Source organism: Pseudochaenichthys georgianus, chromosome 18 (assembly GCF_902827115.2).
Source record: "Pseudochaenichthys georgianus chromosome 18, fPseGeo1.2, whole genome shotgun sequence".
In the NCBI taxonomy this organism is placed as follows: Eukaryota; Metazoa; Chordata; class Actinopteri; order Perciformes; family Channichthyidae; genus Pseudochaenichthys; species Pseudochaenichthys georgianus.
The window spans coordinates 5,234,428-5,305,551 of record NC_047520.1 but is presented as its reverse complement, the minus strand read 5'-3'; the positions used below and the strand labels follow the sequence as shown (position 1 = coordinate 5,305,551).

Genomic DNA, 71,124 nt, shown 5'->3' with positions numbered 1-71,124 from the left:
TAAAAATAGAGTTGTATTTTACATTATCGTAACCACTGAGTGTCGGTTTGAGGAGTTGTGTAGTGTAAATACTGTCAATTGTATATAATACTGTTATATACAAACCACATATATGCATTGCGTTGTTTATAAATAGGAAACAGGTAAATGCAAATTAATGTAAAATAATGTTTTCAATGTTATAATCAAACAAGTGTAGGCCTATAGGCTACTGTTGTTGCTGTATTTGTGTTTCCTGTTGAAACATTGCTTACTGTTTCCTGTTGCAAGAGAGTACCAGAAGAGGTCACTTAAAGCATGCACAGCATGATTTTGTTGGACAGTACATGTGACTATTTATGAACAATAATGTAATCAAACTATTAAAAAATAAATGAATAAATGGAAAGCTATACAAAAAGACAGTTTTTTCTTGGTAAAGTAAAATGCCCTCCCCACACAACACACACAATCACACACAGGACGTGAAAGTGAAAACAGAAAAAAGGGGAATTTTAGTTCATATTATTTGTGAACCCTGCTCACGAATAACACATTATATTACATCTTTATCTGAGGAGACTGATGCTGATAGTTTTGTCATGTGATATAAAATAATAATAAAGTAAATCTAAATTAAAGTTTCCCATTTTATTTTCTGAAGAAAGGGTGAGAGAAAACCACCACAACTCGAAACACCATTTAAAAGCTGCAGTAGCATCACCTGCCCACCAGAGAGCAGCCTATTCTAATGATTTGGGTAAAGACATTTGGTGGGGGTTGCATGTGAGTAAAGAAGATTACATCTACAGTTAAAAATTGACAGAACAGAATGCCATTTTATGATTTCACATGACCCAAAGATCTGTCATTGAAATGTTATTTAATACTCATGAAAACAATTACTTCATTACATTTGTGTAATGAGTGTGACTTATCGTTGCAGCTCCACTTCATCCAACTATACATGGTTGCTGACACCCTCACATCACCCTCACATCAAAGGGATTTAGGGGCGGGACTAAGGTTTTATGGGGGTCATAAATCAATAACTCAACATGTCAAAAATACCAAAGTGACAAAACATAAGCCCTTGTCTTACTTAAATTCCCCTTTAATTATTGAGCTGATAATGTTTATTCATAAGTAACATGTACAACTTGTGTGTGTTTCGAGCTTAAAGGTCCCATGTCATGCTTTTCCGGTTATTACCCATCCCCTTGTGTGTTATGAAGGTTTTTATGCATGTAAACGGTCTGCAGAGTCAAAACCCCTCAAAGTACACCCTGCAACTCTAACACAGAAAATACCTTTCTATGCTGCCCCAAAACGCCTCGTTCGGAAATGAAATGTGTCACTTAAAAGTCACATCTGCATGTAATCGCATGAAAATCTTCTTCTATATTCCCCTTTAATTATTGAGCTGATAATGTTTATTTATAAGTAATATGTAATAGGTTTTACTTGTGTGTGCTTCAAGCTTAAGTAGCTTATTTTATTTTTTACAAAATGTTGCCTTACCTGTTTATATTCTATTATCCATTTTGGGAAACTGTTTTGGCATATTGTATTATGCAACTTTGATACTTGGTAACATTTCCCATTGATATATAAAAAAACCTTTGTTTTATTGTCTTATTATGTAGTAAGGAATAATGTGCAGCGACGCGCTCATTATGGGGAAAAGAACAGCGACAGGCAGATCAGGAGCCCGACGCGAAGCGGAGGGATCTAGATCGGCATGAAGGACCAAGTCGCTGCACATTATCCCGCTTATTACATGGCCACATTCTCAACAAAGTAATGATATGACTCCCACTATTAATTGAAATGCTTTTATGGATTTAGAAAATGATTTTATTGATTTAAAAAATAGTTGTATTGATTTAAATTGACATGCATCCGCTAAGGAAAATAGTCCGTTGTTACCGTTAGCAACGGCAGGAAGGCGGAGCTTTTTGATTACAGATTTGAAAACATCGTTGCTTGCTTTAAAAGTAACACAATTCATTATGTCAAACCTTGGAAAGTATCTAGATATCCCTGCCCTAATGCCAAAGGAACTGCACACTGAATATGTGTTGCCGTTTGATGTCTATGCCTGGACCGCTGCGTAAAAAGGAGGGTTTCTGCCCGTTACTTCTCCGCTGTTTTCTTGTCGCTGTTTTCTTGTCGCTGTTTTCTTGTCGCTGTTTTCTTGTCAGTTAGAAAAGCAAACTGGCCAAACTGTATACAGTTAAATCGAACGGACTTGTTTCTGCAGATGTGAGCGTCCTTAACAACGGTCAATAAATCCTTGACAGCGGTCTGGATTAACAACGTGTCACGTGTTATGAATTGACCAATCAGAATCGAGTATTCAACTAAACCATGTAATAATAGTATATATTATCTTAACCACTGAGTGTCTGTTAGAGGAGTTGTGGAGTGAAAATACTGTCAATTATTAAAGCCACAAGCGACATTGTGAACTTGTTTTTAACATATGTGTATGTTGCTGAATCTTTGAAAACTTTGCACCCTGTTTCCTGTCCAAAAAAGGACCAGAAGAAGTCACTTAATGTCTGCACGGCTTTATTTTGTTTAAAAAAGTTGCGGCTCTTTGTGGATAACAATGTATGAACCATAAACAATGAAAGTAAATGTCACTTGAGCAAATCATTCAAACTTGGTAAACGAGATCACCCCCTGCACACACACAAACATATTATATTATAAATTCGAATTGGTTTAGAAGTCACTGTTATTTTGTAAATATCGACTGTTGTGCTTTTTATTGATGCCTCTTAACGTGTGCATATGTAGAGATGTGTTTATGTTTGATTATGTATAAATGAATGAAAGTGGGTGTACACGTGTGTATCTATATATACATGAATATTTATTTTATTCCTCTGGATTGTGAGAAACAGCATTTCGATTTCCCTTTCTATATCGTACAAACAGAAGTTTGACAATCAAGTTGACATTGACTTATTTTGGAGGAAAATGTTGCTAAGTGTTTTGTCAAATGTTAAGTTTTCCTTTTTCAGCAAAGGGTGGGCGAGAGAAAGTGACAAAACAGAAAGGGACACTAAAGTCAAAGAAAATACCAAGTTGTGAGACAGCATTGCAGTTCATACAGCAACCTCTAGATGTCCATAAGGATCAGGATTCGTTAGAAAACATTTAACCAACTGACAAGTTTAAATTCCAATATGGATGTAAATGCAGCTGCAGGATGTCTACCAATGTCTTATCAATGTTTTATTTTAAATCCTCCTCACTACTTCCTGGAAGAAAGGAGTTGCATTTGCAGTGCTGAAAAGTACACAAACACTCATTTAAACAATTGCTCTATAAATCTAAACTGAAGGTCCATAAAGGTAACAGTGGAGATGTGAAATGTTAAAAATAAGGAACATGTTTCTGTAGCTTGTTGACATGCAACAAAGCTGGTGCTTATTATAAATGTGGACAATTGAATTAAAATGTCCACTGTGTGATATGCTGATGCCAATAGTGTGTCGCCAAGAAACAAGTCAAACAGGTGTCAAACAAAGCGAAAGGCAGAAGAAACGATACACAGTCACGGCAACCTACAGATCGGAGTCTGCTGATTTAAAATTGTTTCCAAACATGAGTGGTAAGTTAAGATGACTTATTCCATAAATAATAATAATATTATAATGTTTTCACAAGTTTGGGTGCATTTTCGAACAATGAAACTTAAATGCCGAAATTATGTTTGTTCTATATTGTCTACATTCATTGATTAAAAGGGTAATTTCATAAGGTTGACTATATATGAAAGCAAATGAAAGGAGATAAATAAAACAAAGTCATGATAAAGATCATGTTTATTTTGTTGTGAGTACCAGCATTTAAAATAATACAAAAATAGACTTTAAGCGAGTAGATTACTGACCAAAAATACCCATTGATGATGAATCCTGAATTCCTTTTTTACATTATTTTGTGAAAACAATAAAAAAACTATTCATATTATTTCAGTTTCAAAATGTATTATTATTTATAAATATTATTTTATCTTTCAAAAATCTGAATCCATTCAAACTGCTTGTTCACAAATTCTACGCAAAAACCATCCACTACTATACACAGACAGACAGATACAACTATTATATAATACTGTATTACATTTTATATATATGTATTTTAGACATATTTTATACATGCATATATTTGTCAAAATATGTAGATGTAAGCCTACTCTGAACACTGATAAAGTTAAGTTAACATGCTGACATTGTCATCACAGCTTTGCTATTTTTGAAATTCTTTGCTCACTCTATATTCCCTGCAAAAGCAGTGATAGATATCAGTGACATAGAGTCATTACTGTCTTCTAGATTTAACAAGAAGGATCGTGGTTTTGGGAAAAACTGGAGCTGGGAAGAGCAGCCTCGCCAACACCATCTTCGGAGAGACTTTGTTCGAGATAGACGATTCGGCCAATTCAGGAACACGTGTATGTCAAGCAGAAACCAAACGTGTCAACGGGACAAAACTCATGTGGGTCGACACTCCTGGGTTTTTCGACACAAGCAAACCTGAGGAGGAGCTGAAGTCTGAGATAGAGAAGTGTATCGAAAAGTGCACTCCCGGGCCTCATGTTTTTCTCATTGTGCTTAAAGTGGATAAATTCACAGAGCAAGAGAAGGACGTCGTCACAAAAATCCAACAATGTTTCTCTAAAGAAGCTTTAAAATATGCCATAGTTGTCTTCACACATGGTAACCAGCTCCCTGAGGGAATGACGATCGAGCAGTGGGTCGATCTGGATCCAGATCTGAGGAATCTGGTGAAGAAGTGCGGGAGACGGTGCCACGTCATTGATAATATTAAATGGAAGAAAGACCAGACGGATGAATACAGGAGCAACAAGTTCCAGGTGGCAGAAATACTCAAGACAATAGACAGGATGGCTGATGCAAACAGAAAAAGCTGTTACACCATTGAGAAGCTACATGCTGCATATGGGTCATGGGCTAATTGGTCTGTCGGGGTAGCTGGTATTGCAGCTTTGGTGGCCATTGCTGTTATTGTTGCTAAAAAATGAATATCATGACAAAAGACTAACTGCAGCATTAGGGCTGTGTAATGTCAAGAATCTGGCAATACGATTAAAACTTAACATATTGCAATATTGTAAGCAGGGTTGCATATTATTATTTTTTAATCTAATTTGAAAGAATTCCTTAAAATTACATGAGGAATTACAATTATTTCTACTCTTATATCATATATTTTGTAACTTGCAACTTGCTTTTTTTCCATCATCTATGTATCTTGCCAAAAACAGTGAAAACTGGCAGTCATTATTTCTCAACATAAGAACAAGAATATGAACCATGATAAACTAAAATGTGTCTTTACCGAGTATCAAAGACCGATGAGAGTAGCTATGAAATGCCTCTCTATTAGAGAGACGTCTGACCTGAGAGTTGAAGTCTTACCATTAACATTTGAAAGCATTGTATGTTTAATGTGTGACTCAAATATGTTGACAAGTATATACAGTGCCAATCATTTGCTTGCTTCCCTTCCCTTTTTATTATGGTGAACGCGTTTGATTTACTGTATCCTTTAGTATTTACCATAAAAATACAATTATGAATTATCCGATTATCCCATCATGATCTGATGTGGGCTCTCCATGATTTCTTTGGTTCTGTTTTCATTGTTTTCTTTTGTCATAACTTAATCACAATACAACAATAAATTAGTAATTTAATAATGTGTTTTCAAGTGGATTTTTTTATTATACAATCTTAAAGAGGACTTTATAATTATAATTATGCTCATTATCAGGTTCATATTTGTATTTTTTGCCTCTTCTGTCACACGTCCCGCCCCTAAGCCTATCACGTATGTGTTGGAGCGCTAGCCAATAGCTTACTTGTTACATAGTGATGTCACTATGTTCCAGAAGTAAATAAAGGAGACCAAAGGAGGTGTTTCAGGCAGGGGGGGAATGTGTGAGAGAGAAACTCCCTCTGGATGTTAGCCTTTGCAGACCATTTACATGCACTACAAACTATATAGCACACTATAGGAAAGGGAAAACCCCGAAAATATAATAGGGCCTCTTTAATTCATCCAATCAGCCGAAAGGACCTCATGGTATTAGAAAGGCTGATATTCTGCAACTAACACTACTGGTTTGTACAGATTCCCTGTTTGTTTCCTGCTTTATGTTACTATGGAAACAATCTGATTTTACATATGATAATTTGTCACAATACTGTGTCAGAAAAACAAAACGCTGCCACACCGGTACGAGTCAAATAATCAGCGACTCATATTTAAGCACATTTAATTCATTCATTTGTGTTATGTAACCATTTGTGGTTGATCATTGTTTTGTATTGATGCAGTATATTGATGCCTGTGCTTGAATAAAATAAGTGAAATGTGAGTGGATTATCAGCTGGCAGCCGAGGAACATGTCGGACAGGTAGAACAAAAAAAAGTTAAAGCAAGAGGTGAGTCAGAGTGAGAGAACAAAAGAAAACCTCACAGTGGAGACGTGTCCCGGATCGCAGTCTTTTCTTTTGCTAATAATTCTTCCTTTGACAGCATGGACGGTGAGCTAAACTTCATATTATATTTAAATATTTTACTCAAATTAAAATGATTGTATATTATATATGAATCGGGCGCCTATTCAAATCTCAAAATCTTAACTCCTCCTTTAAACTATGTAGAAATGATTGGAGTTGTAATATATTTTAGTTTATTATTAAGGTTGTTTGAGGCTATTATGTCACTTTGATAAAATACACTCTGACAGTTAAGCCTTATTTAACTGTCAGACATTAACACATTAAGCCTTATTTATCTACATTCATCCCACCAGGGCATTGTGGACTAACATGTCATGTGAAAATGTTTTATCTTTCAGTATCATTTAAAAAAAGAAAGGTGACAGGTGTGACAGTATCCATTAGTTAATTCTCTTTTGCTGCCCTCAAAGTAGATCCTCAAACACATCTTTGACTGCACCTGTTCTCATTCAAATCTCAAACCAAAACTCAGCTTTTCAGAGCTACTTTGAATGTGTCATTAATATTGTGTTTTATATTTTATTTGGGTTGTTTTTAAAATAGTAAGGAATTTTACGTATTTACATGCATCTGTAAATTCTCTTTGAATACCTTTAAATAAATAAAAAATATTATTATTATTGGTTTATATTATTACTATTATTCTCAGAACCTGTCAGTCTCCAAAAAATATTATATTGGTAAACATGCAATTTTGACGTGTGAATTTCTATTTATTTTGAAAGATATTTGTTGTGCCAGAGTGCTATAATTAGAGATACAGAGTTAAAGGGTGAGATAGAGGGGATGAAATTGCGTGAAATGTTCAACAAATTAATTGATTAACTGAGTCACTTTTTTCATTTTAGTGCCAAACACAACGAGGATTTTGCTGCTCGGAAAAACTGGAGTCGGAAAGAGCAGCCTTGCTAACATCATTTTGGGAGATGCCACATTCAAAATTGACCATTGTAATGACTCAAAAATGAAATCTTCTTCAGCAGAAACCAAATCCATCGATGGACGAAGCATCACTTTGATCGACACTCCTGGTTTCTTCGATGCAGGAAGGTCTGAGGAGGAGATGAAGCCGGAGATGGTGCGGTGTCTCACAGAGTGCGCGCCTGGGCCCCATGCTATTCTCATTCTGCTCAAAGTGGAGAAATTCACAGAACAGGAGAGGGCTGTGATCACTCAAATGTTTCAGTATTTCTCTGAAGATGCGCTCAAACACACCGTAATTGTCTTCACTCATGGCGACCAGCTCCCCGAAGGAAAGAAAATAGAGGAGTACGTAGAGCAAAGTGAAGGTCTGAGGGATCTGGTGCACAGGTGCGGAGGCCGGTGCCACGTCTTTGACAGTAAATACTGGAAGACCAATGAAGGGGACGAGTACAGAAGTAACCAGTTCCAGGTGGCAGAGCTACTCAAGACTATAGATAGCATAGTGAAGGCAAACAGTTCAGGCTACTACACAGACGAAGCTATACAAGAGATAGAGAGAGAAGTACAGAAAGAACAAGGGCACATTAGACAAGCATCAGGAAACATGCCAGAGGTAGAGATCAGGAAACAGGCTAAAAGTAACTACTTAAAGAAGCAGGTGGACAACGCACCTCAAACATGGTTTAGAGGTTTTATTCGATACACAGTTATAGCTGGAATACTTGCAACTATCTCAGCTGTGTTGATCAATTCAAAAATGCTTAAGATATTTAGGGTAGCACCACAGGATATCGAATTCCCAGCAACACCACCACTGACAGAGGTGGTGGCAGAAAACGATGGCACAGGTTCAGATACTCTCCCTGTCAGTCCAGTGGTAGAGGTAATACAAAGTGCATTTGAGTATTTTATGGAAAAATACAATGCTTTGTTTGAAATAACGTAGAATCCTTGGAATCCATTTGAATGAACCTCAAGGCAGAATCAAATGAAAATCAACAGAAGAGATTGTCATTGATGTATAGCAGTCGCACCCAGCATATGTACATTTATTTCAATCATTTTTTAAGCTATAAGACTTAGTAATTTAAGGTTGAATTCATTTGTCTATTTTATATCTTACCTTGTGATGGTGCTTGCGTCTTTGCTTTACATTTTCGGCTGGTTCCTGTCAACTGAAAAGATAATTACTTTATAACTTGTTTTCATATACTGAGAAGGAGTAGCAAACCATTTTTAGAAAATGTCAAATACATGGAAATGTATATTTTCCTTACACAGTTTAACTTATTATCTTAAATCTACAAGTTGTTGTTGGGGCATGGGTCATGACTTTTAGAATATGTCATCTATACTGTTTTTTGATGTGTCTGTGAGTCCACAAACTTTATGGTTGTGAAATACAAAATCAATCTGTACCCTTTATTAATGATTATGTTTTGTTTGAATATGTAACACTTTGTTTAAAATGTTTTATGTAACAATAAACGGCTGATTGGTAAATATTCAGTTTCTGTTTTTCATGAAATCATTCACAGGTGCACAGATACTCATACATTCTAATAATAAACCAAGTCCAAAGATGAATTGCAGATATTGTCTGAGCCATAGGGCTTCTTTGTTGAAAACTATAAAAAAAAAACATTGGCTGACAGTTTTCTTTGTGTAATTTATTTGAGTCAATTACCATCCTGTTGCTATCAATAGTTACAAAAGCACCAAGTATGACATATGCAAATAGTCCTAAATCCATGCACTATTCACTCTCCTTGGTTGAATGTTTGATTGGAAATACAGACTGCTGTAAAATACTGGGCCTTTTTTTAATGAAGCTATTTCATGTTGAATGTTGTTCTGAAATGTAATTCGCCTAAACGAGCTCGTGGCTAACTAAAAATGTTTTTGCATCAGCGTCTTTATTTTAATCTGAATTTTTACAGGACCTAAAAAGTAGCAACTGTAATTCTAACATGATGAAAACAAACTTAAACCTGTTATACAATAATAATAAATACTTGTTGTGTTGGTCGAAGCCAGATGCAAAAGGCCTTTTTGTTTTCAGTCTGCGTAGATGTATTGTCGTTTCCCAGAAGTCAGGTGGATGCTGCCAATAAAAACAGATAAATAAAATTCCGTTCAACCTGTTGAGTTTCACTAAGACAAAAACACTCCACCTTTAAAAGATATGTAAAGGTACAGCTGCCATCCTCCCTTTTCTCACGAAATATAAAGACTACTTATTCTGTATGTGATGTTGTTTTAATCCTTTAGCGGTGGGAGATTAGCGGCTTTGAAAGCAGGGAATGTAGTTTGTGAGGGACCCATTTCCATAGTGACAATCATGTATTGCCTTGTTAAAAATTTTTTTTTAAATTGAGCATTCACAATTAAAAGAGTAGAGCAGGAGGGGGATAATTGCAAAGCATGTTAAACCAAGTAGCGACAAATAATATGTAATATTATTATATAATACATAACTCAGGGTAAGGTGATCAAGATGTCACTTCCTGTGAGCTCAGTGTGATTAGTGCTCTGCCACTGAAGGGTAAATAATGAGTGTACATTTGATAACAAATATTGATAGTGTTTACATCCCTTTCTTTGCTTGAGTTATGTTGCTTATCTCATGTTTTATTTGGGATATAATGTTTGCTTGTTTTGTTTTAACTTTAGTAAAATGGCATTTTTTTTATCTCACCTGAAGTCGTTTTTTTATTCTGTTTTCATGTTTCTGCAGTTTTATTTGAATGTGCAAACACATGATTGAAAACATTATTATGCTGAGATTAATTCCTAAAGAAAAACACAATGTACTTTGTATAAGGGTGATTACGGGTTCGATATAATTTCACTGTTGCAGGATGACCTTTTTGAAAGAAGAGAGTGATACATAATCTGACATAGCCCCTAACCATGTATTTTATACTTTCCATGACTTTGAAAATGCAGGATAATGTTTAAGAATGTTATTTGTAATTAGTCAAATCTTTATTATGTAGTGTTTTTGCTTATTGTTTTGAGTTATTCAACTCGTTAACAGCTTTTCAATATATGTTTTCAGTCTATCTGTTGTTGTGCTAGCAAACCATGAAATATAAGTCTTTATTTACTTTTAATAACACCTAGGGATATTCAAAATATGGGAAATATGAAGGACATATATTTTAATTCTGTGATTTTAGATTGTACTCTATGACTTTTGGATGCTGAAAGATGCTGTTCAGTTGATTCCATTAATACATTTTATTTAGTTATAAAAGTTATTTCTTGTTTTAAGTTATCTGAAAAATAAAAAACTCAAACAGACTTTCTAAGGTTTCCAAATGTTGCAAACTTGTGTTAATTGTTTTGAGAAAACATGGTGAACACAGGACACAGTACAGGCATGGGATACCCAACATGTGGCTTCTTGTCTTGTTAACGGTATCTGTCAATACTCTGCAGCTGAAGATATTTCCCGTTGAATTGGTTTCTGAATATTTGATTTGCCTAAACGAGCTCGGCGCTAACCAAAACATGTTTTGCATCAGCGTCTTTATTTTAATCTTAAACTTTCCAGGACATAAAAGTAGGAACTGTAATTCTAACATGGTGATATTGTTAAAGACGAAAACAAACTTAAACCTGTTATACAATAACAATAAATACTTTGTGTTGGTCGAAGCCAGATACAAAAGGTCTTTTTGTTTTCAGTCTGCGTAGATGTATTGTTGATCAGTCAGGTGGATGCTGCCAATAAAAACAGATACACAAATTCCATTCAACCGGTTGAGTTTCACTAAGACAAAAACACTCCAGCTTTAAAAGATATGAAAAGGTGCAGCTGCCATCCTCCCTTTTCTCACGAAATATAAAGTCTACATATTCTCTATATGATGTTGTTTGTAATCATTTAGCGGTGGGAGCAGTGAATGTAGTTTGTGAGGGACACATTTCCTGTTTATTGCAATGAGTGACCTGATGCCTATAGTTTTTACGGAGCATCAATTATGTAAGTACATCTCAGTCAAAATCTGCAGATGTAGGATGGGTGGAGTACCGTACTGTTGCCAATTATTTTATTCCCAGGTTCATACAAACAAGGCTGTTGCCATTAATAAACCTTTCAAAATGTAATTCTTTACAACCTGCTCTTTACAAACCACATGCAGTCGCCACCCTAAAAAGTAGACCTGCTGATCTGGAAACTGTCATTCAAGCATTTATTTCCTTCTTCTATTTCTGTAATGCCCTGATGATTAAAAAGGCCTCCCTTTCTGACGATTGGTAACAGTGTTACAAAGATGGAATGAAAAACAACCAGATTTCACCAATCTCTGCATCCCAATTAACCCTGGCTTTGTTATCAATTTAGAAAATGATGTTGTACAAGAAGTAGTTCACAACTAATATAAACTTAATGTAAATATCATTATTTACAAATGTGATATTTTTAGATAATACATCCTGAAACGTGGCCAAAATTGCCTTTGATAACTGGTTATATTGCTGAGATGTAAAGCCACACTGTCCTGAACCTAATCTGCAAAACAATATTTTTCTCCAAGTTAATTGTTTCAAAAACTCCAATTCTACAAAAAATATTTAACTTTACCTGGAGTAGTTTTTTTTATTTTGTTTTGTAATTCCTTTCTATCCCTTTTTTTATTGGATTATTTACCTTTGTTACCCTACTTTTTAATTAATTACGTTCCCTTTAATCATCTTCAATTCACAACATGATGCTGAACAAGTTGACATTCTGGTTTCCGTTTTTACATAAATCTGAAATAATGTGTTCATTTAGTTGAATGTGTAAATGGTTAAATGCTATTTTCATGTGTGATATTTGAAGTGAATACTTTTATAATTAAGGCCTGCACCGAGAATCTTCTGTGACTCTCACTCTTGCTCAGGTACGGCAAATGTGGTTAAACTGGTAGAGAACGAAAGTAGAGTCAAACCACAGCGAGAGAACCGAAGACAGAACATCCAGCAGTTTGGCTGACTACAGTCGTTTATGCAAAATGGACGGTAAATTGGAAATATTTGTATTCTATGTCTGTAATAAGAGATGCAACACTTCATCCAGACTTTAAATCTGTTTGCCGCTGCTTTTGACTGAGCTGTTCATATTCACACTGCAGTATGGCTTTTATTCATGTATTCTCTACCTGTTGTGTTGATTTTATTATCGTTGCTTTTTAATGCCAGTTTTTAAATGCCATTTTATAATGTGTTTCTGCTGTATTTCGTCTTCAATGTCTTTTATTTTATTTTGTAAAGCACTTTGAATTGCCGTGTGCTGAAAGGTGCAATATAAATAAACTTGCCTTGCCTTCATGGTAAAAATACTTTATTCAGTTGTTTAAAATGTTTCTTAAAGGTGGGGTAGGTCATTTTGGAGAAACCAGCTCGAGTGCGCTAGAATTTGAAAATACACAGCAATTATGTATTTGTTGTCAAAGCATTTAATATATTCATTGCTATCGGGATGTAAAGAGCATTCCATGGATTATAACAAAAAGTGTTTCTGAAATAAATTACATACCACCTTTAAGTAAAGGTTTGTACGTTTTATAATGATCACTGTTATTGGTGATGCATGCATTGTAATGCAATATACTACATGTTGTGAAGTATGTAACTGCATGTCAGATACATGTGTTAGAGTACATAGTACAATATCTTCCTTTGCAATTTAGAAGTATATCTATGAAAATACTTAACTAAAGTTTGACACATCTGAAATTAAGTGGGTTACTTAACGTAAAGTTCAGAGTAAATGGATTATTCAATTTCAGCATTGGATCAGTATCATCCTGATTCTGCCACACATAGATAACTTAAATCAACTGACCCATTAGTGAACAAATAACGAATAAAGTAATTAATTAACCAATAAAACTAAATAAATCTATTTTAACATATTGTTATTATTCACAAATCATACTTTTGAAATGTTCATTTTGATTATTTGTTTTACTTATTAAAAAAAAGGGCATACTATATTTTGTATTTAGTGCTAATTAGCAGCTGTTAGCATGCTAACACACCTATCTAAGATGATGCTAATATAACACCTAAGTAAGTTAGCATTTTCACTGTGAACATGTGGGCAAGCTTTTGATTAAGAGCACCACTTGGCAATCAATGAAGAAATGACATAAGTGCAATATATTTATTAGCCTATATACATGTTTCTGTCTTAGTGCAAACTTCGAGGAGGATTGTCCTGCTGGGAAAAACTGGATCTGGAAAAAGCAGCCTGGCTAACACGATAATGGGAGAGGATGCATTCAAGATAAGCCATTCTCCAATTACCGAAGTAACTCCATATTTTTCAGAAACCAAATTAGTCGATGAGAGAAGAATCACATTTATCGACACTCCGGGTTTTTTTGAAACATGTGGGTCCGACAAAAGCCTCAAGGCCGATATATTGAGGTGTATGACAGAGTGCGCTCCCGGGCCTCATGCTTTTCTCATTGTGCTAAAAGTTGAGAAATTCACAGAGCAGGAAAAGGAAGTCATCAAAAAAATAGGCGAGTATTTCTCTGAGGAAGCCTATAAGTATGCCACATGTGTCTTCACTCATGGCGACCAGCTCCAGAAAGGGTGGACAATTGAGGAGTTTGTCAGTCACAACAAAGATCTGAGTGATCTGGTGAAGAAGTGCGGAGACCGGTGCCACGTCGTCGATAATAAATACTGGAAGAACAACGAAGGAGACGACTACAGAAGCAACCAGTTCCAGAAGGCGAGGCTACTCAACACACTGGACCAGATGATTGGGGCAGACAACGGATGCTACTACACCAATGAGATGCTAAAAACAGTTAAAACAGAAATACAGATAGAGGAAGAGCACATTAGGCAGTCCCCAAACAACATGGCACAGGAAGAGATTATAAAAACAGCTAAAAGTAAGGTTTTTCAACGCTTAGTGATCTTATCTGCAGGCATTGCAACAGGGGTATTGTTGGGAGCTTTCTTTGGTTTGGCAGATATGGTTACAGCAGCTGTTGCAAAACTTAAGAGTCCTTCAGATGTTTCGTCACTTGCAGCAACATCAAAACTAGATGTTTTGTTCGCTGCATTAAAGGGGATGGTGAGTGGCTTTTGGAAAGGATATGAGGCAGCTGAAGGATCAGAAACTGTAAGTGAAGCCTTAAACAAGACAGTAGAGGCTCACAAGAAGTAATCTGGGGTTATAGCAGAAAATCAAAACAGCAAATAGAGCATTAAAAGAGTGGAGCAGGAGGGGGATAATTGCAAAGCATGTTAAACCAAGTAGCGACAAATAATATGTAATATTATTATATAATAAATAACTCAGGGTAAGGTGATCAAGATGTCACTTCCTGTGAGCTCAGTGTGATTAGTGCTCTGCCACTGAAGGGTAAATAATGAGTGTACATTTGAAAACAAATATTGATAGTGTTTACATCCCTTTCTTTGCTTGAGTTATGTTGCTTATCTCATGTTTTATTTGGGATATAATGTTTGCTTGTTTTGTTTTAACTTTAGTAAAATGGCATTTTTTTTATCTCACCTGAAGTAGTTTTTTTAATCTGTTTTCATGTTTCTGCAGTTTTATTTGAATGTGCAAACACATGATTGAAAACATTATTATGCTGAGATTAATTCCTAAAGAAAAACACAATGTACTTTGTATAAGGGTGATTACGGGTTCGATATAATTTCACTGTTGCAGGATGACCTTTTTGAAAGAAGAGAGTGATACATAATCTGACATAGCCCCTAACCATGTATTTTATACTTTCCATGACTTTGAAAATGCAGGATAATGTTTAAGAATGTTATTTGTAATTAGTCAAATCTTTATTATGTAGTGTTTTTGCTTATTGTTTTGAGTTATTCAACTCGTTAACAGCTTTGTCAATATATGTTTTCAGTCTATCTGTTGTTGTGCTAGCAAACCATGAAATATAAGTCTTTATTTACTTTTAATAACACCTAGGGATATTCAGCATATGGGAAATATGAAGGACATATATTTTAATTCTGTGATTTTAGATTGTACTCTATGACTTTTGGATGCTGAAAGATGCTGTTTAGTTGATTCCATTAATACATTTTATTTAGTTATAAAAGTTATTTCTTGTTTTAAGTTATCTGAAAAATAAATAATTGTGTGCTTATAAAAGTGCTTCAGTATTTTATACGTCGTGCTACATTTAACTACAACTATCATTTTTTTAAATGAAAATATCTAACAATCAGATTGAGTCTCAAACAGACTTTCTAAGGTTTCCAAATATTGCAAACTTGTGTTAATTGTTTTGATAACAAAAGGTGAACACAGGTCACAGTACATGCATGGAGTACACAACATCTGGCTTCTTGTCTTGTTCACTTTACCTGTTAATACTCTGCAGCTGAATATGTCTGTTGCTATAAATAAAACACCAATCCTAAAACACGATATGAAAAGGTGCTGCAACACCCTCCTGAAGATGAATCCCACCACTATTACAGAGCAATATACACAAATGCTTTGATTAACAAATATTGATTGTATTAAGAAATAATCATCGGAATAGATACAAATGGTCATCAGCAGAGATATATGTAAAGATTACCCCTTTTCATTGCCTTTTGTATATTTGATTTAAAAAGTATTTTAAATTCAAAGAGTGACATCTGCTGGCCAATGTTGACAATGCAACACATCTGTAGTGTCAACATTTTTTCAATTTTAGTTTTGGTACTTTGAGTATATTTTGTTTTTACATTTTCATTGCAGGCCTTTTATACTTGAAACAGAGTATTCCTAAACTCTGGTACTACTCAAGAACGAGATATGAGTACTATGAGTACTGCTGAATGCTTGCAGAGGTGCATGAACTCTGCAGCTAACACTCAGTTGCACCAAAGCTAACAGTTCTGCAAAAAATAACAAGTATGTCACAGCTAAGACCAACCATAAACACCTGACACTGAGTCACCTGAGTGTAGTTTAGTAAGAAAAGTGAATACCTTTACACGTCGGAGGGAAGAAGCTCAGCGATTGAACCAAAGTCAGTTCTGCTGCTCAAAATGATTGGATCTGCTGAAAGACCCCCTCACGACCCCCTGCGGGCATAACTACTGCAAACACTGCATGGAGGTAAAAGTAGAGGTGTGCATACTCTGTTAAAAGTAAAAGTTGTGCATTCAAAATGTTACTCAAGTAAAAGTAAAAAAGTATTAGCATCAAAATACACTTGAAGTATGTAAAATTACTCATTATGCAGACCGGAGTACTTAAATAAATGTACTCAGTTACTTTCCACCACTGTGCAGGACTGTGCAATCAATCAATCAATCAATCAATCAATCAATCAATCAATCAATCAATCAATCAACCAATCAATCAATCAATCAATCAATTTATCAATCAATCAATCAATCAATGTTTATTTATATAGCCCATTATCACAAATGTTACATTTGTCTCAGTGGTCTTCACAGTGTGTACAGAATATCAGTATGACAATATGACACCCTCTATCCTTAGACCCTCACATCGTTCAAGGAAAAACTTCCGGAGAAAACCCACAGTTTAAAGGGAAAAATGGGAGAAACCTCAGGGAGAGCAGCAGAGGAGGGATCCCTCTCCCAGGACGGACAGACGTGCAATAGATGCCGTGTGTAAATTGAAAAGATAATACATTTGCAACATAGGTAGTCCAAATGTTTGGAAATGCATGTGTGTATTAATAGGAAGAAGAATCCACTAGGATATCCACCCAGGACCTATGATCCAGGATCACAGCCACGACTCGCGATCCAGGGCTCACGATCCAGGACACAGGACCGCAGGTATAGAAAGAGAGAAGGAAGAAGTAAGATGTCCCCTGACAAACTAAGCCTATGTCAGAAAAACTAGGGGCTGAATCTAATCAGCCCTAACTATAAGCTCTGGCTCCCATTGTACTTTTAGAGACTCTAGGAACAACCAACAACCCTGCATTATTGGAACGCAATGTCCTAATAGGACAGTAGGGTATAATGAGTTCTTTAAGGTAAGATGGCTCCTGCCCATTAAGGGCTTTGTAGACGAGAAGAATAATTTTAGATTCTATCCTGTGTTCTATAGGGAGCCAGTGTAAGGCAGCCAGAACAGGAGCAATGTGGTCCCTTTTCCTAACTCTGGTTAGTACACGAGCCGCAACATTTTGAATCAGCTGAAGCCACTTGACTGACTTCTTGGTACTCCCTGATAATAAGGACTTACAATAATCCAGCCTTGAAGTAACAAATGCATGGACTAGTTTCTCTGCATCGTTTTGAGGCAAGATATGCCTGATTTTTGCAAAGTTAGGTAGATGGAAGTAGGCGGTCCTTGAAATTGATTTTATGTGGGCGTTAAAGGATAAATCCTGATCAAATATAACACCAAGATTCCTTACAGTATCACTGGAGGCCAAATTAATGCCATCCATAGTTAGTATATCTTTAGATAATTTGTTTCGTAGATTCTTCGGGCCAAGTACAATAACTTCAGTTTTGGTCGTTTTTAACATCAAAAAGTTGAAGGTCATCCACGTTTTTAAGTCCTTGAGGCAGTCTTGAATTTTATTTAGATGATTAATTTCATCAGGCTTGATGGATAAATATAGTTGAGTATCATCCGCATAACAATGAAAGTTTACAGAATGATTCCTTATAATATTGCCTAACGGAAGCATATATAATGTGAACAAAATAGGTCCGAGCACTGAGCCCTGTGGCACTCCATGGCTAACTTTGGTTTGCGTGGAAGATTCATCGTTAACACGTACAAACTGAGAGCGTTCAGATAGATAGGACCTAAACCAGCCTAAAGCAGTTCCCTGTATGCCAACTAAGTGCTCTAGTCTTTGCAATAGGATATCATGGTTGATAGTATCAAATGCAGCACTGAGATCGAGCAAAACAAGAATAGAGACAAGTCCCTAGTCTGAGGCTATTAGAATGTCATTTGTGACTTTAACCAGAGCTGTCTCTGTGCTATGATGTGTTCTAAAGCCAGACTGAAAATCTTCAAATAAATCATTGTTTTTTAAGTAATCACACAGCTGTTTTGCGACCGCTTTCTCAAGAATATTTGAGAGGAACGGAAGATTAGAAATAGGTCTATAGTTGGCTAAAACCTCTGGATCGAGGTTGTGCTTTTTAAGAAGCGGTTTTATCACTGCTACTTTGAATGATTGTGGAACATAGCCTGATAATAAAGACATATTCATAATATGTAATAAAGAAGTGCTAATTAATGGAAAAACTTCCTTCAACAGCTTAGTTGGAATTGGGTCTAACATGCACGTTGATGGTTTAGAAGAGAGAATCATTGAATGTAATTGTTCAAGGTTTATGGCTGAAAAGCATTCTAGTTTACTATCTAGTGTAATATTAGAACTTACGTTTCCGGGAGCTGTTGATAACACTATACTGGTCAAAGGCAAGAGGTCATTAATTTTGTTTCTAATAGTAACAATTTTATCGTTAAAAAACCACATAAAATCATTACTACTGAGTGCTATGGGAAGAGAAGGCTCAATCGAGCTGTGGCTCTCTGTCAGCCTGGCTACAGTGCTGAAAAGAAATCTTGCATTATTCTTATTCTCATCTATTAATGAAGAGTTGTAGGCTGCTCTCGCTTTATGCAGTGCTTTCTTATATTCATTGAGAGTAATATGCCGAATTAAACGAGATTCTTCAAGTTCAAGTTGTCTCGACTTTTGCTTTATTTTGCGGGTTTCGGCAATATGTCATGGAGCTAATCTATGTTGTTTTATTTTCTTCTTTTTCAAAGGAGCAAGTATTGTGCAAGTATTTGTGTCTAAAAATAGAACAACAATATTCTGTTTTATCGAAAATGTCCTATAACATAATCTTCCTGTGCCAGAATAATGCACTTGAACGCATCAAAGCTTTGTGATTGGCCGGTGTGACCCCATGTGTCGGGGCGTGGCTGGTGGGCATTGCACTAGTTAGCTGACGTTGTCCGTGTCAACTGGAGTGACAGTCCGCACACCCACACAAGACCGCAATTATGGCAGAAGCAAAACATATACAATTTTCACTCCGAGTGGGAGGATGATTATTGTTGTCTCTATTCCAATTCAAAGTCCATCTGTCTCATCTGCAATGCGAGCGTGGCTTTATCGAAGAAGGGTAATTTAGGAGCAGCATTTCAAAACAGTGCTCAAACCATAGACTGTATATATAAATGGACGTAGGGTCCGTGATGTCACCCATAGGATTCTGCAGAGTTGCCATGAAGCCCTTAGTAGGCGGAGTCGGCCACTAACGGCTCGACAGTGACGTCAGAGTCTAACTCCCGCCTGCTCCAAATAAGGGCAAAGAGGCGGTGCTGAGGCGGAGCCGAGGTGGGACAGGGCGGGACCTGCTGCCACCGAGCGTGACGTTCCAGACCTAGCTCAGGCTAAGAAGCTAAGCTAACATGCTCTATTAAGTATTAAGCTAACAACCCAGCTTGCGGTCACTGCTCCTCGTTCCCGGCATATTCTGAAGGTAAGATACCCTGTAACTTTACAAAACTTGTCCTTTTGATTTAAAGGTTCTTGAACCTACACTATACAATTGTTTTTTAAGTGCTTCACCGTTTTTCTAATATAAATGTCATTTGTAACTAAACTTTGTAAACTAGCAGAGATATGGCCAGTGTTGCGTGAATTAAATGTGATTAATGAAATATGACTGTAGAAAAAGAAAGGTGCTTTTATATTGATTAAAACATTTTTATTTATTTCAGAATTAAGAAAAAAGAAGATCCACGCCAAACTGCACAACCTGTAAGTTGATGGTCCTGGCTTACTTTACAGGACTTCAGATGGTTGACATTACACACAAACATACTATACATATACATGTGTGCACAATTGTAGATAAACAGCACACAGTATATAAATATATATATATATAAACTGTGTGCTGTTAATCTGTTTTTTGTGGTTTTGCTCTCTTGTTACTTTTAACCATACAGGTGTGATTTCATAGTTATTTTGTATGTTATTGTCAAAGGAACAAAATGAGCAACCCTTTATTTGATATTCCTCATGATCTGAAGCATTTGTTACTCTCATTTATTTTCCTCCCATAGTGACTGTATGGATAATCGGGAGCTATGTCCGGCGTGGAGCCCAGAGAGCTACAGAGACCATCAGCAGCAACCTTGGCCTCGACCTGAGGGTGTGCTGGTTCGGTTGGGGTGAACTGCGCTGGAGAGGTGTCCTCCCTTTCTTTTCCTACTCCCCGCGAGGAAGAGCAGTCCCGGATGTCCTCCTCATCCACTGTGGCGGCAATGACTTGGGGGATGTGCCCAGTGTTCAGTTGCTGAACCAGATGAAGGAGGACCTGGACCAGCTTCACCATCGGCACCCTGGCTTGAAGATCATGCTCTCCCAGAGGCGCCGGTGGAGGGCTGGTGCAAATCCTGTCAAAATTGACAAGGCCCGGAAGTTTGTTAACAGTGTTATGGCTACTTTTGTTCATAGCCTAAATGGTGCCATTGTTGACCACTCCAACATTAGACATGACAGTCCTGGGCTGTTTTTGCGAGATGGAGTTCATTTCACCCCTAGGGGAAATGATATTTTTTTTAAGTCACCAGCCAATTGCCTGAAAGACCACCTCCAAAGACTGTGAACTGCTAAAATGTCAGTATCACTGTCTTTGGATTTGGCCTTTAGAGTATGTATTCTAAGGCCCTTGCTAAGACCAGACTGTCATGGCTAATGTTGAGTTAGATATTACATCTGTAGCCATAACACTGTTAACATGGCTGCTCTTCCTCTTCCCCACATCCCACCCCCCCCCCTCTTACCCCCATTGGACTCTGCAGCTCTCCAGGCCCATGCTGGGCATGGCTGTCTGTCAAACCTTTTATTTTGTATTTGTTATGATGTTTTTTGTTATTTGATTTGTTAAAATAATTATGTATTTATGTAAATATTGAAAATAAATTACATTCATATTTTCACTTCTTTTGTCTACTGCTTACTGAAAATGTTAGCTATCACATCCAAATGGGACTATCAAATGAAAGGATAAGCTTACCATACAATACAGAAAACATTACAAATTAAGGCTCAAATCTTTTCCCAAGCCGGAGCAGTCTGAAAAGAGTCCCAAGTTTAAAAACACAACATCTTGACAATGAATACTACGCTGTCATTTATCATGACAATGCAAACAACAGGAAGGTCTCCCCTAGTCCCATGTATTTTGGCATCAATGTCATAAGCATACCATAGGCTGTAATTATGAAGTGCAATACCCACAATCCCTACAGGGTCGTACCGTCACAGAAGATAATACCTTTTAGAGAGTTTTGTTCAGTATGCAGATAAATATTTGTTTTACAATAGAAACATTTTTCTCCATAAATGTTCCCACATGTTGTGAGCATCAACTTTAAATCTTTTGTCAACAAATAAAAAACATCTTAATTTCCTTTAGGACAACATTTTGTTTATAACACCACTACATTAACAATAAGCATAGGCAAATGATAACTGTCAACATTTAAGATTGTGCTTTTACTCTTTATTTAATCAGATCTATTTACATTGAAAATGTGATAAAGCCACATTGAAAGTTACATCTTGCATTTTATGAAAAGTAAAGGTTTCGAATCATTTTATGACTTAAGTACACGAGAAAATAAATTAAAGATGTGCAACAACTGTATCAGTAATTAAAATGATATAACTTATGTACAGGGTTGGGAGGGCTACTTGCCAAAAACACAACCAGTAACTTCATGTGAGTATCAAGATATAAAAGTAATGTAACCTGATAACTTTATTTTTGTTTTGGATTACCTCAATATCAAATGCAATGCAAATAAACACAGGAGAGAAGAAATATTAATATGATTTTTTTACTTAAAATGTATAATATAATACCATAAAGCAGATTCAGGCAGTGGGTGTATAGATTCACAATTAGTATTAGTATTATCCTCCAGAACAGTACTGCTTCCAGAGAAGAGATACAATTTGATCATTTTACTATATATACTATGTGCTCTTTTTAGCTTTTGAATAAGATTGTAATCCTGAGTTTCCCTATTATTAAAAAAAGTAAAACTAATCCGATTACATCTCTTCCTATGTATCTAAGGATTACACTTTCATTTTTTTCTATACGATCTTGATTCGTGTTCGATGTAATCCATTACTACCTAAGCCAATACAAGTCATAACTTTTGGAAAATTGTCTCAAGTTATAAATGATGCCTTCAATCTCTTTCACGTGGAGAAGACATCCCATTGGCCGAGGCGTTGCAACTTCCCTCAAGCGTCCTACATGAAAGAAAGATCACATGTTAGAAATGTGTGCACAAACTATTCAGTATGACCCGTCTTAGTTTAAAGCCCAAGTGTGAGAGTGAACAGAGGCGGAGTCTGCCTGTTTTCCAATTTGTTTTGTTTGTTGGCTGCTGCTACCCAAACCAACATCCTCCTCACAAGCATTGACTGTTGGAATGTCATTATGCTCCACATGTGGAACAACAAAGGCTTCTTCAGGTGTGCCTTGTATCATAATGATATTGCTCTGATCAGCAGCAAGACTGTTTTCACCACTACCATGGTCGACATCTGCAACCTCCTCATTGCTGTCAACAGTCGAACTAGGAGTGTCACTTACCTCGTCATTGCTACTCACCTGCTTCTCCTTCCAGGCTGTTGTTCTTTGCCATTGGTGAAATAGAAAATGGTGGGCACTGCAGTGTTTTTCTCCTTCCCTAATAAAAATAATAAACAAAAACACATAAAATAACTTTTTGAGGTCTGTAGATATTCAACTTTCTTTTGAATAATGTTGTTTTAAATGTAAGAGTGCATTATAAAAGACAATAGAGGGCCAACATGTTAACTATGCAGTTAATCTATTCAACAATTACGTGTTTCCAAGATTCAGATTCAAAGGATTTATGTCATAGCACATAGGCTACAGTGTGGGAATGGCAATGAAAATCATCTGTCCCGAGCTCCTCCAACAATGCAACATAGTTATATAAGACATAAAACAATAAAATAAATTCTAAATTAAATTAAGAATAATAAATTAGTGCAGGCAGAAATCTATATACACGTAAATATAATAAGACATATGCAAGAACAGAATGTAGAGATAAATATTGTATAGTAAAATTAACTTAAATCATTTTTTTTTTACAGTGATAGCTGTTAAGATAAATAAGTTATAAGATGACAACAGATGAATGAATGTTGCTATTAAAATAATGTAAAAAAAGGTAATATAATTCATCTGTTTTTAACATAGAGTATGTGGGGGAAATGGCAATTCTCTATCTATGATAAAGAGTCTTTGCATAAATTGAAGAGAAATGTGATGGTTTGCAAAAAAATCGATTTCTATGTTTCTTTACTTAACTGGCAAAATCTTAATTTGGCCTTTAATCAAAAGAACATTACTCATCACTGATGTGCAAGCTGTGCCATAACAATTATTTAGCATTGTATGATGTATAACATGTATTTAATTAGTAACAACAATTTACACTCACAAATGGAACCAAGTTATTTTTTTTTTAAAAAAAGGATCTGTACCCATGAGTCCGTGCTGAAGGGATGACTCTCAAAGTGTGCACTGCACAGGCGAGAAGAAACGTTGGGGGTTCATGTATTCCTCCGGATGTTCAGCACCCACTGGTCCAGCCTTTCTGGATCACCTAAAGGAAACCTTTATTCAAAAATACATGAAAACCGACCCAAAGACAACAGGAGGGTTAATGCCATATTCACTTAATAACGCATGAACAACTTTTACAAATATTTCTATATAGTCTGTGTTGGTAAATGTAATCTAGGTTGCACATTTCCTGCTGAAGTACATGCATGGGCCTACCAAGTTACTGCGTGGCACTTTGGTTTTGATAAAACAGTGTAGTTCCACTATATAAACGTTACATTCATAATCAAACGAGACAATATGCAAGATAAATAGCTATTTGTTGTTATTCTTAATGCTTGTCATTCACACGTTAAGAAAATAAAATAAGTACCGATACATAGCAGAACAATTGTGGCGATGTTCAGCTTAATAAGACTTGTTCAACATCATTTCTTTAGCTAATACTATAGCGGGCTGCAGGCGAACCAAGTCCGCGTTTCGCTGCCTTCCTTGATCTCCAGTTGTAACGCCGGGCTCCGCCGCTGGCCGAAGCTAACGGAGCCGCAAAGGGCTAGCTACGGCTCCGGTTAGCTTCGGTTATCCCACCACTGGGATAATTGGGTTCCCTTTTAACATTTGCTCCCGTTTAGCATTATGGGCGTCATAGCCATAGACTATAAAAGTCTTACCCAAGGCTGAATCATAAACTAAAATGTATATATATATATACACACACGTATAAAGGGTTACATCCTTAGCTGGCTAATAAGCTACATAACAAGCTAAGCTAACAAGCACACAAACACCTGCTAACGGGGTTAACATGTATAATATTATCATTTTACTCACCGAAAAAAGCTGAGAGTAGACTTCTTGGAAGTTCTGTTAGTACATTCAAGCGCACAGCACGACATCTTAATTGTCTGGTATATCACCACGAACACGGCTAAAGCTAAAGGGTCAAGGTACTATGACTAACTAACGTTGTAGCCTCTATGGTTGTAGCCTAGCAGAGTGGACAAGTTGCTGTTAGCTGACAGTGAGGCATGTACGTGTCCATCAACGTGACCACGCCCTAATTAATGCAAAAACTTTAAGACCTAATATAAATAAAAGGGTCGCGTTAGAAAACAATTCACTCACAGATCCATAATCATGAAGGTGGAATCTAACTGTATCGATAATAAAATGTATGGAGCCAGGGAGAAAAACATGTTTTTTTCCGCTGTAAAGTTGGGCATTTTAACATGGGGGTCTATGGAAATTGCTCCTTTTTGCAGCCATCGCCTATCGGCCAATATATGAACTGCAGTGTGTGGCACTTCCGTATTGGCTTCCCGGCTCTTCCCCAGAGTTTGCCGCTTGGCTCAAACGCTACGAGACGGAATTCCCTCCTAATTCTGCCCTACGCTCCCAAAAGGTGAGGGGCCTGATAGGACAGCTAAATGCACAGCAGTCCATTTCCACCAGGCCCAACAACAAGAGCAAGGCTGCGACCATAGCATCTTATCGTGGCAGTCACGTTCTTGCGAAACACATGAAGTCTTTCAAAGACGGCGAAGTTGTGAAAGAAGCTTTCCTGGAGGCTGCGACGCGCTTTTGGGGGACAGTAAAAATAACAGTAGCATTTCAACAGGTTTTTGATATAATAAAAACTCAAGTTAGATACCGTTATTAATCAGCTGTAAGTTTTTGTTAGTTTGAACTTATCCATTATAATTATTGTACAAAATGGTATAAGAATGCAAACTTAAATTGATTATAGTCTATTATCAATTCAGGTTAAGAAACTAGAGTTCCTTGCATCCTATTTTAAAGGCATTTCTTTTTATACTCGTCTAAAATGCAACAAAAAAAGGGTTTGATTCTATTAATTTTGTCTCTTTCTAATTTAATTTTGGTTTAGTATTGATAAGTAAACTTGAGTCAAAGATTGCTGCAACTCCACCTCCTCGGCCCGTGCCTCGAGCAATATGAGTGTTGATATGGCTGGGTGGAGTGGCCTCATTTATGCTGACATATTCTTCATGTCTCAACCAAGTTTCAGTGAGACAGCATATATCAATATTATAATCTGATATTAAATCATTTACCAACCAACCAACCATACACTTTCACAAACGTGTATAAACTAAGTAGATTTAGAAGTACTTTACTTAAGTAGGGGAGACCAGGGACAGTTGTAACACGGGTCGGTTGTATATATCCAATCACAAACAAGCTAGAGTGATGAAACTCACTCTGCACATGCGCAGTTAGATGGTAAAATCGCTGAGAAAAAAAGGAGCCACGTTTGAATTTCTCGCTTAAAATATCAGCAAAAGTGTGTTTCTGAGGTAAAATATTAACTAAAATTATACGATGTATTTTTTGGATACTGTCTTGAGTTCAAATGTCTAGGAATCCAAACTAGTATTATTAGAATCACTGTTTTGTAAGCTACAAATATAACTAGCTAAATATGGGTCAAGCTAGCAACCAGGCAGGTTCACAGGGGGTGGAAGCACGACTGGTGGTCCTGGGACGGTTGTAACGGGACGGTTGTAACATGGCACATTTACAATGATGGCTCATTTGCTTGAATGATCAATTGTTCATTGAAGCATACAGTTGTATTGTTGGTTGGTTTGCATTATCCCTGTACAAATAAACAGAATAAAATACTGTACATTAGACCTAAAGTGTGTGTGTGTGTGTGTGTGTGTGTGTGTGTGTGTGTGTGTGTGTGTGTGTGTGTGTGTGTGTGTGTGTGTGTGTGTGTGTGTGTGTGTGTGTGTTTACAGTATGTATGCCAAATGTCAGGAAGAGGAAGACAGACAGGGGAGTGCCACTTGCTCTGCTGCAGAGGGCCTCAAATGAAGTTGAGAAGGGCAAATCATTCAGGGAAGTGGCAAAGTCCCTGGATATATGCCATGTCACCCTGTACCGGTTCCATACAAAGAGGCTGAGGTCGGAGAGTCAGGGATCACAAACACCCCCAAGAGTAGGCTACTGGACACCAAAGAAGGTGTTCTCAACAGAGCAGGAGAAATGTTTCATCCCTTAAGACTTGAAAATAAAAAGTTCTGGGTATATGCCATACATGTTAGATCATATCATTTTTTATAATAAATCAGTTTATAAGTGTTTTGTATTTGTAAGAGAAGTGGTTCTATTATCCACGGATTAATAGATGAGGTATTTATTTGGGAGTTTCCATCTCGTGATATGTATTTGTATTGGCTGCGGTTCAGCATGCAGAAAGCACCCAGTTGAACAAGCACCGTCTGTTGTGTAAGTACTGTCCCTTTAAGAGTTTGAGTCCAAATAAAAGACAGCAATGTTCTGGCAAATTTGAACTATAACAGAGATAAGAAAAAGCAAATTGGAGCATTCAAATAAGACTGAATAGCAATGTTTCACTGGCAATATGAAACTTAGTAATATGATGACTAGAGAGGGTTAGAACATCGTGCTATTTATAACTCATCTTTGGCACAGCAGATCATATCTCTGAATGTTGGAAGATATACAGCTGTCTAGACACACAAATGACACAGCCCTCGAGTGTATTGTGGCCTTTGCTGGCCTTTCGTGTGGGCTAGCAAAGTACATTAAAGCAAAACACTTTAAAAAAGAAAAACAAGAGAGACGATCAGCTGCTCTGTAACAGGACTTCGGCCCGTCATAATCACGGTGTCAGGTGACACTTGAGATAAGATAATGTACCTAGTCTTAGACGACAAACGTTGGTTATGTTTCAAGGTAATATGCAACGTATCTGCACAAATGTCTCAAGCCAGATCTATGTGGAGTCCTGGAGACCATCTGCGTAAAATAGTTTTTTGTTCTGATATCTAAACTAATATGTTCTAGCTTATTTCAAACATGTTTTGACTGACGACACGTCTCAGAAATCTACACAAATCAAGCATTACTTCACTGTGGGGTCCTCAGCTACACAATTTATTTTCTATGCGTTATAGTGTGATTGTTGTTATCAGCACTTTTTATGTAGCACTTCCTTCAAACATCCCAAGGTATTTGCATTTATGTAACAGCGTTTGCTCTGATACCTCTCGGTGTGTAACTGAACACATTATCACTGATAACAAACTGTACATTTCTATGTCTGTGAATGACATTATGACAAACAAGAGGAACCCTTTTTGTCATGCATGCACCATTATATCACACAAAACATAAATACATATTTATTTAGTTTGATAGAAATGCTTTTAGGTCTAATCTGTGGCAAAGGGCAGGTACAACTTTACTATTTATTACTAGTACTAGAAAAAAAGTAGGTTAGTTTTCAAATAGTATTTATTTTATTTGTATTTTTTTATTTGTATTGTATGTATAGACCCCAAACAAAAAGTGCGTTTTGTTCAGATTTGTTGTATTCTTTTTCAAATAATTAATTATTCTGTCAGTTTTTTCTTCATGTTTAGTATTACATAATCCTTGTTTTCTCTTCCACTGCAGGGTGGCAGCCACTAGGGGCGCAGTGTGTCCACCAGCTGCAGACATTAAAAACACTGCCTCACAAATCTGACGCTCCAGATGTGTTTCTTCACCACAGGGTGAACTATGGATGATTTTGACCAATACCCGGTTTTCTTTGAGTGCCAGAGCCTTCTTCAGGATCAGATGAAGAAAATAGAGAATTATTTCCGTGTTCGGCGCAGATCAGGCGGAGGAGACTGCGGATCTCTGCAGAAAGTGACCGATCAAATCTACAGCATTTCTTTTAAAAATCAGAAAGGTAGGCCATGAGACAAACACAATGCTTACAGTATCAGTGATGTTTTCAATGATATATAACTGTTAGATGTCTGTTCTGTTAGAAGCAGCCTATGTTTAAACTATAACATAGTCCATAACTGCGTCAACTCATTGATTTAATTTGATTTGCCTTTATAATAAAATAATATTTACTGTCGAGAGTAAACATATGTCACATATAATATGACTCATATAATATGATCACACGGATTCAACATTGATTCCAAGATCCGAAGGTAAGCAGGGAAACCCCATAGCTTCATTTTCCCGAAAGTGAAACTTAAGACCTTTATGACTTCTGCCATGATGAGGTTGGTGCGCGTGCGCGTCCGAATATGTTGAACGTTGTTAAAAGGATTCATACCTATATGAACAATTTGGAGCAGTAATCATCTGAAAAAACCGTTTACAATTCATATTTGAACTCTGGACCAGCTGGCTATTAAATCAGAACCAGCTGTTGTCTATATTGTCTATATCAGAGGTGGGAGAAGTACTCGGATCATTTACTTGAGTAGAAGTAGAAGTACCAGAGTGTAGGAATACTCTGTTACAGTCAAAGTCCTGCATTTAAAATGTTACTCAAGTAAAATGACAAGTGTTAGTATCAGAATATACTTAAAGTACTAATAAGTAATAATTATGCAGATTGGTCCATTTCAGAATAATATATATGATATGTCTTGAATATAATTATTGATGCATTAAAGTGATCTCATAGCTGGTGAAGCTGCTGCTAGTTTTAATGAATTTGTATACTGCAGCCAGGGTAGCTTGTGAATTTACTCCCGGTGTAACTAAAGTCTGATTTAAGACTGATTCTATTTCAAATCATTCATCCAAATCTGTAAAGTAACTATAGTATTTAATAAATGTAATGTAGTAAAAGTACACAATGTACCTGTGAAATGTAGAGGTACAAAGTATCTGGAAATGGAGATACTCATGTACCTCAAAATGTTACCTAAGTACAGTACTTGAGTAAATGTACTTAGGAACTTTACGCCTCGAACTATATTATATTGTTGTCATTATCAGTCATGTTGAGATACTGTATTATTGGAACACAGTTGGAGCGGGATCAAGTTAAAGTAAAGTTATTCTATTCTCTACTACGGGGAAACAAGTGTCCTGTAGAAAGTTCAAATTGATTCCTACATTACAATTAAAAACACATTAAATAAGAAAACATTCAAACATAAACCTGATATTTAAACAAAACGTGTTACCATGTCATAGTTAAGACATACATCTACAAAATATACACATATTATTATATATTAAGTTCAAGTTTCACTTTCTCATATGGCAAAATAATAGTTCACTTTCAGCCTTTAACATAAAAAGAAGGTGGAGAATGAGGAGAGTAAGTACTTAGGTAAAGAAAATAGAAGATAAAGCAAAACTAATACAACCCTCATCCCTATTTTCCAAGTGTCATCAAAGAAAATGCATCTTTTCTTTGTTTGTTAATTAAGGAACTTATTTCCCTCTAACCTCACAATAACTCATGTCACATTGTATTTCTTAGACCAGCAGGCAGTCCTGAACAAGTCTGTTCACAATGTGGAGGATCTGGTGCTCACTGTCCGAGACGGCCTTGACCTTCACACATCCTCTCCAAACAAGAATATGACAGCTCCGGTACAGGTATGCACAACATTTCAAATGTGTAATTCAAAAAACAATTATTTGTTCCTATTTATAGTCCCCCACTTAATGTAGTTACTACTTCTACATTTGTAGATATGACCATATAAGTAAAAGTGTTTAAATGTATATGACAACAGTCCACTGCAATATTTGAATTTCTCTTTTCAACACAGAGCCCACAGTCGATTCCTGTCTCAATCCCTCCATCAAGTGGTGAAGAATACGAACTACAACAAAATACTTTCCTCCTTTGTTACCTAAAGGAATGTCCCTCAGCTTGGAAAAGAGTAGAGGAAGATCTTGCCTCATTGTCTTGCTCTGCTCAGCTGTACCCAGAGGAAGGGAGGGTTTTAGTGAGCTTTTCCCCCCAACCTGATGATATTAGAGATTGGAAAGCAGAGGTTGACCAACTCTTTGATGGCTACCTGTGCCACTGTGAGGTGGACCCTCACAAAGTTGTAGCTTTGCTTGAGTCCAGGAACTCTCTTCGGACCACCAATGACGTTAAGGTCTACAGCGAGAATGGGATGGCTGTTGTTGTTGGGCAGCGTTCTCAGGTGAAGTTGATGGATGTAGAAGCCTTGCTTGGTAAACAAAGGCCACGTTTACTTGAGAGGCAAACCTGCATTTTTCGACTGGGCGATGCTAAGCTCCGCCTCCTCTGGAAAGAGATTGAGCACACTTTGCAAAAGGACTTTCGAGGAGTGAAGGTGACGCAGGGAGCTCCAGGTCAGTTGCTTTTGGAAGGTTCTGTGGAGGATATTCTTAAAGCTATAGATTGGATCTCTGATCAGGAGACGTTGGTGTTCGAAAGGACAGTTTCTGACATGAGCCCACATTTGTTGGCCTTTCTAAAGAAGGCTTATAATGGTCCTGGTGTGATAGGGGACTTTTTAGGGGTTGCTGGCAAGGTGGAAGTAGAGTTACGAGACACAGAGCTACGTCTACTATCCCTTTCTGACAACATTCTTGTTGAAACAGAAAAGGCACTGCAATGTGAGATCAAGGAAGTCAAGATTGATGTTCCTAACTGCTCCGCTGTGCCATCTGAGCTTCAGGAAAAGCTTAAGTCTGAGACAAAGGACATGAACCAAGTGCAACACAGAGCTCAGGTGGTGTTTGGCTCTGACAGCAGTGTGTGCTTACTGGGCCACACCAAAGAGGTGGAAGAGCTCAATGAAGTTGTCATACAGTTTATTTTGGATCAGTCTATTGTGGAAAGTGTAGTCAATCTGCCTTTTGAAGAGTTAGTGCATGAGTTACCAGCATTTCTGCAGCTCCATGGTTTAGATCATTCAGGGGTTACCTTTAATCCTTTAACATCTTGCTCTCGGCCCATGGTGCTGCTGGAAGGTCCATGCAGCAAAGTGACTGAGGTAAGGAACAGGCTGGGGCCAATTCTGGACTCCCTTGTTCAAGATAGACTCCCCATTGATAACCGAGTAGAGGAGAAGTACCAAACAAGTACTGGAAACAGGGCACCAAGTGATCTGGGGTTCCAGGTGGATGCTTCTGGCCAAGATGGAGCAAGAGGAGCCACTGCTGGAGCTCCTGGAGGGGGTGTCCGCGTAGAGATCATTCAGGGAACCATCGAGACCCAACAGGTAAGAGAGTAAGCTGGGATTTTAAGAACATTTTTCAATTCTGGTTTTTGATACAATTTTGTGACGATTAGCACAACGGTTTCTGACAAGCCGTCAAAAGTAGGTTTTTGGGGGAATAGTCGCAACCTTAAAATGTTTAAAGCGTAAATGCATATAAACACCATAAGTAATACATTCAATGTGAAAAAACATCTTCTGCTCTCCTCTCAGGTGGATGCTCTGGTATCGCCCATGGTTTTTCATGATCCTCTTTCTACCCGTGTTGGAAACACTTTGTTCCAACATTTTGGAAACCAGCTGACTGCAAGGTTTAGAAAGGAAGCGGATGAAGAAACGATTCCTGGTGACACAGTCCTGGTGGAGGCTCGAGCTGGACTTCAATCTAATGCAGTCATTTTCCTCAACCTCGCTCCATGGAACGAGGATCCGGATGGAGCTGCAGTTGAGGTGAAACAGAGAAGTCTTTTGCATTGTCCTTTTTTCTTCAGTTTCCCACACCATGAATCAGTATTTCTTTTGTTTAGCCTTAATAATACTGTCTGTCCTTTTCAGGTTCTGAGAATGGGCATTAACAACATCCTAACTTGCTGTGAGGATAGCAGGTTTGGATCAGTTGCCCTGCCTGTACTCGGCGCAGGGATTGCCCTGCGTTTCCCTGACAGCCTGGTGGCGAGGGTTGTCCTGGAGGAAGTTTATGCTTTTGAACAGAACCGAGCCAGCGCGGAACCTCTCCTGATCCGCATCGTCATCCACCCCGAAGACGAAGACTCTTTGGAGGTAATGGATATAAGTTTGACTTTAAACACGATGCAAACAGGGCAACTATCGTCTAAAAAACTTGCTCTATTTAGTGTGTCAAAAATATTTTTAGAAATCCCACCAAAGGATGACATGTACATCTCACAGTCAATTGTTGTTCATCAGTGTAATAATGTATTTTTTAAACCATTGAGCAGTAAACACAAGCTTACATTTTATATATATATATATATATATATATATATATATTAAAACATATATATATATATATATTAAACATATATATATATATATATAAAATATATAATATACTGTACATATATTAAACATTTCGTCTTCCTTGTCTCTGCAGGCCTTCAAGTCGGCCCAGGAAGCTTCCCAAATCAAAGGATTCTCAATGAGGATGAGCCAGCATGCACAAGGTGAGTAAATATATCATGACAGAGGAAGCAAAGAATTGGAATTCAGTACTGCGGCATGTTTTCCTTTACTGGTAACTAAACTAAGCATCTGTGAAACTCAAACTTTAGTGGTAAGATGTGTTCATAAGGTCATTTGTTAGCAAATGACTAGTTTCTTCAAATTATGCACACAATAAAATAATAATAATTCATTACATTTATTAGAGCGCTTTTCCAAGTGCTCAATGCGCTTTACATTACCTATTACACATATCAGACATGTGACAGTTATTACTGTGGACAATACCCAGAGGAGCAAATGAGGGTGAAGGTCTGTAGATGTATTCGTTTTATTGACTGCTGTGATAACTTTATCCCCTTGTTATAGATACATATGCAGTGTGTTTCCCCACTTACATCCAATCCAATCCAACGTTATTCATTAAGCACTTTAAAACCTCCAGACCAAAGTGCTCTACAGAGAGATACATACAATATAAAACAAAACATAAAATAAGTATAAAATCACATAAAAGGTACGAACACAAATCAAACCAGAATAAACGCAACAATTATACAATTAAAATAAAAACAGCCATATAGTAAAAACAATAGACCACTGATCGCAAATAAAAGCATCAATCTACTTTCGAATGCTAAGGAGAAGAGGTGGGTTTTAAGACGGGATTTAAAAACGGACAGTGTGGGCGCCTGTCTGATGAGCGAGGGCAGGTCGTTCCACAGTTTAGGGGCGGCAGCAGAGAAAGCACGGTCCCCTCTGCGCTTAGACTTTGTTGTTGGCACCCTCAGGAGCAACTGATCAGCTGACCTGAGAGTGCGAGTGGGCGTGTAGCTGTATATGAGCAACCTCATGTAATCTTTAAGTAGTCATTTTTTATTTAAACCAAACTGCACACTATGTTTGGGTTACTGTTTCCCAAAAAGCCTAAAAAAAGCGTCCTGAACATAATTGTTTTGTCTTTAGGTCCAACTCCAACAAGGATTGTCCTGCTGGGAAAAACTGGATCAGGGAAAAGCAACCTGGGAAACACCATATTCGGAGAGGAAGTGTTCACCCCAAACAATACTCCCAACTCTGGAACAGGGAAGTGTCGAGCAGAAACCAGATCTGTCAACGGAAGAAGCCTCACTCTGATCGACACTCCTGGTTTCTTTGACGCATGCAAGTCGGAAGAGGACATGAAGCCGGAGATCGTGAGGTGTATCACAGAGTGCGCTCCTGGGCCTCATGCTTTTCTCATCGTGCTCAAAGTGGAGAAGTTCACAGAGCACGAGCAGGCTGTCATCACTAAAATCTGCGAGTATTTCTCCAAAGATGTTTTCAAATATGCAGTGATTGTCTTCACACACGGCGAACAGCTTGAAGGGAGGACCATCGAGGAATTTGTCAAACTGAATAAGAATCTGAGCGATCTGGTGAAGAAGTGCGGCGGCCGCTGCCATGTCACGGATAATAAACACTGGAAGAACAACCAGCAGGAAGAATACAGGAGCAACCAGGTCCAGGTGGAGGAGCTGCTCAACGCAATAGACAATATGGCGAAGGACAACAATGGAAGCTTCTACACCAATGAGGTGTTTCAAGAAGTGGAGAAATACATTTGCACAGTGATGGAGGAGTACATCAAACACGACACGTTGTCGGGAAACGTGCCATTGGAAGTGATCAGAAAAGAGGCGAAATCCATCGTGTCTGAGAGGCTGTTGATCCAACTGGCAGGCGCAACAACAGGAGCATTGTTAGGCGCTTTTTGTGGGCTTGCATTTATGGTTGGGCTCGTGATCACAGCCCTGCATAGCGCCGGAGGATTCATGAATGTCCTGAAACAGATGAAAGCCTTGAGAGGGACTGCAGCAGTAGGCGGAGGAGGAGGAGGCCTGGGAGTTGCTGGAATAGTTGTAGCTGTAGCTACCGCCGCAGGGTTCGCTGTAGCAGGGGGAGTGGCAGGTGGAGTGATAGGACTTAAGGCAGCAGAGGGAGCTAACACACCAGGGGAGGCAGTCGAGATGTCATACAATGCTGTCATGGACAAAGCAAAGGATGTCGTAGAAAAAGGGAAAGGTCATTTAAAGATGAAATAACGACCTTTTGAGGGCGTGTTTCTGGTTCTTTAGCTGCTCAATGCACTTCTATGTTCATAAGCAGTAGAGAACAGTGGGTTTCTCACAACCTTATGAAGAAAACCACTTTCTGCTGACGCTGGAAACACGCTTGATGAGAGAGTGGTGGAAAGTAACTAAGTACATTTACTCAAGTATTGTAATTAAGTCCTTTTTTTTAATACATAATTACACTTTACTTGACTATTTCCATTTAACACTTCTTTATGCCTATACTAGATTTAAGAGGCACATATCATACTTTTTATTTTTTGGTTACTTGGTGTATATAAAAACTCTTGATTTGCTGATATGATATAATGCAGTACTGTAGTAGTAATCAACACAGTATTTCAAGTATCAATGCTAAAATACTCTTACAAACAGTATACAATAATAATAATAATAATGAAGACATCCATTCTGCATAACAAGTACTTTTACTTTTGATACTTGAAGTACATTTAGCTGATAATACTTCTGGACTTGTAATTCTAGTTCTGAAACGGGTCATTGTGTAATATCATATAAATATAAATAACTGACTTTTATTTCTAGTGAAGTATTTTAAGACATAAGTGTTTGTACTTTTAAAGTTTCTGGCTACTTTTCCAACAGTGATTAGCGGGTCAGAAAACCAAAATAAGCGTAAAAACGCTGCAAGAGTTAGGTAATAATTATCTGTGTGTTTGACGCTAAGAGTGACAAATTATACTTATGCAACTTGATTCATTGTTAATATTACACAAATGCATAAGGGAATAATATTTAGGCACTGACGAACACAACTTGATCTAAACAATACAAGCATAATAGGTGGAGGTAATCGTTTATTTTAAAGCGTCTAATCTCTGTACTAATTTGTAAATAAAGTCAAAATCTTTATAATATAATATAAGTGGGTTTATGCGATGTATATAAATATATCCTATATCATGATGCAACTATGTTCTGTTATAAATCTGTCTTTCAACAATAAAAGCAGTGATTGCACACAACCTGTCTCATGTGTCCATTTTGTTTGACTAGTCATGGTGAAAGTACATTAATTTCAAGTACTGTGCTTCCATAAATTCCATTTTCTGCTTACAATTCTATGTTAACTTTAAAACAATTCAAATTAAAAATACAAACTATAACTAGCAATAGTTGTTAAAATTCAAAAGCTGATTGGCAGTATATAAAAAAAACTAAAACTCTTCCGACAGTACCAACATACAAGATAAGAGGATCAATCAATATGGAAGAATTATGATAATTCACTGTGAAGCTGACCGTTGAGCGGCCCAGGCCAAGCAAGGAGGCAGAACGTCCAAAGATATAACCCGGCGTGGGCATTTATTAAAAACACGGGCACAAAGTTCATCGCCTCAATCCTGCTGTTCTCTTTGTCCACATCCTGCAGCCACAAGGATCTCACACACACACCCAGCCCTCTCAACAGACAGAGAAACAGAGCCTAAATACACACTCTAATCAGCACGACAAGACACAGGTGAGGGGGGAGGAGACCACACAGGACACCAGGTGCACACCCTCATCAGCCACAGACAACATATACTGTGCAATCACGCTAATAAAGTGCCCTATTACCCGGCCTGAAGCCGTCAGTCACTATATATAACAAGTTATTTAGAAATACGCTTGTGTGGGAGAGAGTAGTAGTTCTACTTTTTGTACCTCAATCTCAAAATTACATCTTACAAAGTAACGCGTTACTGTAATAATATTACTTTTGTCGGTAACGGAGTAGTGTAACGCTTTTATATTTCAGTAATCGCACTCAGGCCCACCTTAACCTGCCATCAGGCCCTGGGGCTGATAGGTTTTGTAGGCCCCCTATTTAAACAACAAATGAAAGTCATGTATAGCCTCGGCAGGCTCTGTGATCGCACTTCTCCACTCTGCTCTACACGCGCCTGGTCCTCTCCTCCAGATGAGTGACGTATCGGGCCTCCCTCATGTATCTGTCCGGTTGCCGTTGGCTCCCCTCCACGGAGCAAGTCCTCGTCGTCCTCCCATCTCCTCCAACAGATAATGTCCCTCCTGTCTGTTTTTCCTCTCCCGCTACTCCATCGCTATCAGAACCAGACGGCCTACTTGGCTCCGAGGCCCCGCGGCCGGCACCGCTGCCGCTCGGCACAGAACTCACCTGTCCTTCCTCCTCATCCTGGCCTACAGGTTTAAATAACCTGTAAGCTTCGACATGTTTTGTAATAGCTGCTTGTCTCGAAACTCCTTTTCCCTCAGTTTCCCGAGCGCCACTCTCAAACTTTTTCTTCTCAAACTTTTTCTCGTAAACAACCTTCATCTGTCACTCAATCACTCGCAATTTGAATAAGTCACATGTGAAACATATTCTCATTCTGATTGGCTGTTAAGTGGTGCCCACTGACTGTTTCGGAGTCATCATTTTTGAGAAACATCTCTGGAATCCATCGATCTGATTGATTAGAGGGAAGATATTTTCGTTTGGATTAGTGGTCTGGGGGAAGCTCACGAGTGTGTGTTTGTGTGTGTGTTTGTGTATTTTTGCGTTTGTGTGTATTGTGTTTGTTTCCCGGGGAACTAGAAACACAGGCTGTTATGCCTGCTGTGACGTCAAGTTACTCCGTTCTCTGCTTGTAATTACACCGTTACAAGCTTCAACGTTGTATTTATCATCTGAATTTGCTGAAACAAGATTAATATTCTGAAAGCCAAGACTTTTTTTATTTGAAACCAAACTGTAACGGACCCTGCCGTGTTATCTATGATTACTATACGCCTTACATTCATAATTTCAGCCGGAGGGAGGGGGAGTGAGTGGCGAGTGAGAGCTGTCATCTTCCCTTTACAAGCTTCACAAATGTATTTATCATGTGATTTTGGAAATAAAAGTTTCATATTCTGAAAGCCAAGACTTTGTTTATTTAAATGTTTTTTAAAAACATCCAAAATAAAAAAAAGAAATTGTAATCAAATTTTTTTTTTTAAACTTTTTTATTGGCTCATGATAGGCCCCTGATCTCCGTAGGCCCCTGGGCTTCAGCCCAGGTCAGCCCGTGCATTAAGGCGGCCCTGATCGCACTACAGCCCGAGGCCTTCTCTCAAGACCTTCACCCTGAGGGCTTCTTTTAAGACCTTCACCCTGAGGCCTTCTCTCTAGACCTTCACCCTGATGCCTGCTCTCAAGACCTTCACCCTGAGGCCTTCTCTCAAGACCTTCACCCTGAGGCCTTCTCTCTAGACCTTCACCCTGATGCCTGCTCTCAAGACCTTCACCCTGAGGCCTTCTCTCTAGACCTTCACCCTGAGGCCTTCTCTCTAGACCTTCACCCTGAGGCCTTCTCTCAAGACCTTCACCCTGAGGCCTTCTCTCTAGACCTTCACCCTGATGCCTGCTCTCAAGACCTTCACCCTGAGGCCTTCTCTCTAGACCTTCACCCTGAGGCCTTCTCTCTAGACCTTCACCCTGATGCCTGCTCTCAAGACCTTCACCCTGAGGCCTTCTCTCTAGACCTTCACCCTGAGGCCTTCTCTCTAGACCTTCACCCTGAGGCCTTCTCTCAAGACCTTCACCCTGAGGGCTTCTTTTAAGACCTTCACCCTGAGGCAGAGATGGAGTACTCGAGTCCTGGACTCGGACTCGAGTCGGACTTGAGTGCCGATTTTCGGGACTCGTGACTTGACTCGGACTCGCGCACTGATTGACGCGACTCGGACTTGGACTCGTGAATTCTCGCACAGGATGACTTGGACTCGGACTCGGACTCGTGAATTCCCCCCCCCCACGATGACTCGGACTCGACTCGTACATTGAAGCTCCGACTTGGACTCGGACTCGAGCACATTTTCTCTGGAGTCTGATGTCCTCTATCCTGTATGGCGAGTTCACGTACTGGGCCCCGCTATTCCAGTCTAGAGATGTCTACAGACACACCCCGCATCCTGCTGTATGCTTTCACACATTCTGCTTCCACATTGGAAAAGAGCAAAATGCTCGTTATGTGGAAACAATATAGAAGAGAAGGCTCCGTAACACATTACTCTAAGGATCGAGTTCAGACATAAAGGCTGTCTTGAACACTATCATCAGAGTAACGTGATCTAATCAATAAATAAAGATTCAGCCGATAACACGAAAGCACATGGCTACTTAACATGCATAATGACATCATTTTGCATGCTAAGTAGCCATGTGCTTTCTGGGGCTAAATCTTTATCGGTAAACTGATTTAACCCGTAAAAGTTCCTTCAAAATAAGAGTCCCAATCTTATTACTATCAAAATAAAAGTGCAAAACGAAAACTTTACGATAGGAAAATATTGGCATACAAATATAATCACTTCTCTAAAAGGTAACTCATTTTAAATATAGTTTATTTATATATAATAATAATATGAATATTAGAAATAAGCTTTATATTTGTATAGCACCTATTACAAGAATTGTAGCCAAACTCGCTTCACAGCAGTTCAATAGACAGGATAACAGCAATGTAGAGGAGCAGCTACATTTCAAAACATATATCCACGAAGATTAATACATGAAGACTTGTGACTCGGACTTGACTTGGACTCTTCTTAAGTGACTCGGAATTGGACTCGGACTCGAACACAGGTAATGATGACTCGGACTCGGACTCGACTTGGACACTCCTTGGGTAACTCGGACTTGGACTCGTACTCGAAGAGTGGTGACTCGAGGGTGACTTGGACTCGTGAATTGGTGACTTGACTACAACACTGCCCTGAGGCCTTCTCTCAAGACCTTCACCCTGATGCCTTCTCTCAAGACCTTCACCCTGAGGCCTTCTCTCTAGACCTTCCCCCTGATGCCTTCTCTCAAGACCTTCACCCTGAGGCCTGCTCTCAAGACCTTCACCCTGAGGCCTTCTTTTAAGACCTTCACCCTGAGGCCTTCTCTCTAGACCTTCACCCTGATGCCTTCTCTCAAGACCTTCACCCTGAGTCCTGCTCTCAAGACCTTCACCGTGAGGCCTTCTCTCAAGACCTTCACCCTGAGTCCTGCTCTCAAGACCTTCACCCTGATGCCTTCTCTCAAGACCTTCACCCTGAGGCCTTCTCTCAAGACCTTCACCCTGATGCCTTCTCTCAAGACCTTCACCCTGAGGCCTGCTCTCAAGACCTTCACCCTGAGGCCTTCTTTTAAGACCTTCACCCTGAGGCCTTCTCTCTAGACCTTCACCCTGATGCCTTCTCTCAAGACCTTCACCCTGAGTCCTGCTCTCAAGACCTTCACCCTGAGGCCTTCTCTCAAGACCTTCACCCTGAGTCCTGCTCTCAAGACCTTCACCCTGATGCCTTCTCTCAAGACCTTCACCCTGAGGCCTTCTCTCTAGACCTTCCCCCTGATGCCTTCTCTCAAGACCTTCACCCTGAGGCCTGCTCTCAAGACCTTCACCCTGAGGCCTTCTTTCAAGACCTCCACCCTGAGGCCTTCTCTCAAGACCTTCACCCTGATGCCTTCTCTCAAGACCTTCACCCTGAGTCCTGCTCTCAAGACCTTCACCGTGAGGCCTTCTCTCAAGACCTTCACCCTGAGTCCTGCTCTCAAGACCTTCACCCTGATGCCTTCTCTCAAGACCTTCACCCTGAGGCCTTCTCTCTAGACCTTCACCCTGATGCCTTCTCTCAAGACCTTCACCCTGAGGCCTGCTCTCAAGACCTTCACCCTGAGGCCTTCTTTTAAGACCTTCACCCTGAGGCCTTCTCTCTAGACCTTCACCCTGATGCCTTCTCTCAAGACCTTCACCCTGAGTCCTGCTCTCAAGACCTTCACCCTGAGGCCTTCTCTCAAGACCTTCACCCTGATGCCTTCTCTCAAGACCTTCACCCTGAGGCCTTCTCTCTAGACCTTCCCCCTGATGCCTTCTCTCAAGACCTTCACCCTGAGGCCTGCTCTCAAGACCTTCACCCTGAGGCCTTCTTTTAAGACCTTCACCCTGAGGCCTTCTCTCTAGACCTTCACCCTGATGCCTTCTCTCAAGACCTTCACCCTGAGTCCTGCTCTCAAGACCTTCACCGTGAGGCCTTCTCTCAAGACCTTCACCCTGAGGCCTGCTCTCAAGACCTTCACCCTGATGCCTTCTCTCAAGACCTTCACCCTGAGGCCTTCTCTCTAGACCTTCACCCTGATGCCTTCTCTCAAGACCTTCACCCTGAGGCCTGCTCTCAAGACCTTCACCCTGAGGCCTTCTTTTAAGACCTTCACCCTGAGGCCTTCTCTCTAGACCTTCACCCTGATGCCTTCTCTCAAGACCTTCACCCTGAGTCCTGCTTTCAAGACCTTCACCCTGAGGCCTTCTCTCAAGACCTTCACCCTGAGTCCTGCTCTCAAGACGTTCACCCTGATGCCTTCTCTCAAGACCTTCACCCTGAGGCCTTCTCTCTAGACCTTCACCCTGATGCCTTCTCTCAAGACCTTCACCCTGAGGCCTGCTCTCAAGACCTTCACCCTGAGGCCTTCTTTTAAGACCTTCACCCTGAGGCCTTCTCTCTAGACCTTCACCCTGATGCCTTCTCTCAAGACCTTCACCCTGAGTCCTGCTCTCAAGACCTTCACCCTGAGGCCTTCTCTCAAGACCTTCACCCTGAGTCCTGCTCTCAAGACCTTCACCCTGATGCCTTCTCTCTAGACCTTCACCCTGATGCCTTCTCTCAAGACCTTCACCCTGAGTCCTGCTCTCAAGACCTTCACCCTGAGGCCTTCTCTCAAGACCTTCACCCTGAGTCCTGCTCTCAAGACCTTCACCCTGAGGCCTTCTCTCGAGACCAGGGATGGGCAACTTTGATGATGGTGGGGGCCAAATAATGTATGTACTGGCCACCAGGGGGCCGCAGATTCAATTGGAACACACAAAAACACAAATTCCACGTATTGTATGTAATTATTAACACATATACTAAGTTTGACATTTTCATTGATATGTTTCTATCTTTAAGGGAACATCCTCTAATAAGCTCACAAAACAAACATCAGTTCACAGAAATGTTATTTAATTTGTACAAGTGGCATGTTTGTATTGAACAGGTTATTTAACAGTGGAATACAACTTTTAAACTATTGGAAAGTGTGCATTAAGATTAAACAGTAACATGACATAAACATGAAGTCAGACCCCCCCCTCCTCTCAGATCTGCCCTCTCATCCACAGCAGAAAGCTGCGCTCACAGCTGCTCAGCCCAGCCGCACACCTGGGGCCTCTGGAAGCGGCGGGCGAGAATAAACCCTGCTCTAACATGACATAAACATGAACACTAACCCAGACATTAGTTGTCTAACTGGAATTTAAGAGACTTGTAGCCTGTCTCTGCTGACGCACAATAAGGGGAATGTCAACATCGATGCCATGTGCATCCAAGCTGCATCAGAAGAAACAGCGTTTCGTCTGACAGTCTGTTTCTCTCTTTTGATTTGATGTGCTTCATCATGGAGAAGTTGCTCTCACATATGTATGTGCTCCCGAACATGCTGGCCTGTTTAAGCGCAAAATCTCTCATGAGAGGGAAGCGGGTCTCGGGCAACAGTCTCCAAAACGACACTCCCCTCTCATTCCGTTTCATTTGGAAAAATAAGTCACCTTGTAGTTCGCACAGTTCCATTTGTAGTTCAGGTGGCTGGTCATTCACAACCGCTGAGATGGGGTCAGTGAAAAGCTGGATTGTGCCTCGCATGTCGTGGAAATCCTGAAAGCGATTGTTGAATTGATCCTGCAACATTTTAAGGGCTTCTCTGTAGCGGTGGATCGTCATCTCACATTCGGCCAATTCGGGGATGTCATTGCGCAGCTCTCCACATGCGGGGAAGTGTGTCAAATTCGGGGGATCTGACGCAAGGTTATCTCTGAACAGGCTGAGTTTCTTCTGAAAACTATTCACATGACCAAAAAGGTCGGACACGGTCTGATCTTTGCCTTGCAACCGGACATTCAAGCAATTGAGATGTCCACTTATATCAGTGAGAAAGGCCATGTCACAGAGAAAGTGTGGATCCCTCAATGTGTCACAGTACGCACTTGTATCCGCAGTAAGGCTGTTCTCCAAAAACACGGGAATTTCGAGCCGCAGTGCGTAAAACCTCTCCAGGCATTTACCACGGCTCATCCACCTGATGTCTGTGTGCAGCTGTAAATCACCGTAGGCAGCATCCACCTCCTCTAGAAAGGCTGTGAATTTCCGATGATTTAGAGACCTGTTCCCCCCCCGAATCAGATTGGTAACTTTTGTTACCACATCCATGACATGTGTGAAGTTCAGATTCTTTGCACAGAGGGCCTCCTGGTGTATGATGCAGTGCAGTATCGGGCAATCCACACCACTTTGACGGAGAAGTCCAGCGAAGCCAGTGCGCCTTCCTTGCATTGATGGAGCCCCATCAGTAACAACGGCAGATAGCTTGTCAAATCCACCATATTCGCTGACAACACCCTTCACTGCCTCGAAAATGTCCGATCCCTTTGTTGTGCCGTGCAGTGGTACACGTTTTAATAGTTCCTCGTGTACATCAAATTACGCATTTATTGATCTTGCGTACACCAGTAGCTGGCTAACATCGGTAACGTCTGTACTCTCATCTAACGCTAACGAAAAGTATGAACAGTCAGACATGATTTGTTTCAGCTTTCCCTCCACATGACTTTGAATGTCAAAAATCCTGCGAGTCACTGTGCGTCGGGAGAGGGACACAGTTTCAAAATGTTTAGCCATTTTCTCATTTCCAAAGGCGTTAGCCATCTCAATCGCGCATTTTTTCACCAACTCTCCTTCTGAAAGTGGCTTCTTTGCTTTGGCAAGCTGGAGTGAGACAGCATATGATGCTTTCAGACTTGATTCTTGGACACTTGTGACCTGGGTGAAAAAGCACTGTTGTTTTTGTACTTTCCCTTTCAGGTCCGCTAGGATCGCTGCTCTGGCAGCCCCGGTGTACCTGTCATATTTGTCCTTGTGCACAGTGTTGTAGTGGTGGCTCAAGTTGCTTACTTTCATGACAGCAACGGTCTGCAAACATATTAAACATTGTGGTTTACCCCTGAATTCAGTGAAAAGATACTCGTTCTCCCACTTTTCTTGGAAAACACGATTTTCCTCAAATATCTTTCTCTTGCTCATGCTGACATCCACATAGGGCCGTGTTCATATGTTACCCGCTCTATCGAAATCAGTCGGAAGTAGCAACCAACGGCTGATTTCAAAATAAAAGTGGATTTGTGTAAACAAACTAGTTTTTCGGGGTTCGTTACAGTTTGTTTTCATCTGATTTCAAATAAATACAGTCTTGACTTTTAGAATATTAAACTCGTTTTGCCAAATTCAAATTCATGATAAATACAACTTTGAAGCTTGTAACGGCATAATTACAAGCGGAGAACGGAGTAATTTAACGTCACAGCAGGCATAACAACAGCCGGTGTTTCTTGTGAGTTTCCCCCGGGAAACAAACACAATACACACAAACACGTCACAAATTATTTCGCGGTATTTGGCTGCCGAACGAAATCACATATCAGTAATATAAGTTAAAAGGGTTTTTAATTACCTTGTTTTCTAAATTGATCCGAGGGCCGCAAATGGCGACCCGCGGGCCGCCATTTGCCCATCCCTGCTCTAGACCTTCACCCTGATGCCTTCTCTCATGACCTTCACCCTGAGTCCTGCTCTCAAGACCTTCACCCTGAGGCCTTCTTTTAAGACCTTCACCCTGAGGCCTTCTCTCTAGACCTTCACCCTGATGCCTTCTCTCAAGACCTTCACCCTGAGTCCTGCTCTCAAGACCTTCACCCTGAGTCCTGCTCTCAAGACCTTCACCCTGAGTCCTGCTCTCAAGACCTTCACCCTGAGTCCTGCTCTCAAGACCTTCACCCTGAGTCCTGCTCTCAAGACCTTCACCCTGAGGCCTTCTTTTAAGACCTTCACCCTGAGGCCTTCTCTCTAGACCTTCACCCTGATGCCTTCTCTCAAGACCTTCACCCTGAGTCCTGCTCTCAAGACCTTCACCCTGAGTCCTGCTCTCAAGACCTTCACCCTGAGTCCTTCTCTCAAGACCTTCACCCTGAGTCCTTCTCTCAAGACCTTCACCCTGAGGCCTTCTCTAGACCTTCACCCTGATGCCTTCTCTCTAGACCTTCACCCTGATGCCTTCTCTCAAGACCTTCACCCTGAGGCCTGCTCTGTGGAGGAACATGCTGGCGGAGGCAGAGTTGGGTGTAACACATTACTGTAATAATATTACTTTTGTCGGTAACGGAGTAGTGTAACGCGGTACTTTTATAATTCAGTAATCACACTACAGTTACTAACATTGCCCCGACACGCGTTACTTCGTTACTTCGTTACTTCGTTACTTTTATAAAATCAGTCATAATCACACTGACAGACAAGAGGGAAACACCACGTCAAACCTCAACACACACCTGCAAAGAACACATGCTGGTGAAGCTAATAGCTAAAGACCCCCGAACCCAGAGTGAGGATGTTGTGAGTGCGCCGCCGCCGACTCCGAAGCAGCAACAATTAGAATTTGGAGGACCGGTAACCAAAGCAGAGATGGACAGGCTTGTAGCATCCTTCATAGTAGAGGAAATGTTGCCCATTTGCACAGTGGAATCACCATCGTTCAGAGATAGACTGCGCAAAATACAGATAGCAGGAGCCAGAGGACAGCCATGGTCAGACAGGAAAACATTCAGGATCTGGATCAGTCTTATGCGACAATGGAAACTGAACTAAAGAGAACATTTGAAACTTTAGCAGTCTGCGTGATCTGCCTGTAGGGAGGGGTGCCTTTATGTAGAGAGTAACGAAGTAGTGTAATGTATTACTTTTTTTTTTTTAAAGTAATATGTAATATATTACTTTTTTTTAGTAACGACCCCATCTCTGGGCGGAGGAGAGGGGAGAACTAATCCTTCTACTTAACTAATACTACAATGGCTATAAATGCTTTCCCATACCTTTTCCTGTAAACAAATACAAAATGAAACCCCTAACAGTCCTCTCTCCCTGTTTTAGTGTTACCATTTATCTCCCAATCCCATTGAGAAGTTCTTGTTTGTGAAATGCGAACTTGCAGAGAGATTCGTAAAAAACTACAAATAGTCAAAAAACATATATACGTTTTGCGGCATTTTGCATCTGCCCAGGGCTCCATTGTCTGCACATTTGCAAAAACAGTAGAACTGATTGTGGTTATGGTTGTGGAGGTAATTCTGTTTGATTTGATTGTTACAAAACCATTTCAGTTTGTTTCAGAAAAGAAGGCTGAGATCGAGGTAGAACAAGAGCCTGAATCCTGTATGACTAATAAGTCTTTCCATCTTCACACTCCTGTTTAGCTTGTCCCGACATGTCAAAATGTAGTTTTAATCGTTGTAATTTGGCGCCGACCCTTCCAGTCTCGCAGGTAATAATCATTCTTTCTTTCTTCCTTCTATAATTAACTGGTTTGAAGTCAAAAGGCGGTCAAGGAGAGCGTCCAGCTGAAAGAGAGGGAGCTGCAGAAGCTGAACCAAGCTGAGGTGAAGGTTTGAAATGTAGTAATGGTGAAATACTGAGGATAACAAGTATCCTCTGGCTATGTTTTTAAAACCAATACAGTCAGTATTATTACCCAATAAATGAGCACTCAATGTCATGTACTACCAAAATGTACTTTCATCTGAAAAGAGGACTTTGGACCAATGAGCAATAGACCGTTTATTTTTCTCCTTAGCCCAGGTAAGACACTTGTCTCTGGCTCAGGAGTGGCTTGACACGAGAAATGCGACAGTTGTAGCCCATGTCCTGGATACGTGTGCGTGGTGGCTCTTGATGCGCTGACTCCAGCCTCAGTCCACTCCTTGTGAAGCACCCCCACATTTTTTAATGGCCTTTGCTTGACAATCCTCTCAAGGCTGCGGTTATCCCTATTGCTTGTGCACCTTTTCCTACCACTCAACTGTCTATGAATATGCTTTGATACAGCACTCTGTGAACAGCCAGCTTCTTTAGCAATGACCTTTTGAGGCTTACCCTCCTTGTGGATGGTGTCAATGACTGTCTTCTGGACAACTGTCAAGTCAGCAGTCTTCCCCATGATTGTGAAGCCGACTGAACCAGATTGAGAGACCATTTAAAGGCTCAGGAAACCTTCGCAGGTGTGTTTAGTTCATTAGCTGATTAGAGTGTGACACCGTGAGTCTACAATATTGAACTTTTTCAATATTCCAATTTTTTGAGATACTGATTTTGGGGTTTGCACCAGCTGTAAACCGTAATCATCAAGATTAAAACCAATAAAGGCTTCAAATATTTCACTTTGTGCGTAATGAATCCATATCATATATGAGTTTCACTTTTTGAATTGAATTAATGAAATAAATTAACTTGTTTGCACCTACAACAGCTTGAGCTAAATGTATTGCTGATGTTATACAGCCTTGTTCGTCCTTTCAATATTTAAGCTGTTGCTTTTCAAAACCTGCTTTTCCCTATGAGATCTATCACGATTTATCTTATATCATCTTATTACACAGCTTAATTTAATACTCAATTCTGATTGGTCAGTTTGGACATTTCAGAGGTTAACAGACCGGTTGCTAAGGAGAACAGACCGATGCTAAGGAGGATCAAGAGACCACGTGCAGGTCATTTCTAACCCCAAAAAAGATTTCTGGTCGACATCAACTGGACAACATGTCACTAGTTTATGAGTAAAAAGCAGTAGTAGCAAAGTAAGTAAAAGTATCAAAAATAGTACAATACTGGTAAATGCATACCTCTGGGTTTCCACATACTTTTGTAGGGTTGTTTTGCTACCACTTTGACACAATGTGGGTGCAATTCTAGTTTGTGTGTGCTCAAAGCGGTGCTCTGCATGGGTAGATACCATTAGGGAGAAAAAGACTAGCCCTTTAACTCGACACACACGGATGAAATTCCTCTGTCGATGTGAGGATGTTGACAGACTGCCTGGGCAGAGGCAGGCCAGGTAATGGGGACACACCTTCCCCTAACACCGCACTACATGTTACAGCAAGCATGACAAATCAATCACAGAGAGAGAAACACAGAGTGAGAGAGTGAGTGGGGGGAAAACGCGGGGAGGAGAGGGTAAAAAGAAAAGGGAGAAAACATTTACATTAACAAAAGATTCAGACTTCTTTTGCAGCTCGGTGTCTTCTTTCTTCACCTGGCAATTACTGTGGATAACTTGAGGTGAGTCTGTTTAAATGTCCTGCTCGTTCATGTTTTGGTTTCTGTCACCAACGACAGTGTGGTCACAACTGCCAACAAATCACGGCAATCAACTGTGTCACTGCAAATGTTGGCGGAGAAACTAGAACGTTTTCGTAAGGTTTACTCGCATTCTGTTTTGCTTTAAAGGTGACATGTCATGCTTTTCCGGTTATTACCCGACCCTTGTGTGTTATGAAGGTTTTTATGCATGTAAATGGTGTGCAGAGTCAAAACCCTCAAAGTACACCATGGAGGGAGTAAAACTCTAACACAGAAAATACCTCTCCAAAACGCCTCGTTGGAGATACGCACTGTCCATTTGATTCTTCCGGGGACATCATGATGTCATGTCGTCCCCGGAACGAAATGGACCAATCCGCGGAGCCGTTACGTTACGTCCGCGCAGCCGTTACGTTAAGCCCCCGCTGATTGGTCCAAATTGACCAATCCACGGACTTCCTCACACACTCAGTGCAGGCAGCTCTGCTGATCTCTCCTCCCTGGCTGCTGCTGATAACAGACAGTTGGGATCGCGGCAAAATTCTCTCTGCAGTGCAGACCCATTCTCACAGCGTGTATCAACCTTTTTCTTACTCAATATCAAGCCACACTTATTGTTTTTACTTCGGCTGTGACTTTGTGTGTGCTCAGGGTGAGTTTGGCTGTGTATCGCTAAACAAGGAAATCACACCTCCACGGAGCTCAGCGCGATTCACAACGTCCCGACTGGTCCCGACCAATCGGAGCACACTGGGCTCACAGGGAGGGGGGGGGGGGCAAGAGCTGCAACGAGCCGTTTAGTGGAGAGAGTGAATACACGTACTTTACAGAGATGCTGTTTGAGAAACCAATGTGAGTTTGGAAAATTGCACAGTATAAATCTATTCTAGTAGATGGAATTATGATCAGTGGAAATGGCCATGACACTGGACCTTTAAATTGCTGTATATTTTTGAAGTTATAAAAGGTGTTTTTCATAGTCTTTGCCATTATTGCCAGTTTCGCCTGACAGCTGAGATTTCTTCAAATTGGAACGACATGGCAATTTGTGTAACTAAACCTGTTTCTAGTGTTGTACAATTGTGTTTTTTGTGAGCAGAACAGATGCGTTTAAGTAGGTATTTGCGTGAGTCACACAATGCACACGAACACACCTTTTGAGTCAGTCAGATGTTATAGTCTGTGATGTGGTCACTAAGGAGCTCTGTTTGTACGAATGACAATAAAAAGTAAGGAATTGGGGAAGAAGCAAACTTTTATTGTTTGTATTGTAAAGAAACCAAAGGCCGAGATGATTCTATATGACAGTGTCACCAACTTGATGGTGTAGTGTGTCATTTTTAGGGCTATTGCACAATATTACCAGTTTCACTACTGGTGCTTTGATGCCACTGTCAATGCGGTTTGACCGGCTTTCTGTCAACACTGCCATGTGGTTCATCTTTGTCTCTCTTATCCTTTGAAAGGTGGGGGGAATTCTTCCATTAAACAATATTTCTTTAATGCAGTAGAGAAGAACATTTCAATTCATCAGCATTACAACTATACATTATTTTAAAGAAAAATAATCTTGAATGATTCACTGTTCACAATGTCAATATGTTTCTAAGTCTTAGTTTAAAAAAGCTATATAGTCTCTAGCTACAACGATTATTAACATGAATGCGATATTGCTTTGAATTTTTTTAACACTTGGACATTTCCTAATTTATTAGTGAATTAATTTTATTGCATTTTATTTCGCACTATTTTTAAATGTGGTCAATTAATGAATTTACAAGAATCTCACTTAAAATAGACTGTTTTTCATTTGAATACCAACCGAACAGTCAAATAAAACCCCAAACATAGTTCAGGGCCAAATTGTTAAAATAAAATAAATAAATAAACTTTTACAGCAAGCCCTCAAGGTCCTGCCCTCTTACATATGATAGAAATGTAGGCAGTTTTTGAAAGTAAATGTCTCTAAAACGAAACAAATGTCTGGTTGTCAAGATTAAATATATAAAAAATATTGAAAGGTTTGCTTTGCAGATGAGGGTGTTATTTGATTATACACACACTGCATAGTTTGAGTGTGCGCCTAAAGGGTGTGCTCCTAAAATAATACTCAAGATATGTTGAACAAGTGATGACATGTCACTTTTGAAAAATGTTTCCAGTAACATGAAACAGGTAAAGTACAAATTGTTGCACGGCAGCAGCCTACATGATCAATACAGAGCGTCTGTTCTGTTGTATGAACTGTTTAAATATCTCTTGGTATTTACTGCTGAGAGCTAACTCACATTTCTGCACTATGCAAATTGTCTTCCATAAAAAAAATATATTAAAAAGTGCTGCAAGAATTAAGTCTCTTAATAAGGCGGTTGAATGTATTTCATTATTATAAACACTTTCTATAAAACAACAACTACAGTGACATCCAGTTAGTCCTGTTAGACTGTTGCGCCCGTCCCCAAGCCGAAACGTCATTCTAATAAAGTTATATCTTTTTAAAACATCTCCCTGTTCGAACTTGGACTTCTAAAGTTACTTCCTTAATCAGCAGGGCGTTATATGTTTAAAGAAATTGGAGTCAAATAGGAGCGAAATGTTCATTAGTTGGGGGCTATTTTCTGCTGTGGTTGAATATATGTTTTCTGTTAATAGAGTGGCAGGACGTGTTTATGGGGTTATCTCTAAATGATCTAGGTAACAGGTAACATTTCATCCAGTGCAACAGTGCAAGTCATTGATGTGTTTTTATTAGTCTTTAACAACTAAAACGAAGCTCATTGGATCAAAAGAATAAGTTATATATCAGGCCTTGGATACAAAAAAAGTGCGTGTTAGTAGCATCAATTAAGTGTTGATTTTAGTGTTTTCATGGGACTTCATTGGATGCTATTCCAGTTTAAAGTGTTCTAATTGTTATGTATGTATGAATTATTACTGCAATACGGAAACCGACACAGTGACTGTTGCTCTTTACTCATGTCTGGTCTCGTTGTTCAGGAATTAAGATTCACAGTTAAAACCTGTTAGACTCCTACGCTTTCCTGCAGAAATAACTACTCATACACTGTATTGTCAAACTGACGTCTTTTAAACATCGGGAAGGGTTCAGAGGTGAGGCTCTTAAAAAGTCCGTTAATTTGAGTAATGAAATGTATTAAAGTCACTTTGGCATTTCTTCTGCTTGTTTTTCGGTACAAAATGCATTCATATGATAGTCACTTGTTTAAGAAATGGCCCTAGAAACATTGTCTTATGTAATGTCAATGTAATGACTGCTTTCATTTGCTTTGTCAGGGTGTTTGCTAAAAGTGATATGACCCTAACTCAGTAAAAGGTTCTATCCAATAATGTTATATATCCTTTTCACTTTAAATGAATGACTAATTGTTAAACATTAAAAGCATTTACCATGATTCTCTCTTTGGCAGATCACAAAAATGGCCCAGAGTACCATTCCTCCCACCCTGAACATCACCACACCTTCCTCACCCATCGTGGATACCGGCGCTGGCACCACGGTGGGCGCCCTAATCCTGAGCCTAGTCTTTCTCTTGGGCTTCCCTGGAAACCTCTTCATAATCTGGAGCGTCCTGGCACGGGCCCGAAAGCACTCCATCACCACCCTCCTCATCCTCAACCTAGCTATCGCCGACGGCTCTCTGATGGCCCTCACTCCATTCTTCGTCATCTACCTAATTATGAAGACTTGGGTGTTTGGGAATGTGATGTGTAAGCTCCTCTTCTACCTGTGTCTGGTCAACATGTACGCATCTATCCAGCTCATCATGCTAATGAGCATCTACAGGCTGGTGGCAGTGCTGTGGCCGCGACACGTCACTCTGATCACCGGCCGGAAGACTGTAATATGGGTGCTGGCCGTGGTGTGGGTGCTGGTGATGTTGGCATCTGTTCCTGCAATGATCTTCAGAAAAGTGAAGATTCAGAATAACTCCTCCGTGTGCGAACCAGTTCATGACGACAACAGAGATGTGAGTGAATTTTCCCAATATCCATAATAAGAACAATCTCTCTACCAAGGCTGCGTAATCCTCTCAATCAGGGGTGTCAAACTCAAGGCCCGGGGGCCAAATCTGGCCCGCGACCTAATTTTATGTGGCCCGCAAGAGCTTGCTAAGAATATAATATACAATACAATTGGTGTAATTGTTGAATATTTGCTTTCAATTATTTGCCCTAGACTTTCAGACGTAGTTATTCAGGAAGATATCACCAGAACTGATAATAATCCAATGCAGGGCCAACAATGTAATATAATACATTATTTAATATATATTATATTACAATTTAAAACCGGCCCTTTGAGTGCCACTATAATGCTGATGTGGCCCGGGATGAAATTGAGTTTGACACCCCTGAATCTTTTAGTTGAATAAGAATACAAGTTATAGGTTTTCATAGTACTTGAAAATGAGTCAACTGAGTAAGAGTCATTACCACTTCATCTCTATGAACTCATCTGTGGGCATAAGGGCCTGTCGAAGCCTTCTGGTTTGTGTTTATACGAACAAACTTATTGAGAAATCACCTATGAGCCGGCTTTGGTTGCTAGCAGTTAAAAAAAAAGTTATGTGGAAAGCAAAAGTGAGTGATGAGATGGATTGCATTGGTTGTCATGCAGCTTTTTACTGCCAAAGTTTTTGCTTTTTATTTTATTTAAATGTGTTTTTTAAATTGGCAATGCTCTACATTTTACTTTGTTGATGCCCTCGCTCAACTCCAACTCCATCCTTGCATCTAAAGTTGCTAATCAGACACATATAAAGCAAGAGCCAAAGGATGATTAGCATAGCTTAGCATAAAGACTGGAAGAAGCTGGAAACCTTTAGCATGTGTCTGACTCAAACAGGCTATTATCAGTGGTAGTATTATATTATTGATAGTATTATTTGATGATTAAGCTTTAGAGGGTTTCTTTCATTATATTTGTATTTACTTTTGACAGAAACAGGAACACTATTTCCCCCTGGTCTCTATGCTAGGCTAAGCTAAGAGCTAAGCATCACACTTGTTGTATTTATTAATTAGTGTTTTCTTCCAAAATAAACCAAATACCTAATTAAGGGGTCATCCAACAAGTTATGTACTTAGCTGCCATTTGTAATATACTGATATTTTTTTGTCCAATGATTGCAACAGAGGGCCATGCCTGCCTTCAACAGCAACAAAACTGACTTGCTCATTTCCCCGATCTTTCTCTTCGAGTACTTATAAACTTCCTAAATCAGTTAATCTCATGTCTTTTAACAGAGATGTGAACTTGTCAACATTTGTCAAAGTCCATCCCTTTGGCATCTGTGGTTTTTGAAACGCCTACAGTACCTCTTGCTGCATTTCATGTGATCTTACGTAATGTTAGAGTATTACATTATTTCTTCTCATCCTACGCACAGGTGGCCCTCCAGTACATGCTGGAGCTCGTGTTTGGGTTTCTAATTCCCTACACGGTCATTGTAGTCAGCTACATCTGCATCTTGCGGCGGCTCCGACAAACCAAGTTTCGCCGTCGCATTCGTAGCGAGAAGCTCATCCTTGCCATCGTGTTGACATTCTGCCTCTTTTGGTTGCCTTACCACCTCGTCAATATGGTTCAAGTATGTCAAACATCCTCTTTAATGAGTAACACATTCTTCCAAGCATTGTATGTATAGAGTCTAAAGAGATTATTGGAAATGCATCATGTGTCCAGAGAGTTTTCACTGCTACTAACAAAGCCATTTTGTGTTGTCTTCAGGTAACATGGGCGTTGTGTCCAAAGGGTCAAGTGAAAGAGACGTAAGTGATGACACAACAACATCCCTGCTTCTTATTTATTATAGCTAATATTATTCCCTAGGCTACTCTATTTGCTAAGCTAAGAGCTAAAGCATCACATATTTAGATACCAGGAAATAAACAAAAAAAATAATTATTATTTCAATTGTAATCCAAACATGTGATGTACTAAGCTATCATATGTATATCCTAACTTTTCTGCACATTTCAAAAGAAACAAAATTATTTTTCTTTAATAAAAGGCTCTCTCCTTCTCAACCCTCCAGGCTGAATTTAATATGGCACAAGAGCCGAGCGGTCACCTCTGCCATCGCCTTCATCAGCAGCTGTACCAACCCAGTCCTATACTTCTTCGCAGGAAAGTCCTACATCCGACGAGAAGGGCTGGCGTTCATGGCTCGCTTATTTGAGGGCACAGCGCTGGACTCGGCCACCAGAAAGAGCCGACAGAACAGCCAGAACAGCCGCGAAAAAGACAAAGAGGCAGATGTTGTAATGCTTAAGGAAAAAGATCAAGACTCTAGCTCTAATGCCAAACCTGTAAACAATAGTAAGTAGAGGACTCAAGAGGAGCAGGCTTGACGCTGGTGTTGTTTCCCTGGAGCGCAACATTAAACGACGCAAGCCTTTGTTCGCAAAACTTCGTCAGGGTTCATTGTGCAGCAAAGTTCCTGACACCTCAAGAATGATCCATCCAAGAGGGAGTCTTCTCCTTTAGTCACATTAAAAAAGAAATGTTTAGTGGCATAATGATCCTGGAACAATTTTGTAACCTGATGCACTAAGTGACATTGTTGTCTTTGAGTTTGAGCCTTAACCACACTATCTGTATATTTTTACTATACAGAATTATACAGAGCCTTGCTCTGTTTTGAACCATTTCATATGGAAGAACTGTGGAGTTTACTGTACATTTTTTATTTTAACATCAAAATTATTTTTTAATTGTATCATGTTATGTTTCATATGTACATACACCAAAATGTCAAAATGAATGAAAACAGTGACAGAAACTATTTGTTGGCTAAATCATATAATCTGTGTAAAAGTTGATTTAATGTGAGTCAACAGTTACCAATCTAGACATTGCACTGTAAACATGTATTTGGAGACGCGTTTGTGGTACGAGGAATATGCTGAGCATCTGCCAAGATTTCTGGTGAAAGAGCAGATAATGCAGATGGAAGAGATATGCTTCATCACTCATGTACCAACAAGATCCTGACAGCTTACTGGAATATTCACCACTAAATCTCCCTCATGACGATCACCTGTGACGATAATTGTATTGTTTTTTCTCTGAAATAATGCCACCAGTTCTACAAAATGTTCTCTCTGATATTCACTATTTTCTGTCATAAGGAGGAACTGTTTCACTGCCTCGATTGTGTGTGTTCCACACAGGTTTCAGGTGTCAACATGTTTTCGATAAAGCTGCATACACTACCAGTATCATATAAGCAGAAAGCAATGAGTAGGAGGAACAACAATATTTGAACTTTGTTGTTTCTCTCCACACTCTTCAAAGGATAAAGCCTGGGAGTTAACAGATCAGGAAAGGTCTCAAATAGGTTTACATTTGTACATTTTTCAAGTAGACTTATCGTCGTGGGCTTTAAAAGAGATCAGCAGTAAGGTCAGTATGTAAATGTTACTTGTTAATATATTACACCTAAAATATATTTATTTTGGAGTCTGACCGAAACATTTCACGTCTAATAGACATCTTGGACTGAAATCTCTTTTATAAGTTTCCTGTATATTTTTATAAAATGTTAAATCAGTCAGACAAAACTAAATGTTAAGTTAAAAATACTCATGAACATGACTGTTTCTGTTTTCCAACACAAAGACTGCAGCTCTCTGTTGCTGTCTGCCCGGAGACAAGAAGATTTGAAGTTAAATATAGATTTTAGTTGTTTAGAATAAAGTTCAAAAGTTCACAGTTCTCCATACTTATGTTGCCTTGTTAGTAATTTGTTGGTCTAAAACTGCACTAACACTCTCAGAATAATCTGTGAGACAATTTGGGAACATGTGCATGTGCCTTTACTTACAAGGAGCTGTCTCCCAGGTATAAGAGAAAAAAAGGAAATATTCGTCTACATTTCAATGGTGTCCTTTGACCCTGATCAGAAAAACTTGAAATTAAAAGATATATCAGAAATGTGAAGATTTTTTCTTATTTGACAAATGGCATACAAATGAAATAGAAGTAGGGACAACATACAGGAAGTGAAACATTAATCTAGAAATGAGGTAAAAGTATTTCTTTTTCTATTCATGCTCAGTTATTTTCCATTTGTCTGATGCACAAAATTCAAATACAACAAACAAAAGCATTATAGGGTGAAACATTTCAAGCATCTTTGTTATCAAGATGTGTAAAAAGTGATATATCAATCCTTACCATCTGGAAAAAGGCAGTTAATAATCTTTTGAGGTCCATGTTTGCTGATAACAGGCAACATCACTTTCTATAAATATGTAGTGTAGATTTAGAGTAGCAGATAAGGTAAAAACATTTGTAACCTTTCGAAGCATTGACACACATTGGAATTCATTTTCTGTTTAAAAGGTTGTGTAAATGTCACAGTGGTCAAAGCCTCACTCAGATTCTTCTCAGGCTTTCCTGATGGCATCCAATATCACCACCACCATCTCCCAGCAGTCCTCCTCTTCGCCTGTTCCTCTGTCCATCAACGCCATGGTCGGCATCGCCATCTTGACCCTGGCCTTTGTGCTGGGCTTCCCTGGGAACCTGTTTGTTGTTTGGACAGTGTTGTGCCGGGTGAAGAATCGCTCAGTGACCTGTTTGCTGGTGCTGAATCTGAGTATGGCGGATGCTTTCGTGCTGCTCAGCGCCCCTTTTATCCTGCGCTACCTGGCTGGAGGACGAGGCTGGGAGTTTGGCTCGGCAGCATGCAAGCTGGTGCATTACCTATCGAGTGTGAACATGTGCATGTCCATCTACCTCATCTGCCTGATGAGCATGGACCGCTGGCTGGCCGTGTCCAGGCCGTTTCTGTTCCATACAATGAGAACCAAGCGCTCCTTCCTGACTCTTCTGCTTGTGGTCTGGGTGTTAGCGTTGCTCCTGTCAGTCCCGATGCCTTTCTACCGCAGGTGAGACAAACATTTGTCTTTTCTTGAAATATATCTAGTTTCTCATTTTATAAAGGCTAGTTTTTAATGGAAATACTGTAATGAGGGCTGGTTAATCCATTTGAACATTTAATATGTTAATTTACAGACTGGAGATGAGGAGTACTTTCCCAAACAATATCACTTTGAGCTTCTGCGTGCTGTACCACAAGAGCAAGGGTCATCGGGTCTTCCAGTACCTGTTTGAAACCATCATGGGCTTCCTGCTGCCTTTCTCCCTCATCAACACCTGTAACTCCTCCATCATCTGTCGTCTGCAGAGTGCCAAGTTCCAGCGCCGAGCACACGGCAGCCGCCTCATCCTGATGGTCATCTGTACCTTTGCAGTATTCTGGCTGCCGTATCACATTGTCAACATCATAGAGGTGAGTTTTACTCATAATTTTGTTGATCAGAGTTTGACCTACATGGGCTAGACATGTCTCCTGATTCTATTATATGCCATACATCAATCAATCAATCAATCAATGTTTATTTATATAGCCCAATATCACAAATGTTACATTTGTCTCAGTGGTCTTCACAGTGTGTACAGAATATCAGTATGACAATACGACACCCTCTGTCCTTAGACCCTCACATCGTACAAGGAAAAACTTCCGAAGAAAACCCACAGTTTAAAGGGAAAAATGGGAAACACCTCAGGGAGAGCAACAGAGGAGGGATCCCTCTCCCAGGACGGACAGACGTGCAATAGATGCCGTGTGTAAATTGAAAAGATAATACATTTGCAACATAGGTAGTCCAAATGTTTGGAAATGCATGTGTATAATAGGAAGATGAATCCGCGAGGATATCCATCCAGGACCGAGGATCCAGGACCACAGCCACGACTCGCGATCCAGGGCTCGCGATCCAGGACACAGGACCGCAGGATCATCCATGACTCCGGATCCCGGCGTATATAGACACCAAAAAGAAAGACATGTGCGGAAGCTGGGTCAATCGGAACATGAGAGTACACAGGTATAGACAGAGAGAAGGAAGAAGTAAGATGTCCCCCGACAAACTAAGCCTATATCAGCAAAACTAGGGGCTGAATCTAATCAGCCCTAACTATAAGCTTTATCAAAAAGGAAGGTCTTAAGCGCACTCTTAAAAACGGATAGGGTGTCTGCCGCCCGAACACAAACTGGAAGCTGATTCCACAAATGTGGAGCTTGATAAGAAAAGGCTCTGGCTCCCATTGTACTTTTAGAGACTCTAGGATCAACCAACAACCCTGCATTCTTGGAACGCAATGCCCTAGTAGAACAGTAGGGTATAATGAGTTCTTTAAGGTAAGATGGCGCCTGCCCATTAAGGGCTTTGTAGGCGAGAAGAAGAATTTTAAATTCTATCCTGTGTTCTATGGGGAGCCAGTGTAAGGCAGCCAGAACAGGAGTAATGTGTTCCCTTTTCCTAACTCTGGTTAGTACACGAGCTGCAGCATTTTGAATCAGCTGAAGCGACTTGACTGACTTCTTGGTACTCCCTGATATTAAAGAGTTACAATAATCCAGCCTAGTAACAAATGCATGGACTAGTTTCTCTGCATCGTTTTGAGGCAAGATATGCCTGATTTTTGCAATGTTACGTAGATGGAAGTAGGCGGTCCTTGCAATTGATTTTATGTGGGCGTTAAAGGATAAATCCTGATCAAATATAACACCAAGATTCCTTACAGTCTCACTGGAGGCCAAATTAAGGCCATCCATAGTAGGTATATCTTTAGATAATTTGTTTCGTAGATTCTTCGGGCCAAGTACAATAACTTCAGTTTTGGTCGTGTTTAACATCAAAAAGTGTAAGGTCATCCACGTTTTTAAGTCCTTGAGGCAGTCTTGAATTTTATTTAGATGATTAATTTCATCAGGCTTGATTGATAAATATAGTTGAGTATCATCTGCATAACAATGAAAGTTTACAGAATGATTCCTTATAATATTATCTAACGGAAGCATATATAATGTGAAAAAAATAGGTCCGAGCACTGAGCCCTGTGGCACTCCATGGCTAACTTTGGTTTGCATGGAAGATTCATCGTTAACACGTACAAACTGAGAGCGTTCAAATAGATAGGACCTAAACCAGCCTAAAGCAGTTCCCTGTATGCCAACTAAGTGCTCTAGTCTTTGCAATAAGATATCATGGTCGATAGTATCAAATGCAGCACTGAGATCATACATGTGCTTTATGTGCAGGTATCGGACGTTTCCCACGGGTAAAACAAGACAATAATACAAGGATATGATGTTGGGGTGACCATGTCTACTTTATTCAGCCGCTTACCCACCGAGTAACAGTATGATGGGTTTTTCTGTGGCGTTGGTGTACCTGCTTTCACTGATCTCCATGTGATAGCACCACTCTCTCAGTGCCTTGGAGCAGCTGTTCATGCATGCACCAGCTCCTGCCTCTCTTTTCAGGTGGCGGTGCCGTGTCGGATGGATGTTGCGCTCCCATGTCTGGCCCTGCCCTGTGCCACACTCCCAATGAAGTCCTTGTGCTTCAACCAAGCCTCCGTCTGCTGGACTGCCTCGGTCTTCCTCAAATTCCGCCCTGTCCGCAGAACAATCCCTGTGCCTTCCACTTTGGAGTCCCTCGATCCTGTGTTCTTCAGATGTTCTCATGACCATGCCACAATAAATTCCTCCTTGAATAAGCTGAAGGGGAAGCTTGAGCTTACTGCTGTTCCCATAAATCCCAATGCTGCTCAGGCCCCAGGGGAACTTCATAGATACGCAGAGGCCAGAGGATTCACACTATGCAGCTGATTCCGCTTTGCTGTTTCATCAATTTGTATTATGTGACTGAAAATCAACACTTCATGCTAATATATTTCCATATTTAAAGTGCTACAGTGGCTCTTTATATGAAACTGCTACAGGTAAATACGTCTTTTATTTTTTAACCCAAATTGAGAAAAGAGGGGCATAGTAAAACTGACTCTAATGAACAAGTCAGCTGAGTATGACACTCTGACGCTCTTCTGCGAGGGTGAATTTACCAGAGCAGTTATGTGATTTATTTATTAATCTCCCCGCTCTTCTCCCTTCAACAGGTGGTGGGCCTTTTGCAGGACAGTAAATCTGCGGTTACAGTCGCCCTTGCAGCCCGTCCAAATGTCACCGCATTCGCTTACTTCAGCAGTGCGGTCAATCCCATTTTGTACGTGTTTTCCGGCAGCTCCCACATCCGCCAGGCCGGCTTCAGCTTCATGGGCAAGCCTTTCGAGGCCACCAACTCGGAGAACAAGACCACGTATACCTTCACCCGGAGCGGACACATTAACCGCAGATGCTACACACCGGACAAGCACTCTGCCCTGAACACCCTGTTGATGAAACTGGGGAGGCTGTTCAAAAGCAAGGAAAAGGACATGAGCGGCGGCGTGGCGGGAAAAGAGGCGGACGAGCTTGAACTCAGGACACTGGCCATCCAACTAAACTGATTACACTGTGTTGACTCATGAGTTGATTTGTAAGAGATTTTTCTTACATAACTTTTACATCAGGAAATATTCAAACAACTATTGTATGTATTTCCTTGTAAGCACTATCATATCATCATTTCATTTAATTTATTCGTTTACTTGAAGAGGGACAATGCACATTGATGAAGATCTTTAACAATTAATGCTTCAAAATGTAAATATGCCGGATTATAGCATTTAGCTCATTTCCATCCGTAGTCCCTCACATACACAACATTTAAGAACTTGACATTTATATAGCAAAAATAAATACATGATATGCAGAAAGAGCATGAGCAGCATATACAAGCATTAACCAAATGGCAGTGCAATGTAGCAGCTACGACTTATAAAGTGCAAGAGAAGATAAAAGAGCTACATAAAGTGCAACAATTTAAACAAAGTGCATTTACAAGTGACGGCACATTTGTTTGTTTCTCAACCATTCTTTTAGTTGACCTTTAAAACTGTTCAAAGTAGGACAATCCCATATCTCAGTTGGGAAGCTATTCCACAATGAGCTGCCCTTAATGGAGAGGACATTTTGACCGAAAGTGGTCCGTCTGCGGTGGACCTCACAGTCTCCTCTGGTTTCTGACCTAGTGCAGCGTCCAGTGTGTTTTTTGTGGATGAATTCCCCTAAGGGAGGGGGGGGGGGGCCAGTCCATGTAAACATTTATAAAAAAAACAGATACTTTTAAAAGACTTTAAAAATTGTCAAAACTCAAGAAATTGTGTTTTTCAAGGATGGTACAGTGGTGGTATGAATAAGGCTTTCTGTCAAACACCTTGGTAGCTCTCTTGTACAGCTGTTCTATGGGTTTCAGGTTTGTGGCACAAAGAAACGACCAGTTTGTTAAACAGTATTCAATCTGGGATAGAATCATAGTGGATTTATGACTTTGCAGCATTGACAGATCAGTCAGACAACTCACGTGTTTCTTTAACATGTTTATTAGAAGCACCATATAGTTGAGTTTGGCGTCTAAATAGAGTGGCATATTAAGGAGTCTGTTTTGTTGGTTATAGAGTGGTAAGGGGCGTTATGTATGAATACAGCATGAATGCAGCATAAGTGCTCGAGTTGACTGCCTGAACTAGCTCGCAGGCTTCGCCCCATTTAAGAAAGGTCTAATTTGTTTTAAATGTTGCAAGTTGAATTTAATGGTATTGGATACTTTCTTAATACGTTTCTTAAAAGTCAGACTAAAAGTTGATATGATAATAATAATGTTGGTCAACAGTTACAAATCTACTCTTTCAGCAGAGTGCAATGTAGGCCCTTTGAAATGTGTTTGCGGCCAATTGAAATGCAAGTCAAGCATTCATTCTCCTTTTAGCTCTGATTTATGTCAAGACTGGCTTTGTCTGGCGTCGAATTGCGTCCAGAGAGTACCTTTAGTTTAAATATCTGTCTTTCGCTTGGTGATAGGCAGGTAGTGGAAAAGGAAGTGGCAGATTTGTTCTGTTTGTGTACTTTCAAATTCTAGCGCACTCGAGCTGGTTTCTCCATTCTTACCTACCCCACCTTTAAGGTCTTCTTTTGAATAAGAAAACAATGTTGGGGTTATCCACAGATAAATATGAAGTCTGACAAAGTACTTAACGTCCAATATATTGCATAGTTTATTTTGGCACTTGACAATCACCTTCCCTGAATTTGAGTCAGGTGTAACTAAAGTCTGATTTACGGGTTGTTTATATTTCACATCATTAATCAGAATCTGCAAAGTAACTAAAATAAATGTAGTGGAGTAAAAATACCAGGTTAACCTCTGAATTGTAGTGGAGTAGAACAAAGTAGTATGCTGCTGTAACAAAAAATGTTCCCAACTTGGGATCAATAAAGTATATCTTATCTTATCTTAAGATGATCGATGGCTACTGCCATATTTGCAAAATTTGCCTCTGAACCTTGACAAGTGCACAAAAATAAGACCGGCTGTTAAATAAAGCTCTTCTGATTTAGGTGTCATGTGGGTATATTATTTCACCCATTTATTAATTATATGTTTTACATTTGATAACACCACTGTGTTTCGTATCCCCTAAACCTCCAGGGTGTACACAGTTTAATACTAGCAACTTCTAATTGTGGGAAATACAAAAACGTCTTATAAAGAGACGTGCCATATAATAGAGGTTTCTCAATACTCTAATATCCCCTCCTCGACTCCTCGGTCATCCGGTTGTGACCCGGAAATGGATTTCAGCGCGCCATGTTGAAGGATATCTCATTTCTCTAAATGCACATCGAGGATCGAGCATCAAGGAGGCTCTCTGGAGGAGCTCTAACCGAGGAGACACTGATGGGTCCTCCACGGACGCATTTCCGGGAACGGTGGAAGCGTTACGCACGGCCGGACTTATCTCAGCCAATGACAGCTCTGCATGCATCTCCTGGATATTATTTCAGTAACCGCTTGACCGGCGATGCGATGTTTACAGTGAGAACAGCTGTGAGGTCCGTGCAGACAGCAGAGCAGTGTGTAAAATATATATCACTCAGTATAACGGGCCCACTTTACTCTCTGTATTTGTATGCTGTAGTTAAGTAGATATATACAAACAAAGAGTCGACATTTTTCTAAGACCATTTAGTGCTTCACATAATGGTAAACTGGAGCCGTGGGCTGGACCCGTCCAATTCCAGTTTTGGAAAGTCTGCCTGGTTCCATTCCATTTCAAAGAGCTGTTGACACTCAGCGTAACCTTGTCGCACTGCCACTCCAACATCCAATCACAGGGCTTGATGATTAATCACGGAGTTTGTACAGCAAGGCCGATGTTGTAATCCCAAACGATAGCTGGGGATTCTGGGTAGTGTAGTGTCTTTGGATATTGTAGTGTCTAAACTCCTAAAACACTATTTGTTTCTCTGAATTGAAGGTTAAAAACACAAAAGCATTGTACACAATTTAAACCAATCAATATTGTGTATTTAACAAGGATAAACTGATGTTTTTTTAGTGGATGAGTAATGCAGATATCACTGCGTAATCATTTGACAGTGAGGGGAATATATCCGGTTTTATTATGAAAACTTTGAGAACGGAAAAACTGTTTTCACCCAAGCTAACTTTACATGGTAGCTGCATACACGTTATCCTGGTGAGACCTCAAATCATCTTCGTAATATCTATCAAACTATAGACCCTACACATCCACTGGACGTGGATTCTAAAAGTACAATATACACTTCTCGCTAGAAATCTAATCTAAAAGCATTTTAATGGCCAAACTATTCCACAATTTAGGATTTTCCAGAGAGGGTTATTTGTGAATAAACGGGAGCATGTTGTTTCTTACACGACCACTAGATGTGCTACACTTTAAAACGTGGCTATGGATCGTAATCTAAGCCTAAAGTGCGACCTATTTGGTCGTTTTTTGTAGGAGGACAGGCTGGGAAATTGGTACATTTTTGGTGTGGATTTACCGTTGTGGGCTTAACAAATAAATCAGAAGTAGAAGGTCAGTATGAAAATGTATCTTGTTAATGTTATTTTAAAATATATTTAAGATTTTAATTTCACAGTTTCTTTGCCTTCTTTTATATGTACAAAAGTGGTGGGGCACAAACAACTTAGATGTATAAGCTTCTGGTGCTTTTTTAAATATTAAGATGCCCTCGGACGCTGTTTCCTGCAGATGACGCGTTTTTCCCCCGTATCGGGGCGGTGGCGGTGTAGAACAGGTTAAACACGTAAACAAATAGCTGTAGGCGATAGAGAGAGGGGGGGTATGAGGAACAGAGGCGGATTTAGGATTGTAGGAGATCCGGGGCTTAGCCCAGTAGTTGTTGGGGGGGGGGGGTGCAGGGGTAAAGTGCTATTTTTTTTTACAAGTGGGGGGTGGACCAAACATCCTTTAGGGGGGGTCGTCAACTCCTCTAGGGGGGTCCGGGGGCATGCTCCCCCGGGAAGATTTTTGTTTTTAAATATTGAAGTTAAAAGCATCAATCTAGTGCACTTTGAGAGCAACATTAACCCTACCTTAATAATACCTTAAAGGGGACATATCATGCTATATTTGAACAATATATTGTAGGGCCATACCTATATAAAGTATATAAATAGTTTTTCTTTCAAAATACCAAACAGATCCTGCATTTTAGCCATGCCTCATTTCGCTCTATTTGCTCTTTCCAGCGCTGTTTTTGCAGGGGGCTGATTCTGTGAGCTGCACCTGACCACGCCCCCCTGCAGGAGAGGGGCGCGTGCTTTGAGATCAGCTGCTGGGCTGCAGCAGGGAGAAGAGGGGGATAAAAAGAGATCTCCGTCCTCCGTGTTTTATTCTTATATTATTATTATATAGAGTCGTTATTCATTTGTTTTAAAGCTCAATAAATAACAAAGAAGACCTTTGACCGGCACTTTTCTAATTTTGTCCGGAAGATTTAAACTTTAACGGACATGTTGACCGGCGAAATAAAAATCTAACTGAAACTCTGCCGCACGGTCCCCTCGTTCCTTGGAAGAGCCGGAGAGGAGGGTGTTTGTCATCTGCTGGTGGACTACCGGAGAGGATTACAGCGAGGGAGGGATTGCATTGAATTACAGCAGCGGGAGCAAACGCTTCCCTCGGGGAGGGAGAAAAAGAGCCAGAGCGTAGTATAAAGGGCAACCATGCGCGGGAAGTCTTCTTCGCTACTTTTGTGGCAGACTACTGCGCCACTTACAGGCCTGGCATATGTACTACAGCGTCTCCAGCGCAATGGCCGGCCGTGGCCCAACCCCACATTCCCCTGATATGTGGAGAATTGACCAATAAGCGGAGCACCACTTCTGTGACGTAGAAAATAATTCAAGATCAGTCTGTATCAGATCCGTTGCAGCCCCGTTTTTAGAGATTTGGGTATGGAGGAAAAGAGAGAGGGTTGTGTTTTCTGACACTTGGTGAGTTCCCTGGAACACCGGGGACTAGGGGTGCAATGGTTCACAGAAGTCACGGTGTGGTTCGTACCTCGGTTTGGAGGTCACGGTTCGGTACGGTTCGGTACAACAAGAAAAAGCAAATAAAAGTCCCAAATGCATAATTCCAGGTTTGTTGTCATTTACTTTTGAACAGTAGTGCAAGTTTCAGTTTCAAAATAAGGAACTCTGACATTTTGAATAATTAACTGTATTAAACAGTTAAAAACAAACCACAAACAGCACCACACACACTCAGATGGCCATAGTATCTATAATGGCTGATGTCAAACAAAAAGGTTTCATCAAGCTGTAAAACTAAAAAGAATGTCTTGAAAATATGACATCATAAATAATAAGAAAGTGTTTCAAGAGCGCAAAGTCGTTGAAAAAATATGCCAAAAGCTTCCGTTATTTATTTTGGTCTCTCGGCTCTCATGTCTCTTGGCTTCTTAAAAACAGCGGGGATCAGCTGTTGAACTGCTGTTGTCTTTTGCCGGGCTCCGGTGATTGGCAAATCTGGGTGATGCCTTCTGATGTGATTTAGCATGTTTGGCATTAGCATACCGCACCGCTATCGAACAACGCCGACACACCGTCCTCTTCCGATCCACTGAGCATTGCTTATCGTTTTATAGATCTATTCTCATCCACCATCTTTGTTTGTGACGTAAAGAGTGTAAGAGTCACGTTTCTGAATCGGGCACTCAGCCAATCGGATTCAGAGTGTTGCCTGTCAGTTCCGTTGCCTGTCAGTTCCGTTGCTATGGTTCCGTTGTTATGTGTACTGAAACGAGAGCCAGTATAATTCCACGCGCGAAAACAAAATAAAAAGCTGGTCCACAAGCTGCTGCTGCTGCTGCTGCAGCTTGTGGCGCCTGCTTCGATGAAAATTACTTTCTAATATCCATAACTTTATAGGCTATTAGCTTAAAACTCGTCAGGCACTAGGAAGGATCACTTCTTCTTCAGGGCAGGGAAGGCTACGCAGTACGCAGGCTAATGTCCCGCAGCGGCTGCCTCTCTGGTGGACTCCGGTACTGCACATTACTCCCGAGACATTTAAAAAAAAAAAAAAAAAAAAATCTTTTTTTTTTTTTTTTAAGTGAAACATCCGGGGCTTTTCAGAAAACATCCGGGGCTTGAGCCCAAGTAGCCACCCCCTAGCGCCGCCTCTGATGAGGAACACTCATCACAAGGTCACAATATCAATCGATCCAGCAGAGCAATAGCCTATAGGCAAAACACAGAAGATCAACAAAAGATATGACATAAAATGAACTTACCAAAGCTGAATTAGATGGTCAACTTCATTCATTTTCTTTCCGTTTTACTGATTTTAATCGCTAAATGCTGCTCTCTCTCGTCTCCTCTTCACAAACAACTAGGATACTATTTTCGCGGCACACGTACTTACAGCCAATAAGCTCTCTGAATTATGAGATGACGTTTGGTTTGGACGTTTGTCAGCACAGAGCCCCTACGGTGATTATTTTTTTGCCGCACATATTGAACAGAAAAATACACTGAGCGCAGTGTAATTTTTAAAGCAACCATTCACTTTGACAGTGAGAGAGGGGCTAGATCGGGGCTTGACCCAGGTCGCACAAAATGGCTCAATAGGCACACTGTAGACACTAATTAGAAGAACACAGACTAAAACAGCAATGTACAGACGAATCAGATGATTAAACATGATCTTAAAATATATTTTAAGATGTATTTATTTTGCCTTTGTTTGCATTTTTTTTTAAATTATTATTTGAATCACTTTCTGCTGACACTAGGTGGGGCTGTGCCCCTAATGACCAGTCGCCACTGCTTCTTGGTAATCATTTGGTATAAAACTGATTTGACAGAACTTACATTCTCATAATAATTTGGCAGACTGAAGGAAAATGTACCTGTGCCTTGCTCTGTTTTGAACCATTTCGTATGGAAGAACTATGGAGTTTACTGTACATTTTTTTATTTTAACATCAAAATGATTTTTTTAATTGCAAATTGTATCATGTTATGTTTCATATGTACATACTGTACACCAAAATGTCAAAATGAATGAAAACAGTGACAGAATCTATTTGTTGGCTAAATCATATAATCTGTGTAAAAGTTGATTTAATGTGAGTCAACAGTTACCAATCTAGACATTGCACTGTAAATATTTATTTGGAGATGCGTTTGCGGCCAACTGATAAATGCAAGTAAAGCATTCATTGTCCTTTTAGCTCTGTTTTATGTCAACACTTTTGCTGTTGAGAGTAAATTCAGTTTTTGATGATGAAAAAATCTGCCGAAACGCTTCTGTTCACCAGTTAGCCACTTCCATTCTCCGTCTTCCACTTGGTGCTAAGCAGGTATTGTACACTCTTTTTTTAAGAATGTTTTTTTACATGAAAAACATCCTTGTTCTGCTTAAATTATGAGAACAGTGAGAGTTAATCAGAACAGTGAATTGTTGGCATGAATGTCAAAACAATGCGCTGAGGGACGCTTAAACACTCAATAGTGAGTCTCAACTGAAATGTTTTAATTCTCACTCTGAACAAAGAAAAATAAAAAAAATTGAAAATGAAGGCTACCATCTTGTAATGCAAATAAGACACATCTCAACTTCGTTATGTAACGGGGGTTATGTGGTACGAGGAATATGCTGCACATCTGCTAAGATTTCTGGTGAAAGAGCAGATAATGCAGATGGAAGAGATATGCTTCAACACTCATACCAACAAGATCCTGACAGCTTGCTGGAATATTCAGCGACTAAATCTCCCTCATGACGATCACCTGTGACGATAATTGTATTGTTTTTTCTCTGAAATAATGCCACCAGTTCTACAAGATGTTCTCTCTGATATTCACTATTTTCTGTCATAAGGAGGAACTGTTTTCGCTGCCTCGATTGTGTGTGTTCCACACAGGTTTCAGGTGTCAACATGTTTACGATCAAGCTGGAATGCATACAGTACCAGTATCATATAAGCAGAAAGCAATGAGTAGGAGAAACAACTGCTACAACAATATTTGAACTTTGTTGTTTCTCTCCACACTCTTCAAAGGATAAAGCCTGGGAGTTAACAGATCAGGAAAGGTCTCAAATAGGTTTACATTTGTACATTTTTCAAGTGGACTTACCGTCGTGGGCTTTAAAAGAGATCAGCAGTAAGGTCAGTATGTAAATGTTACTTGTTAATATATTACACCTAAAATATATTTATTTTGGAGTCTGACCGAAACATTTCACGTCTAATAGACATCTTGGACTGAAATCTCTTTTATAAGTTTCCTGTATATTTTTATAAAATGTTAAATCAGTCAGACAAAACTAAATGTTAAGTTAAAAATACTCATGAACATGACTGTTTCTGTTTTCCAACACAAAGACTGCAGCTCTCTGTTGCTGTCTGCCCGGAGACAAGAAGATTCGAAGTTAAATATATATTTTAGTTTTTTAGAATAAAGTTCAAAAGTTCACAGTTCTCCATACTTATGTTGCCTTGTTAGTAATTTGTTTGTCTAAAACTACACTAACACTCTCAGAATAATCTGTGAGACAATGTGGGAACATGTGCCTCTACTTACAAGGAGCTGTCTCCCAGGTATAAGAGAAAAAAGGAAATATTCGTCTACATTTTAATGGTGTCCTTTGACCCTGATCAGAAAAACTTGAAATTATAAAAGATATATCAGAAATGTGAAGCTTTCCCCTCTGTCTTATTTGGCAAATGGCATACAAATGAAATAGAAGTAGGGACAACATACAGGAAGTGAAACATTAATCTAGAAATTAGGTAAAAGTATTCCTTTTTTATTTATGTACCGTAATTTTCCATTTGTCTGATGCACAAAATTCAAATACAACAAACAAAAGCATTATAGGGTGAAACATTTCAAGCATCTTTGCTATCAAGATGTGTAAAAAGTGATATATCAATCCTTACCATCTGGAAAAAGGCAGTTAATAATCTTTTGAGGTCCATGTTTGCTGATAACAGGCAACATCACTTTCTATAAATATGTAGTGTAGATTTAGAGTAGCAGATAAGGTAAAAACATTTGTAACCTTTCGAAGCATTGACACACATTGGAACCTAATTCATTTTCTGTTTAAAAGGTTGTGTAAATGTCACAGTGGTCAAAGCCAGGCTTTCCTGATGGCATCCAATATCACCACCACCATCTCCCAGCAGTCCTCCTCTTCGTCTGTTCCTCTGTCCATCAACGCCATGGTCGGTATCACCATCTTGACCCTGGCCTTTGTGCTGGGCTTCCCTGGGAACCGGTTTGTTGTTTGGACAGTGTTGTGCCGGGTGAAGAAGCGCTCAGTGACCTGTTTGCTGCTGCTGAATCTGAGTATGGCGGATGCTTTCGTGCTGCTCAGCGCCCCTTTTTTCCTGCGCTACCTGGCTGGAGGACGAGGCTGGGAGTTTGGCTCGGCAGCATGCAAGCTGGTGCATTACCTATCGAGTGTGAACATGTGCGTGTCCATCTACCTCATCTGCCTGATGAGCATGGACCGCTGGCTGGCCGTGTCCAGGCCGTTTCTGTTCCAGACAATGAGAACCAAGCGCTCCCTCCTGATTCTTCTGCTTGTGGTCTGGGTGTTAGCGTTGCTCCTGTCAGTCCCGATGCCTTTCTACCGCAGGTGAGACAAAAATGTGTCTTGAAATATATCTAGTTTCTCATTTTATAAAGGCTAGTTTTTAATGGTAATACTGTTGAGTTCAAACATTGATTATGTTAATTTACAGACTGGATATGAGGGGTACTTTCCCAAACAATATCACTTTGAGGTTCTGTGTGCCGTACCACAAGAGCGAGGGTCACCGGGTCTTCCAGTACCTGTTTGAAACCATCGTGGGCTTCCTGCTGCCTTTCTCCCTCATCAACACCTGTAACTCCTCCGTCATCTGTCGTCTGCAGAGTGCCAAGTTCCAGGGCCGAGCACAAGGCAGCCGCCTCATCCTGATGGTCATCTGTACCATTTGAGTATTCTGGCTGCCGTATCACATCGTCAATATCATAGAGGTGAGTTTTACTCATAATTTTGTTGATCAGAGTTTGACCTACATGGGCTAGAAATGTCTCCTGATTATATTATATGCCATACAGTACATGTGCTTTATGTGCAGGAATCGGACGTTTCCCACGGGTAAAACAAGACAATAATAC

At 39.8% G+C, this 71,124-nt stretch overlaps 7 protein-coding genes and 2 long non-coding RNA genes across 9 annotated transcripts in view; 8 read left to right on the top strand and 1 right to left on the bottom strand.

The window, feature by feature from the left end:
* Positions 1 to 3,597: 3,597 nt before the first annotated feature.
* On the top strand, positions 3,598 to 5,041 carry LOC139435783 (GTPase IMAP family member 7-like). Its single transcript, XM_071206641.1, has 2 exons — positions 3,598 to 3,604; positions 4,332 to 5,041. The coding sequence occupies exons 1-2, from the start codon at positions 3,598 to 3,600 to the stop codon at positions 5,039 to 5,041; spliced, it is 717 nt and encodes a 238-aa protein (XP_071062742.1).
* Positions 5,042 to 6,509: 1,468 nt separating this feature from the next.
* LOC117464036 (GTPase IMAP family member 7-like) lies at positions 6,510 to 9,788 on the top strand. The gene is made up of 3 exons (XM_034106565.2): positions 6,510 to 6,569; positions 7,397 to 8,355; positions 9,744 to 9,788. The coding sequence occupies exons 1-3, from the start codon at positions 6,563 to 6,565 to the stop codon at positions 9,786 to 9,788; spliced, it is 1,011 nt and encodes a 336-aa protein (XP_033962456.2). The 5' UTR covers positions 6,510 to 6,562.
* A 2,690-nt stretch (positions 9,789 to 12,478) lies between these two features.
* Positions 12,479 to 14,655, top strand: LOC117464035 (GTPase IMAP family member 7-like). Its single transcript, XM_034106563.1, has 3 exons — positions 12,479 to 12,485; positions 13,664 to 14,491; positions 14,534 to 14,655. The coding sequence occupies exons 1-3, from the start codon at positions 12,479 to 12,481 to the stop codon at positions 14,653 to 14,655; spliced, it is 957 nt and encodes a 318-aa protein (XP_033962454.1).
* Positions 14,656 to 19,922: 5,267 nt separating this feature from the next.
* Positions 19,923 to 21,170, top strand: LOC139435714 (uncharacterized). The gene is made up of 3 exons (XR_011644927.1): positions 19,923 to 19,973; positions 20,215 to 20,254; positions 20,563 to 21,170. It is a non-coding gene; the product is annotated as an uncharacterized lncRNA (long non-coding RNA).
* Positions 21,171 to 21,743: 573 nt separating this feature from the next.
* Positions 21,744 to 25,366, bottom strand: LOC139435711 (uncharacterized). The gene is made up of 4 exons (XR_011644924.1): positions 24,954 to 25,366; positions 24,041 to 24,173; positions 23,133 to 23,211; positions 21,744 to 22,768 (listed from the first exon to the last, which is right to left on the bottom strand). It is a non-coding gene; the product is annotated as an uncharacterized lncRNA (long non-coding RNA).
* A 3,205-nt stretch (positions 25,367 to 28,571) lies between these two features.
* On the top strand, positions 28,572 to 36,407 carry LOC117463607 (uncharacterized). The gene is made up of 7 exons (XM_034105935.1): positions 28,572 to 28,851; positions 30,403 to 30,521; positions 30,698 to 32,128; positions 32,339 to 32,575; positions 32,681 to 32,905; positions 33,240 to 33,309; positions 34,274 to 36,407. Exons 1-7 carry the CDS (start codon positions 28,677 to 28,679, stop codon positions 35,389 to 35,391), a joined length of 3,375 nt encoding a protein of 1,124 aa, XP_033961826.1. The 5' UTR covers positions 28,572 to 28,676; the 3' UTR covers positions 35,392 to 36,407.
* A 15,657-nt stretch (positions 36,408 to 52,064) lies between these two features.
* Positions 52,065 to 54,978, top strand: LOC117463350 (leukotriene B4 receptor 1-like). Its single transcript, XM_034105542.1, has 4 exons — positions 52,065 to 52,616; positions 54,039 to 54,239; positions 54,380 to 54,420; positions 54,687 to 54,978. The coding sequence occupies exons 1-4, from the start codon at positions 52,065 to 52,067 to the stop codon at positions 54,976 to 54,978; spliced, it is 1,086 nt and encodes a 361-aa protein (XP_033961433.1).
* A 2,033-nt stretch (positions 54,979 to 57,011) lies between these two features.
* LOC117464034 (leukotriene B4 receptor 1-like) lies at positions 57,012 to 61,018 on the top strand. The gene is made up of 3 exons (XM_034106562.2): positions 57,012 to 57,546; positions 57,674 to 57,950; positions 60,629 to 61,018. Exons 1-3 carry the CDS (start codon positions 57,056 to 57,058, stop codon positions 61,016 to 61,018), a joined length of 1,158 nt encoding a protein of 385 aa, XP_033962453.1. The 5' UTR covers positions 57,012 to 57,055.
* A 9,082-nt stretch (positions 61,019 to 70,100) lies between these two features.
* Positions 70,101 to 71,124, top strand: part of LOC117464032 (leukotriene B4 receptor 1-like) — a 7,490-nt gene continuing 6,466 nt past the window's right edge. The window contains 2 exon segments of the mRNA XM_034106561.2: positions 70,101 to 70,597; positions 70,704 to 70,980. Coding sequence (XP_033962452.2) covers positions 70,107 to 70,597; positions 70,704 to 70,980 — 768 coding nt within the window. The 5' untranslated portion in view covers positions 70,101 to 70,106.

Coding starts and splice junctions, on each gene's coding strand:
- LOC117464036 (XM_034106565.2), top strand. Junction 8,356..9,743: donor CTGTCAGTCCAGTGGTAGAG/GTAATACAAAGT, acceptor TTAATCCTTTAG/CGGTGGGAGATTAGCGGCTT.
- LOC117464034 (XM_034106562.2), top strand. CDS start 57,056: ATGGCATCCAATATCACCACCACCATCTCCCAGCAGTCCTCCTCTTCG. Junction 57,547..57,673: donor CCGATGCCTTTCTACCGCAG/GTGAGACAAACA, acceptor GTTAATTTACAG/ACTGGAGATGAGGAGTACTT. Junction 57,951..60,628: donor ACATTGTCAACATCATAGAG/GTGAGTTTTACT, acceptor TCCCTTCAACAG/GTGGTGGGCCTTTTGCAGGA.
- LOC117464035 (XM_034106563.1), top strand. Junction 14,492..14,533: donor AGCTGTTGCAAAACTTAAGA/GTCCTTCAGATG, acceptor CATCAAAACTAG/ATGTTTTGTTCGCTGCATTA.
- LOC117463350 (XM_034105542.1), top strand. CDS start 52,065: ATGGCCCAGAGTACCATTCCTCCCACCCTGAACATCACCACACCTTCC. Junction 54,240..54,379: donor ACCTCGTCAATATGGTTCAA/GTATGTCAAACA, acceptor TGTTGTCTTCAG/GTAACATGGGCGTTGTGTCC. Junction 54,421..54,686: donor AAGGGTCAAGTGAAAGAGAC/GTAAGTGATGAC, acceptor TCAACCCTCCAG/GCTGAATTTAATATGGCACA.
- LOC117463607 (XM_034105935.1), top strand. CDS start 28,677: ATGGATGATTTTGACCAATACCCGGTTTTCTTTGAGTGCCAGAGCCTT. Junction 28,852..30,402: donor TTCTTTTAAAAATCAGAAAG/GTAGGCCATGAG, acceptor TGTATTTCTTAG/ACCAGCAGGCAGTCCTGAAC. Junction 32,576..32,680: donor CGGATGGAGCTGCAGTTGAG/GTGAAACAGAGA, acceptor TGTCCTTTTCAG/GTTCTGAGAATGGGCATTAA.